Here is a 60,948-nt window from a genome sequence, read left to right on the forward strand (position 1 = left end):
TGTGAGAGGAGCAGGGATGGAGGTGGAGTGGAATATTGGTAAATCAGTTTGAGATACATCACATTTGACATGCTTGTTAGACAACATGGCATTGTTGAGCAGGCAGTTGGACATTATGTCTGGAGTTTGGGGTAGAGGTCTGGGAAGGTATAATTTTGGGAGACATTGACCTATAGTTGGATATTTAAAACAATGTGACTGGAGGAGGTAGATCATCAAGAGAATGAATGTAGATAGATAAGACCAGCAAGGTCTAAGATCCAATATTAAGAGATTGGAGAGATAAGGAAGAAGAGAGCAAAAGAGACTAAGAGGAAATGGCCGTAGAGTTAGGGGGAAAACCAGGCAGGTGTGTGCCCCGAAAGGCAAAAGAAATAGTTTCAAGGAGTTTTCACCATGTCACATGCTGCTGATAGTTCTTGGGACATGGAGTAGTGTCCAAAAAGGAGAACTATTTCCCATGGAGTATGTTTTGGAACCTCTCTTAACAACAGTACGGGTTCCATGAACTATGGTCATGAGGCTGTTGATATTTTCATGGAATGAAATGTCTGATTCTGGAAGACCAGTTTGGCAGATAAATATGTAGAAAGGTGACTGGTGGATTGAGAGCTCTGTCATGTGAGAGTCATTCATAGCAGAAGGGATAAATAAAGAATAGATGTATTAAACTTAAATATTCCTTTGAACCTGTCTATAACCTGGGTCTTCACCTTTACTATTTTCTGCAAACAGTTTGGTTTAAAATGTATCTGTGGAAGATCCAGTTTAATTATTTCAGTCCTACCAATCATGACTTCTTGGTGGTATATTGAATGTTCTCCTTTGGTATTAAAGTTTTAAAGCTGATTTCATCTGGTTATTTTTAATCTGCCTATCAGTTAATTGGAGCAAATAATTCTATAAAGTATTTGGGGATATAGCTAATTAAATTTAATTATGTGTTTGGGGCAGATTTGCTGTCTTACGTAGTTGTTCTAGTATAAATATATTAAAATGGACAGTTTTTTCGCTTAACCAAGACAGTCTGATTATTTTTCTTTAACAACAATCTTGTCCTCACTAGAAATTATTTTAATAGCATAAGATGTAATAATTTTGCTTATAAAATATCAAACAAGTCAGCTTAAAAGATGTCATAATTTTGCTTATAAAATATCAAACAAGTCAGCTTAAAAATCTTAAAAGTTCAGAGTTGGCCTACTACAGTCTTCACCTTCCTGCAATTTATTTGAAGCCTGGAAAGACAGTGCAGCATTGGGGGTAGCATTAGAAAGGGTCCTAGAAACAAAGTACAAAGCATGATAGAGCATATGAAATCTGTCCTCATTGGGAATACTGTGATTCAGTTGGTCACTTCAAGAAGGACAATGAAGCTACAAAACAATCCAGGAAAAAAAAATTATCAAAGAGAAAAAGTGGTTTCTCTGATGGATTAAAAAGATTAGGTTTCTTAAATCTTTTTTTTTTTTTTTAAAGATTTTATTTATTTATTGGACAGAGAGATCACAAGTAGGCAGAGAGGCAGGCAGAGAGAGAGGAGGAAGCAGGCTCCCCGCTGAGCAGAGAGCCCAATGCGGGGCTCGATCCCAGCACCCTGGGATCATGACCTGAGCCGAAGGCAGAGGCTTAACCCACTGAGCCACCCAGGCGCCCCAGTTTCTTAAATCTTAAATAAACAGAAAGCTGAAGGTTGATAGAAGAACCTTTTAAATTCTGAAGGACTTGAACGGGATAGGATCATCAGAGAGTTAGTCAGCAAATACTAGAAATGAAAGATCTTCCCTGAAGCTATTCAGGAATATTCAGGGTATACCCTTAACTGTGGTGGGGCACAAAAGGTGCCCTCTGCCCCCCCACAGAAGTTTTGATGAGATTGTTTCAGTGTGGCCCTACTTAAGTTCCGTAACTTTTTGTTTTTCTGAATTTTAGGAAGATCCTGCGTTGATTCGTTGGACCCATGCAAGATCAGCAAACATCTATCCCAATTTCAGACCCACTCCCAAGACCTCGCTCTTAGGAGCTCTGTTTGGAATGGGGCCCCTTTTCTTCTGGTTTTATGTTTTCAAATCTGACAGAGTAAGTATTGGGACCTGACGTTTAGTTTCTATGTGACAGGTTCCCCTGTTCTGGCTGCAGCTCTTTCTCTCGGCATTTGCCACCAGTGCTCCTCCCACCTCAGTCCTCTCCTCTTCCTTCAGTTTCTCTCTTCTTTTATCTCTTATTTGTTTCCAGCAGGAGTTAAAACAGAAAGTTTCAAGTATGTGTTTGGTTGCATTGCTTTATCATTTCAACTCATTGAAATAATACTTTGCTAAAAATCACAATAGTCTTTCAAATTTCTTTCAAATTTAATTTCAACTTAAAATAATAAGTTGGTCAGTTTAAATTTCTAAGGCTTGAACTTAGACTGAAATGAAAGCATTTTCCTGGTGTGTTTTAGGTGATGTAAAGGAATTGTGCTATGACTATTAAGCAAGAGAATACAGAAGTGACTTTAGAAAGTTAACACTAAGGGGGCTCCTGGGTGGCTCAGTAGGTTAGGTGTCGGACTCTGGATGTCGGCTCCGGGCATGAAGTCAGGATTGTTGAGATCAAGCTCTGCATCTCACTTCCACACTGGGCATGGAGCCTGCTTAAGGTTGTCTCTCTCTCTCTTCTTCTGCCCTTCCCCTGCTTGCATGTGCATTCTCTCTGTCTTAAAAAATTAAATATAAGTTAATACAGAAGTTAAACTTTCCTATTTTGACTTACCTTTAGATATTATCTTTGCAAACCTTTATCTTGAGTTTTCTTAGTTCATTATTTTAAAAAGATGGTTATTTGGGTTAAGTATTAGCAGAATACATAAATCATTTAGTGTGTTACCAGTTTGTATGAATTCTAATCAGTGTTGGTCACATTTTGTTGATTAATGTTAAAACTTTGTGATATGCTAACAGTAGGAAAGCAAAAGCAATCTGTGGTGGGAATCTGCCATCAGAGGCCATATGATTGCAGAGAAAGCCAATTTTGTCTTTGACACCAGGCCATCCTGGTACTAGCCCCCAGAAGGCCTTGTGTCGCCATCTAGAATGGAGCCCATTCATCTAGGTCTGTCTTAAACTGGCCAGTCCATTCTCCTGTAAGAGCTTCTATATTTTGATTGTCTGATAAAGTACCCGCTTAACAAAAAGGCCACACTTATCCAGAAGGTGTTTGTATCTTGCTTTTGACATACGCTTTTTAGTGGGGTAATATAATTCTTCCAGCATGTGCATAAATTGTTTTTTAATAGGAGTGTTTTCTCATTGTCCCTTTATTTCTTCAGACTGCTACTTCCTCACATATACCCTATAGGCTTTAGACAGTGGGGGGTTGGAATTAGGTTTGGAGTATTTTAGTCCGGTTTTTTAGAGTTGTACCATGGGTTATGCCAGATTACATTGGTTCTTTGTTTATTTTTGTATTTTCCAGTACCTTTTTTGTTTGTATATTTTGCAAAATGGTCACCACAGTAAATGTTAGGCAACATCTGTTATCATACATAGTTACAAAAGACAATCTTTTTTCTTATGATGAGGACTTAAGATTAATTCTCTTAGCAACTTTCAAATATTCCATACAGTATTATTAACTATAGTCACCATTGTTGTACATGACATCCCCATGACTTACTTATTGTATAATTGGTACTTTGTACCTTTTGACCCCTTCCAGCCATTTTGCCCACCACCCACCCCCTGCCTCTGTCAGCTACCAGTCTGTTCTCTGTATTTATAAGCTTGTACCTATGAAATGGCAAGATTTCATTCCTTTTTTTTTTTTTTAAATGGCTGAATAGTGTTCCATGTGTACATATACATATCCATTGATGGACACTTAGGTTATTTCTGTATCTTGGCTATTGTAAGTAATGTTGCAATGAACACAGGTCAGAATGTATTGTTTCTAATGAAGCTTTTTTTGTTTTGTTATGTTTTTTCTGTCTTTACAGGATAGGAAAGAAAAACTTATCCAGGAAGGAAAATTGGATCGAACATGGAACATTTCATATTAAGTCTGGCAGTGATGACTCTGTATTATTGTTTAAATAAATCTTCTATTAATCATTAAAAACTTTCTTATTATTTCCTTGAGTCAACAAACATTTGCTGGATATATAATATAAGAGTTCACAGTTGCATAGAGAAACAGATTCATGTTCATTCATTTAGTCATTCAGCAAAAGAGCATCTGCTGTGAGCCAGGTACTGTGCTGTGTGCCCAGAATACAGCGGTCGATAAAACAGACTGAGGCTCTGTACTTAAAGACTACACACTCGGACAACTGTCACAAGACTGAAAGGGCAACACGGAAGCATGAAAAGGCAAGATGTGTTGAGTATGGCAAGATGAGGGGCCACTGTCGGGTGATAAGACAAGAGCAGGCCACATTAAATGGAAGTAAAATGGTTTAACACATGCTTTGGAGGTTAAATTGGGGTCAGAATCCCATCTCAGGCTTAACAGTTGGAATACAAGGCCTCCTGTTTCCCCATCTCTGGCATGGAGATAGTAAAGCCTACTTTCTCATAAGGTCGTGAAGATGAAAATGAGATAATAGTACTGCTCAATAAAGTAAAGCTACATGCTTTATAGTTCAGTCTTGAAACAGTAGGGTAACAGTTTTATTTATGAAGGTGGAATAAAGTGTTACGGGGCTCTTTGGGGCTGATTTACATTAGTACGTTAGTTTTAACTTTCAGAGCATACAAGTATTTTCATCTGGTTCTTTTATGAGTCTGAGATACTCTGAAATGCAGAGCTTGAGAGACAAGCTTTTGTGCAGGTAGTTTATATTAGGGAGTCATTGAAGAACAAGTGTCAGACTGGGAAGAGTAAAATAGCTAGAGGGACAGCCCATCAAGTTACATGCTATTGGCCTGTTGCCTCAGAGTAGTGGGCTCATTCCCACTAGGGACATTCTGAAGAGCCCTGTGGAATGTACATAGAATGTTCCCTGCAGACAAGGAGAAAACAAGTATCCACTAGCTACTCCCCTAGTTGGTCACAGGTTGTCTCGTGCTAATTGTCTTTCACTTCTAGGTATGGGCGAGCCTCAGAATAGCTGAAGGTTTTTACAGGTTTCTTACGTGGAGGCGGAAGGAAGCTTGGGGCAGAAAGAGATGTGCTATACGGCTGAGGTGGCATATTGTCAGGTCACACCTACAGGAGCTCAGGACAGCAGCAACTGGAGTAAAATGATGGGCCAAGAGGAAGTGAGATAGGTACAAAAGGTAGACGATTTCCTTATCCACTCCATGTTCTGCTTAGATCTGCACACGTTCATCTGCAGTACCATTCAGGGAGGTGGTTAGGTACCATCTCAATATAGGAGGTTTAGTGGAACAAGATTCAGTCCCACACTGTTGAAACTGGTCTGAAGCTGTAACAGATTCATCATTTCCCCCCACAATGCTCTAGATTTTCCTTCCTTGGCCATCACTTTAGAAGGTCTAGAATGCTTGCCTGATGCGAGATAGAGAACCTTTATCTGCGAGGCCAGAACCTTAGTTACTCTTGTATCATCAGGCCTTGGCTGCAGCAATTACCTGTTCACATTCATCACTGGACATGGAAGCACTGAGAAGCACCAGTGACTCCCTTGGATTCCAGATATATCCCCTGGGTCCCCATTTTGTAGTAGCAACCCTAGCTCCTTATCATGAAGGTTACTTAGTGCTGCTAATACGGAAATTTTTTTTTTTTTTTTTTTTTTTTTTGGTCTGTTTCCCAGGCACAAGAAGTCCAAAATGACCAGGAGGTAATCACAGCTTCAGATTAAAGTGAAATCCTCTGATACTGTGATTTATAATAAATATATATTTAGTCTTTGTCCTTGTTTCTGGCCCAGAGCTCCTAAAACCCTCAGGATTTTCTAATGATAAGATAGAGGTATCTTGGGCGCCTGGGTGGCTCAGTGGGTTAAGCCGCTGCCTTTGGCTCAGGTCATGATCCCAGGGTCCTGGGATCGAGCCCCACATCGGGCTCTCTGCTCAGCGGGGAGCCTGCTTCCTCCTCTCTTTCTGCCTCCCACTCTGCCTACTTGTGGTTTCTCTCTCTCTCTCTCCAACAAATAAATAAATAAAATCTTTAAAAAAAAAAAAAAGAGGGCGCCTGGGTGGCTCAGTGGGTTAAGCCGCTGCCTTCGGCTCAGGTCATGATCTCAGGGTCCTGGGATCGAGTCCCGCATCGGGCTCTCTGCTCAGCAGGGAGCCTGCTTCCCTTCTTCTCTCTCTGCCTGCCTCTCTGCCTACTTGTGATTTCTCTCTCTCAAATAAAAAATAAATAAAATCTTAAAAAAAAAAAAAGAGGTATCTTGTTAGGTTACTGAGCTAAGTTTTGACCACACTTAAGCCTGGGTCTGGTTGCCAAGGGAACCAACAGTGATGAGAGGTTGGAACTTTGGAACTGTTTAGGATATTTAGGATAGTTCTATTCTTAAATTTTGAGGAACCTTCACGTTGTTCTCCACAAGTGGTTATACCAGTTTATTTTCCTACCAACAGTGCACAAGAGTTCCTTTTTCTCTACTTTCTCACCAACACTATCACTGGATTTATAAATACCTTCTCCCATTCCATAGGTTGCCTTTTCGTTTTGTTGATTGTAATAAAATATTTTTGTTAACATCAAGAATTTATTGAGCAATATATTCCTAAGAGTTTAATCAATTCCTAAAGATTTTTTTTTTAAAGATTTTATTTATTTATTTGACAGACAGAGATCACAAGTAGACAGAGAGGCAGGCAGAGAGAGAGAGGGAAGCAGGCTCCCCGCCGAGCAGAGAGCCCGATGTGGGACTCGATCCCAGGACCCTGAGATCATGACCTGAGCCGAAGGCAGCGGCCCAACCCACTGAGCCACCCAAGCGCCCCAATTCCTAAAGATTTTTTATTACCACAAATAATGCCCCAAATCACACCCAGAAGTGGTCTGGTGAGAATACCAATTACCAACTCATCTGAGTGCTTAATGTTACCATGTGTCTGACCATTATTGCCGGCCCTGAGCACTGGGCACAGGAGCCTACAGTGGTATTGCTGCCTCTGTTGGCCCAAAAGCTCAAGCATATTAAAAGTAAACCACCAGAGAGACTTTCTCAAGGTTCCCATATCTTCCCATCACTTGCTCCTGAGTTTGGGAGAATGTGATTGGCTGTGCCTGACTTCTATCTGCAGGGAAGGCTGAAAAAGCAAGGGTATGGCATGTTCAGCTCTAAAGTATGAGGCAGATAAGGAATTCCCAAACAAGAAAGTGGTTCAGGGGCGCCTGGGTGGCTCAGTGGGTTAAGCCACTGCCTTCGGCCCAGGTCATGATCTCAGGGTCCTGGGATCGAGCTCCACATCGGGCTCTCTGCTCAGCAGGGAGCCTGCTTCCCCCTCTCTCTCTGCCTGCTTCTCTGCTACCTGTGATCTCTCTCTCTCTCTCTGTCAAATAAATAAATAAATAAATCTTAAAAAAAAAAAAAAAGAAAGTGGTTCAAATGCTGAGCATCCAAAAATGACAAGGAACTAGAACCAGATCATAAGGCTCTTACCACAATTAAGACCCTTAGGCTTCATCCTGATGGCAATGGGAGTCACTGAAGGTATTAAGCAGGAATAACCTGATAAGATTTGCATTCCTGGAAGATCATTCTGGATCTGGACAAGGATCTCAGGGCAAGAAAGGCTAGAGGATGACTAGTAATCAGGCTGTTGTAAGACTTTAGGCTAGGAATGATTTTCAATTTTGAGACAGCCCTGTATGAAGAACAAAGTAGTCCCTGCTAATCCCAGGATGACTCATTTGGATGTGAACTTGTCGAAAGCTTTATGAAAGTCTAAATATATTATCTCTATTAGTTCCCCTTTATGCACATGCATGAGGAGCCAGTCTTCTTAATATTCCTTTATCTGTACATGACATCCCTTCCCCTCTCCAGGATAATATTGCTTCTGTAACAGGCTGGTTTGTTAAATAATGTGTCTTTTTACCCTTTATTATGGATCCTGCCTAGAGGAAAAGATCACATTCATGCTCAGACAAAATCCCATTGGTTTCATTCCCTGATTTATATTCCATTTTATTTTTTCCTCATTCTTGGTAGCACTTGACACAGTCTCATAACTTTGGGGAAGATACAGAGTCCTGGTTATTTCTCTATTCTTCAGGTTCATTAATGGAGTATTTGAAAAGATTAGAGATCTGTATGTGAAACTATCTTGATCAAATATGCATGATTTAAAAATATGGACAGCACCTTAAAATTAGCTCTAAGTATATTCAGAGACTGAATTTCAAAGTTTCTGCTGCTACTCTCTACCTTTTGGTGAACACATAGAATTTTATCATGTTTCTAGTAGAGAATCTGTGTGTACCTCTGATTGTAATGTTTGCACTTGTTTCCCTGCTGGCCTCCTTGTTTACTGCCATTTCCCTAGCAGAGAGAGATCCTTTCTGTTGCTACTGTGACCTGGAGGGACATTGAACTAAGTCATCCACCTGTACACCCGTCAACATCTCCAGAAAGTTCAGTGTGCAAAGGTCTCATTGCCAAGCTTCAGGATTTGAAAGATTAAAGTCAAGCTGAAAGTCTGACATCTGATCTCTGAATGTTGCTGGTGAAACATCTGAGATTTCTGCAGCAAACTTACCCTTAGAATTCAAGTTCTGGGGCCCTTGGGTGGCTCAGTCATTAAGCGTCTGCCTTTGGCTCAGGTCATGATCCCAGGGTCTTGGGATTAAGCCCCGCATTGGGCTCCCTGCTTGGCAGGAAGCCTTTTTCTCCCTCACCCTCTCCCCCTGCTTATATTCCCTCTCTTGCTGTCTCTGTCTCTGTTAAATAAATAAATAAAATCTTTTTTTTTTTTAAAAAGAAGAATTCAAGTTATTTTCCTCCATAATCACAAGGAATATCACCTGATCAGTTTTGAGCTAATTCTTTACTTCTATCACCAATTGCATTTAAATCATTCCTGTCTTATTTAATAATTAGGTTCTAAAAATATTGGGGGTGGGAGTGGGGAAAGGAGGCAACTGGCTGAGGCTGCTCCAGAAATCAATATAGGAAGGACTCAGTGGTTGCAATATGAAATTGTTGTGAGTAGGAGGAGAAGGTGTAAACTCTTGAAACTGCATTTGCATGGTTAAGCATATATTTTTTTTTACTTACATTATGTTTCATAATTAAAAACATGAAATTTGCTAGAGAGTGTTTTATTTATGCCTCATATAGGATGGAGACAGCGTCAAAGAGTTACTACTTTTTATATGAAGTGGCTTGGGTGATGGTAGATGGAAATAAGGGAGGTCAATTACCCTGAAGCCATCTATTAGAGTCTGGATAGACAGCTTCTCCTCCAAAATCATGCTCTGCAGAAGGGGAGGCACAGAAGTGTTTGGTCCTATCAGGGTATTTGGGAGGAAGCACCAATGCAAGCTGCAAGGGAAGTGAGCTGCTGTTAGTCTGCTGGTACTGGATCTAGATGCTCTGTTTCCTGGAGCCTTTTGGGTGGAGGAGACTGTGTCCTATTGACTTCTAGGACACTGGCTGTCAGATCTCCTGCATTGATCACTTACTGAACCCTGGCCATGTACTAAGCACTGAGGATACTTCTATGAAGAAGATAGAGCTCCTTCTTGGAGGAAAGTACATTGGAGAAAAACATAGCAGCTAGCACTTAATTAAACTTTTACTTGTATTCTAGGTACTAAACTAAAGAAAGGGCTTTATACATCTCACAACATACCTTAAAAATCCCCATTATGCAAAAGAGATTTAGAGAGGTTAAATAATTTGCTTGAGTCCTCAGCTAATAACTGCTGAGTCAGAACTTAAATCTGGGCAGGCTGACTCCAGAGAGCAGATCTTTAACCATTCTTTCAATGGGATGAAGACTGATGCTCTGTGGAATTGGGTACTGAGAAAGAATGGGGGCTCTGGAGGGCTTAAGAGGTGGAACTTTCTAGAGTTAGGGCCTGCCACTTGCACTTTCAGATTTTCTAGCACATTCACAGGTATACAGGACGTTGGAGTCAGAAAAATCTTTGAAGATCTGTCAGTCTCATGGCCCAATTCTATAGAAAAGGATTAGGGAGGAGAAATGACTTGTCCTATTCTTCAAGAAACCTTGCTAATTTGAGGATTAGGAGTCTAGGTTTCAATTAAGAACGATGGCTCTGATTGTCCATGTCACCTGTTTGAAATTGAAAATGAGGCTTGGGATAATTGAGACAATTGCTTACCAACCTCCTTATTTCATATATACAGGAAACTCAAAAAGCCGTTTTAATAAAGATGTATTTGGGGAAATCAGGCAGATGTTTGGAGCATTTCCTGTGTAAAACAAGTATTCACAGATTTGTCTCTTGGGGCTGTGAGAGTGAAGATGTTAGATTCAAACCCAACACCTCCCATGTTGTTCTTGCCGGATTCCCACAGGAACGTATCCCTGGTGGGTACCAGCTTGCCCAGCAGCACCCACTACCCCTCCTTTCCTTCTGATAGAAGCCCTGATTTCTTCAGGAGGTTGGTGGAAGTCCCTTTATCCCAGGCAGGGTAGACATGACCCTAGCCCCAGGGAATGAATCTGGGATTGGGCTAAGAGTGGGCATGGAATCCAGCTCTGAGCATAAGACCTCAGGAGAGTCTGGTGGGAAGGGCTTCCTTTCCGGGGGAAAAAAAAAAAAAAAAAAAGACATTTCCCAAGGAGAAATCCTTCCTTTCCCTTCCTGCTTTTTCTTTCTTCTCTTCTTCTAAGAGTGTGGATATAAAGCCTAGAAACGAAATGAAGATAAAACAACTTGCCAAAAATTGCGAGTGGAAAACCAGAATGAACTTGAGTCCAGGATCACTCAGTGCCCAACCTGCCAACCTCAGACTCTTTTTTATGAGATAAAGTCCTAGTTCTTAAGCTAATGTTAGATTTTCAGTTTTACAATTTTTTACAGTTGAATGCATGCTTAAATACCATGTCTTTTTATTCAGAGAAATCATGTCATAAAATATACCTGTCCTTCAGATTTTAATTTTATTCAGGATCCAAAATAAAGGCAATAAATGCTCACGGGTGAGCAAAACTGCTCTATTTGTTAAATTTCTCTTCCAGGTAACGTATAGCATTGCATACACTTGGTTTTTACAAGGTATCTGCTGCTGATAGTGCTGTGGTGAGTTGTGTGGAAGCTTCTGATGTAATATTAGATTTATTTATTTATTTATTTATTTTAGGCGATGTATTTATTTATTTTAGAGAGAGAGAGAGAGAGAGAGAGAGGAGTGTGAACAGGGGGAGGGGCAGAAAGAAAGGAAGAGAGGAAGAAAGGAAGAAAGAGAGGAAGAGAGAGAGATGCAAACTCCCTGCTGAGCACAGAGTCTTACCCTGGACTCCAGGGCTCCATCTCCCTACGGGAGATCAAGAGTCACATGCTTTTCCAACCGAGCCACCCAGGCACCCCATAATTTTAGATTTAAAAAACCAAGAGTAGGCTAATTAGAGTCCCAAAGGCACACGTGATGAGGCAAGATTCCTCCAGGAAAAGTTCTGTAGCTAGTCATATGCAAACTACTTACATCAAAGTGTAGAGTCTGTCTTAATTTTCACATTAACTGAGCTATTAATATGCACTCTTGAGATCTTAAATTGAGCTTTAATATCGTTTTCTGGCTCTAAGACCTAAAGGATGATGAAAGAAATCCTTCTAAATTTTCTATACTTTGGGCTTCTGTTACTTATTGCATGAGAATCATCATCTAAATGCTTGTTTGTTTGTTTTCTTAAGATTTTATTTATTTGTCAGACAGAGACAGCACGCACAAGCAGGGCGAGCAGCAGGCAGAGAGAGAAGCAGGCTCCCGGCTTAGCAGGGATCCCCATGCGGAACTCAATCCCAGGAACCTGGGATCACGACCCGAGCTGAAGGCAGATGCTTAACGGACTGAGCCACCCAAGTGTCCCATAAATGCTTGTTTATTTAGCAACAAGGATCTTGACTTATTCATTCCGGTGTCACCTACAGTAAGTGGCACGGTAGCTTCACTGAGGGAGGAATGGATACATATTCACCGAGTCGCAACAACAGCGATAAACAGTAACAAAAGTGATGGCTAATATTTCCCTACGCTCACTATGTGCCAAACCCAGCTTGGGTGCTTTCAACGCCTGGTTTTATTTCACCCCACCAGATCTCTGTGAAACAAATAATTTCCCTCTTTCACATGTGGAAGGTGAGCCTCAGAGAGGTTAAGCCACTTGCTTAAACTTATTCAGCCTTGAAAGCACAGTCTCAATTCCAGAGTCTTGGATTTGGTAATGAAGTACCTGCGTTTTACAGCTGAGGAAACAGAGGCTCAGGGAAGTTAAGTAACTTTCTCAGGGTCACACAGCTAATAAGTGGTAGAATCTGGATTTGAACCCAGGCAGTCTGGCTCTAGCATCTGTTCTCTTAACTATGCACTATACTAACTCACAAAAGGATAAACTTTGGGCATACCTCAGATTTGTGATGCAGTTACACATAAAGTTGATAATATGAAAATGAAGGTTAGTTGATCACTAAATGTAATGAAGTTTAAATGTCAACTCTCAAGCCTTTTTAAAAAGAATTTTAGTAGTAAGATAACTTTCTGAGACAGAACTTACTTCAAATCCATAGTGATGAATTTTTTCATCACTCTGGAAAATCATAACACAGAAACTGCACACTAACTTCTAACTTATAAAGAATTTACACCTAGGCCTTAGCTTTTCTAACTCCTCTCCTCTTTCCCACATTCTCTGGGTGCCCCACCTGGGCACCAAAGCTTGCTCTACTATTTCTAAGGTAGTTTTCCAAAACAGTGGTTCTCAGCCTTGCCTGTGCATTGGAATAACTTGAGGAGTTTCAAAAAAATAAAAACAAAAACAAACCCCTCTCATTTAGGGCAAGAATATGCAATTAGAAAAAAACAGTCACTTCAACAAATGGTGTTGGGAAAACTGGATAGCTACATGCAGAAGAATGAAACTGGACCACTTTCTTACACCATATACCAAAAATAAATTCAGAAGGGATGAAGGAACTAAATGTGAGATAGGAAACCATCAAAATCCTAGGAAAGAACACAAGCAGCAACGTCTTTGACCTCAACCATAATAACTTCTTGCTAGACACGTCTCCAGAGGCAAGAGAAATGAAAACAAAAATGAACTGTTGGGATTTCATCGAGATAAAAAGCTTCTGCGCAGCAAAGGAAACAATCAACAAAACTAAAAGCAACCTACAGAATGGGAGAAGATATTTGTAAATAACATATCAGATAAAGGGTTAGTTTCCAAAATCTATAAAGAACTTACCAAACTCAACACCTAAAAATTAAATAATCCAGTTAAGAAATGGGCAGAAGACATGAAATAGACATTTTTCCAAAGATATCCAGATGGCTAACACACACATGAAAAGGTGCTCAACATCATTCATCATCAGGGAAATGCAAATCAAAACTATAACGAGGTATCACCTCACACCTGTCAGGATGCAGAAAATCAAAAACACAAGGAACAAGTATTAGTTAGGATATAGGAAAAAAGGAACCCAACCATCTATCTGTTTCAGGGTAAAATGTTAGAAATCTGTATCTGCATGGCTACTTCACAAATATGGACACAAACTTATATTTGTGTCAAAGATGAAGTGACAGGGGTGCCTAGGTGGCTCAGTGGGTTAAGCCTCTGCCTTCGACTCAGGTCATGATCCCAGGGTCCTGGGATGGAGCCCCCCCACCCCATAGGGCTCAGCAGGGAGCCTTCTTCCCCCCTCTCCCTCTGCCTGCCTCTCTGCTTTACTTGTGATCTCTCTCTCTATCCCTTTGTCAAATAAATAAATAAAATCTTTTTTTTTTAAAAAGATGAAGTGACAATTTTCTCACTGATGTTGTTATATTTAATAAAGTTGAGAACCTGAGCAGTTAAAAAAAAAAAAAAAGGACCTTCATGCACCGTTGGTGGGAATGCAAACTGCAAAACTGCAAACCGGTGCAACAACTGTAGAAAAGAGTATGGCTTTTCCTCAAAAAGTTAAAAATAGAACTACCCGGGGCGCCTGGGTGGCTCAGTGGGTTAAGCCTCTGCCTTCAGCTCAGGTCATGATCTCAGGGTCCTGGGACCAAGCCCCGCATTGGGCTCTCTGCTCAGCAGTGAGCCTGCTTCCCCCTCTCTCTGCCTGCCTCTCTGCCTACTTGCGATCTCTCTCTCTCTCTGTCAATTAAACAAATAAAATCTTAAAAAAAAATAAAACTACCCTATGTTCTAGTAATTGCACTACAGGTATTTACCCAAAGATTATGAAAACACTAATTTGAAAGGATACATGCACCCCTATAGCAGCATTATTTATAAGAGCCATGATATGGAAGCAGCACAAGTGCCCATTGATAGATGAAAGGATAAAGAAGATGCAGTTTATAAATAAAATGGAATATTATTCAGCCATAAAAAAGAATGCAGTCTTGCCATTGGTGACAATGTGGACAGAGCTACAGAGTATAATGCTAAGTGAAATAAGTCAGAGACAAACACCATTATGATTTCACACCTTAGTGGAATTTAAGGAACAGAATGAGTGAACAAATGAAAAAAAGGCACAAACCGAAACACAGACTCTTAAGTATAGTGAACAAACTCATGGTTATCAGAGGGAAGGTGGGTGGGGGGATGGGTGAAACAGGTGATGGGGATGAAGGAGGACACTTGTCATGATGAGCACCAGAGTAAGGCATAGAATTGTTGAATCACCTTATTGTACACCTGAAACTAAGACAATACTATATGTTAACTATATTAGAATTAAAATAAAAAACTTAAAAGAACTTAAAAAAATTCATTTGGGCTCTATCCCCAGCATTTCTAATTTAATTGATCTGAGACATACTTCAGGCAGTTTTAGAAGCTGCCAGGAGATGGAAGGTCCAGCTGAAGTTAAGAACCACTGTGGTGGCTGCAACATTTCTCGACCTTGGCACCATTGACATTCAGTACTGCCTAATTCTTTGCTGTAGGGGACTATCCTGTGCGCTTTAGACTGTTTACCAGGGTCCCTGACTTTTATCTGCTAGATGCCAGTAGCAACTTCCTCAGTTGCGACAACTAAAAATGTCCTAGACTTTGTCAGATGTCTTGGGGGATGCACAAAATCGCCCCTATGGAGAACCATTGTTCAAGAGCCATTGCTACTGTCCGAGCTGTGAGAGAAGTATCTTAAAGAGAAAAAGGGGAAGAGTGGCTTCTATTGCATCTCAGACAGGAAAATATGTACTGATGCCAAAGGGTTCTGTCAGAAAACTCTCTTGTCATTGGAGGAAACTTAATTAGGAGGAAACTTAATTTTTTAAGAATTTTTATTTCTCAGGAAAGAGATAGTGTATCTCTTCAGGAGCTTGGTAGAGGAAAGTATCTTCGAGAATAGGGCATTAAGGAAAGGGCACAGATCTTTCTTGCTGATCTGAAGCACAACAGAAGGAAACTAAATCTTTTTTTAATTAGCGTGAATAGCCTGGCTGGGTGAAATATTGTCTCTTGCTGAGGAGTTGCTGCCAACAAGATAAAGTGGAGGAGATAAAAGCACAAGGGCTGGGACCGCATGGATGTAAATGCTGAATGTTTCCTCAGCTCTGGGAAGGCTCGGCCACCAAAGTGATGATGGAGTGAACAGAAATGGATGAGAGTCTAGGTACATGGGTATGAGCAGAGTTAGAGGAGGTTATTCTGGAAAAGTTGGAGTTTGGGAATAAACTATTTGAGTGGTCCTCTTAGTTTGGGTCATCTGAGAGGAGAGCCTAGGAAGCACCCAGAGTGTGGGGAAGGGAGGCAAGGGAAGCTAATCCCAAGTGCATTGTTGGACATGGCCTCCGTGGGCAGCAGAGCTTCATCCAGCTCTGGAAGTTCAAGGGGCCAGGGCCAAACACAAGCCTCAGAGGTGTGGCGCAAGAGGGCTAGAGTGTTTATCCACGAATTCCCATTTGTCACGGGTTGAGGGTTGTGTCCAGGGCCATTCAATCCCAGCACTTCTGGTGGCTTCTGGTTTGGGCCTTGGCCAGAGTTGCAAGTGTGGTGCAGGCAAGTGGATTTGGCTGGTCAGCACTGGATGGTGCTTGCTGGTGGGAGATGGGCGGGCTACTAGCAACTTCTGCTATAGTGGCCAGTTTCAACGCTTGTTTAAAGGTATTGACTGGTTTACTAGTTAACAATGTTCCATTTTTAATGAAGAGTTCTTTATATTAAGGAACGTTAGAAAGGCACACCAGCCTCTGTCACCACCTTACTGTTGGAGACCATGAAATACCACTGCCAGAAGCCTACCAGTCATCTTGGCTCTGTCCTCAACTTCTCCTCCCTTCATCCCTTGCATACAGATCATGAACAAGGGCTCTCAGGAGTTTACCCACTTCTGTCTCTGCTGTCACCTCATTAGTCTAGGACAATGCTGTGTCTTGTGTCTTGTCACTCTGCACAATTGCTTTTCTTCTAGTTCCTTGAAACTACAAGGCATTTTGTTTTGTTTTGTTGTTTTGTTTTAGAAGACTCCTCCTCTGTGCTATACCCCCAACCCAACCTTACCCTTCCAATGACTTGCTTCTTCTTATCTTGTAGGTCACTTCTTCATTGAAGATCTTCTTTTCTAAAGAATGATTTCCCTGGGGCACCTGGGTGGCTCAGTGGGTTAAAGCCTCTGCCTTCGGCTCAGGTCATGATCCCAGGATCCTGGGATCGAGCCCCACATTGGGCTCTCTGCTTGGCAGGGAGCCTGCTTCTCTCTCTCTCTCTCTGCCTGCCTCTCTGCCTACTTGTGATCTCTCTGTCAAATAAATAAAATATTAAGAAAAAAAAAAGAATGATTTCCCCTTCCCATATGCTATTCCCATCTCAGTTCCTGTTTGTTTTGTTTTGGCATGTTTCACAATTTGTAATTATTTTGTTTATTTCATCAGTCTCCCTCTTCAGAATGTAACCTCCATAAGGGTGAGAACCATAACTATCTCTTGGAGCACCATATCCCACATAGGGATGCCAGATTTAGCAAATAAAAATATAGGTTTATATGTCTGTACTTGTACCAAAAATTATTCAGGGTTTATCTGAAATTCAAATTTACCTGGGCATTTTGTGTTTTATTTGGCAACCCTAGTTTCTAGGCCCTGCTACATAGCTGACTCTCACTACATGTTGTTAAATAAAAACTTGATAGCAGCATATCAAAATTACTACTAGGATAACAAAGTGATATGCTAAACCTATAGAACTAGAAGAGTAAAAAACACACTTGCCATTCTTTTCTGTTCTGATTTGCCTCTCTATTCTCTCCAAGAGAACCAAATCAGCTCACCCCCAAAATCTTGGACATCCCAGTCCCCTGGAAGGGATGACAGCCACAGGAGGGGAGCTGTTAAGAACAGCGTTTATACACCATGTGCTGCCTCAGTTTTGCTTGGCTTTCTGCTGTGCTGGGGCCTTAATCTTCTTCGGCCCTGATCTCCCCAGACTGTGAGCTCACTAAGGGAGGGAAGAGATGACTTCTTCTTTCTCAATCATTCACCCCCAGTGTCTCATGCTGTAGATGACACATAGGAAGGACTCAATGAATGGTTGCCAAATAGACTGATATATGAGTGAATAATAGGGGGCCCAAGTACTCTGGTTTGATCAGGCCTAGGGTTTCTTGAGATATGGGGCTTTCAATGGGGAAATCAAGGCAGTTGGTCCCCTCAGCAAATGATGCTCACTCTTAGTGGCTGGGCCTCTTTTCCATAATCATCCATATTGGCTGCTACATGACTACATGATCAGACAGCCTGCTGGCGTGGCTGTCCATCTGTTTTAGGATGGTGCTGGATGTATAGAGCTCTGCTGAACACCTATGCTTGCCTATGCCTGGGACCTTGGCCTTGGTCCTTCCTTGTGGACCCTTGATCATGGTCCTTCCTTGTGGCTTGGTCTTGTGGTCTATGATAGACACCATGGATTTGCACTCCTGGAATAAAGGCATTCAGGCTAAACTCATGTGAAGGGCTCTTGATCTTGAGTCAATCTCATGGACCCCCAGTCCTGGCCAATATAGGTAAGCCTCATCAAGACTTGATTATGACCAATTGCTACTTCCACAGGACACCAGCCAAGTATTTATTGAATAATTAAGCTGACATAGAACTTTTCAAATACATTTCTCCAAATGTCTGAGTTACTTGCCTGTGAAAAAAATGAGTTCTCATTTTAACCAATCCCCTCCTCCATATTGCCAGAGGGCATGATTCTAAACAAAAACCACACAAATCCATTTTCAATTATGGCAGCAATGCTCCTTTAAATCCTGCTGGTTTCCTGGAATTGGGGGTGAAGTGGCTCTTGAGAGGTTCCCAGCACTTATAGTAGTTCTCATCCAAACAATTAGAGGTCTTGAGCCCCCACTTTGTGACAGCCATACTTAGAGAAGACTCAAACATAAATGCCTGTAGGAAATGAAGAGGGGGGCAAGAAATAAGTGAGTTGGATAATAAAACATATTTAATTTGATGTCAAGAAAAAAGATGTAGGTAGGCAGAATCTTTGAATAATAAGTTGTGTGCTAACATAGTGAGGATAGCAGGCTCGCACCTGGGGTTCTGGCTCTGGTGCCACCACTTAGAAGCCAGTGAGACTCTGTGCAAGACTCTTAACTTCTCTGAGTTCCATGTTTCATTTAATTCAATTAAAATGGAATTGGGCATGTAAGCATCACATTGTCCTATAGCATTATGGAGCTAAATTTACTACATCCAAGGGTAGAAGCAAAAACATCCTAGGAATATTCTTTTTCTTAGGGGCCATCACTCACTATGGCTATGTCCTTGTGGGGAGGCCATGCTCCCCATTTTGCAGTGGAGGAAACTATGGCTCAAAGCTGGGAAGTGGCTGGTGATGGTACTAAGTAGGGGAAGAGCTAGGATTTGAACTTTCTTTTTTAGAACTCTGATCAAGAGATGGGCTGGGGAAAAGAGAGGGAGGAAAACCCCATAAAGAGTACAGGAAGTAGGAAGGAGGAAGCAGAAAAGGCTGTAGCACTTTTAAAAACCCTATCCTAGAAGATTTTGCATGGTGGATGTCCCACTGTGTTCAGGAGGATTTTGTCTCTGACAGAAAGAATATGCAAGTACTTGGTGCAGCTTAGACATTCCAGCTTCACCAATTGCTGATTTTCCTACCCAGTGTGGCTTTTAAAAATAAAATAAAACAAAAAAAGGAATAAAACCCTACAGTTCTTACATGTTCACATTATTAGAAATTTTAAAAATATAGATGGACAAAAAGAAATTAAAGTTCTACTGTGTCACAACCCTGAGAACCCACATTAATGTTTGGTATCTAATATACATTGGCTTCTTCATGCTGAGAAAAATGGTGATGATTGTCCTTGCCTGACTTCCCATGACAGGCTTGATGTGAGGTCTAGACGAGAACATATGGAAGTGTTGTGCACATTATAATGCCCTATTCAGATATAACTGTTATTATTATGGCTATTCTTGTTGTTGATTCTTTGAGGATTGCTTCTTAAGGGCCTTGCTGTCTAACTGGAATGACAAAACCCCATTCCAGCTGAGCTGTGAAGAAAGTATTGTATAAAGTTTGTTTATTCCAAACTGGAATAAGGGTAAGGTGTATCAATGGGCCTGGGTCCAAATTATATAATGGGAAATGGTGATGGAGACCCCAAGTTAGGTCTAGGTAGTGTGCCAGAACCTCCCCTGCCAAGTAGTTTGGGCTCTCAGGCTACCCAGGATCTCCCCTGCCTTTAATCCCTTCCATAGGAGAGCTCTTTCTGCCTAGTGCCCCAGGCATTTCCCAAAGTCTTGTTCTTCATATAAACAGTCTTGTCATTGCCTCTGATGCAGAACACTGCTTCCTGATAACACTGACTGTCCAAAGCCAAGTTGGGCACCAAAGATTACTGAGTGACAAGTCTAGGTAGCCCATAGACCTCAAAGAGCCTTTGGAGGCAATAGCTTGATTGAGACTGTCAAACCACATCTCACAGAGATATAATTCTGCAAAGGCCCTTGGAAAGAGAAAGAGAGCCAAGGCCAAGCAGATGGGACTCTGCACCCTCCCAGTGCAGATCAGCTCCATCAACTCTGGTCCTAGAGTTGGGACTGAAAACAAACTGCGTTGGATAGAGGGACAGATAATGTTTTCTCTTTGCAATCTGGGCATGCAGTCAAGCAGGTCTGTGCTATTGATTTTAAAGTCAGGTAGCATTGAAGACATTTGTTTAAAAATGTAAAAAAATTTGCATATGATTGAGCATAAAATTACTCCTTGTGGTCCATAAACTCCACCTCCAAGAATGCAAAAATAAAATAAAAATCAAGTACTGCCACCAACTGTGATTGTGTTCAGGCTTAATGTTTATAGCCTGATACAGGAAGAATACAAAACAAGTTTTCAGTCCCATCAATTTCATCCCATGCCAAAGGAGAGCAAAAGAAAATGAGAAAACAGCTGAGAACTGCTGCTCACAAGCCCTGGCTTCCTGATCCTCCTTGGCTTTAAACTCCACGGAAGGTGACATCCTGCATCCCTGGGATGGGATGGGATGGGCCCTAGAAGATTACCTCAATTGCATATGTACTCTGGGTTGGATATAGATAATATTAATAATATTCCCTTGTATTTGAACAGTGCTGGACAGTGTATAAGGTTGAATATAGCCACCTGCTAGGATGGCTACCACACCCATTCTACAGATGGGGAAAATGAAAGCACAGAGAAGTTAAGTGACTTGGTCAAGGTCATGCAGGAACTAAGAGCTAGGATTTGATCTCAGGTCTGACTCAAGTCCAAAGTTCTTTCTACCCGACCACATCAGGTGTCTAGTATACATATAGGGGTGTGTGCATGCACACATGGGAATAAACACACACACACAGACACACTCTCCTCTCCTGACTCCATCTCTGTGTCTTTAGAGAAATTAAAAAAAAAAAAAAAAAAGCCACTCCTCTTGAGAAGGTTGGGAAGCCCAGAAGCTGCCAGAGCTTGGCATTTGATTTGCTTACCATGGTACCATCAGCAATCCTCTCGGGTGCCAGCTTGGCTTTGCTGGCCTTCTCAAAGCAGTCAGCATCAGGCCCGTGGGGGGTCATTGAGCTGTGCAGGCTGCCTCCCCCTGGCAGGAACCCACCTTGCTTTGCCTCATAATGACCTTTGATAAGTCCCATGAATTCACTCATGCAGTTCCCTGGGAAGGTTGAAAGAGTATTATTTTTATTACTCAAGGCAAGACCTGTAAAGTACTAAGACCTCTCAAGCATTATTTCTGTGGAATGCCAAGAAGGTAGGAGAATCTGATAAATTTTTAAGGATTACCAACAAATACAAATAGATGGGAACCCACTCCCCCCAAACATTCATTAGTGTGAAACTCTAGGTAGGCAAAACTCTACTTGATGGACATGTGGATTATTAGAGGTCTTAAGCTCCACTGCCTGAAAGAAATAATGTTGGATCTAAAGAAAATCATTGCCCAGACAAGAATTTTAATAATAACTAAAATGAAAGTTATAATAAGGAGTAGATGTGCCCTATCATCTAGGCTTATACATCCTATATTAAAATCATCTTCTTTCCCAGATCTGATAGCCCCACAATAGTACATGGTATCACCATATTTCTGGTTCCCAATCCAGGAAACCAAGATGGAATGTATGTGTGGGAAAGTGTTGATGGAAGAGTCATATAATGGAAAGAACCCCAGACTTGGGGAATATTATCAAACGATAATCTGTGTGAAAGGATTTTAGGGCTATAAAAACCAGTCCATAAATGCTATAGAGCATAACAAACATTATCTTCTGTATCTGAATCTGTCATCTTATTTTCCACCCTCCAAAATGCCTCTTAGATTCATTCTTTTCTTTCTATTTCCATTGATATTCTCTTCATAAAATCCTAAAATTTTAAAATTGGAAAGGATCACTACTTCTACTCAATACAGAAGAATTTCTATATTATTCCTGACAGATTACTTCCTGGGGTTTGCTTACATGCTTCCTATGAATGGAGTTCTCTACTCAACAAAGCAACTTACCATACTCTTAGAAAGCTCTGGGTTTTAGAAAGGCCTTTCATATTAAATGGAAATTTGCTTTAATATAAGTGAAGTCCATTGGTCCTAGTTGTGCTTTCTGGAGTGAGCAAAATTTGAAAAAATCACCATGTCTGCACTCTTTCAATCATATGTTTCTTTTGAAATAAAGCTCTTTATTAGAACAGCTACATACTTAGGGCAAGAATTAAAGAAATACAATACCTGAGAAAATTGAGGTACCTTTCCATTCATTCACCCATCTACCATCTGTCCATTCCCCACCCCATCCATCTGCCTATTCATCCACCCACATGTGTCATTGGATACTGTGCTAAATGCTATGAGTAAGAAATAGATGAGTAAGAAATAGCTCATCTAAAGTTATTCTCATAGTCTGTCTCATGAAAGGGCTGAGAACACAGACCACGAACAGAGCAGAAAGCTACGGCATTGGCAACCCCTGCAAAGCTGGACATTTGGCACGATAGAAGCCCCAACCCTCTTCCTTACATGTGAAGTATAACCAAGTGTCAGAATATTTCTGTCATTGACCAGGCAGCCATAGTCATCCTGCCTAGGAAACAAAATGCTACTGTAGGCTCTTGTAGAAAAAGTAAGACCCAGATCATAGCTCTACTCATTTCTCCATGAAACAGAAATAGAGGAAAAGAAGCAACTGTAAGAATAAGGTGTCTATATTTTCAAAGCAGTTCTGCTCATGACTGAAATATGTTGTCATCCTCCTCAATCTAGGATGTGTCCTCAGGGTCACCTTCATGGCTTAATTTTAAGAAGAGAGCAATACCAGAATTCAGCTTCGATCTGAATATGAATTTAGGTAGCAAGGACTTTGATGATGACATTTCTATATCATTTTCTATATTTCAAAGGACAGGGGATGGTAGGCCTTGCCTCTCTGATTAATACTGAATCCAGTTGGCTCAAGTACATTAAGATGACTGGAGGCAATGTTTCTACAGAAATAATTCTCCACTTCTCCTATAAAGTCACATCAAGGTAGCAAAGATTTTGATTATTGCTAAAGCAATAGTTTTAATATCTCTGGAAAAAATAATTTTAACTTGGGGTTCTGTGGTTTTTCCAACTAACTCAGGCAACCATACCTTTCTGATATCCATCTATCCTGGGCCAAACGTACTTGAGAGTCTTTTAAAAAAAATATTATGAGCCATTTCACAAGGTCATTTGTTTTAGGAGACTGAACTACAAACCAAAGTGTCTTGAGAGCTGTAGCGCAATACAAACTTGTTTCAGTTAGCTCTAGTAGGCTTCCCCCTAGGCAGGGAGACAAGCCGCAGGGCAGCATCTCTCCATGTGTGGCCTGTAGACTTCTCTGACTTGCTAATTCAAAATGCAGATTCTGAGGTTCCACCACAGAACCAACTAATTATACTCTCTGAGAGTGGGCGCTGGGAAGAATTTTTTTTAGTAGGCATTCTAAGTGAATTTTATATTACTAATGTTCTCAAAGTGTGGTTCCTGGAACAACAACAGCAGCAGCCCATGGGAGCTTGTTATGAAGGCAGATTCTCAGGCCCCATCCTAGACCTACTGGAGCAGAAATTCAGGGGGTGGAGCCCAAGAATCTGTGTTTTAACAAGCCTGCCCGTGATAGTGACTCATGAAAATTTGAAAACTGCTACTTCAGGAACATAAAGCAACTTCAACACAAGAACTTCACTAGGTGAGATAATGAATTATCAATAACTAGCATGTGAGGTACAGGCTAAGTTAAAGCTAAAGCAATTCTCTCTCCTGGATATCACATCTTCTAGGGGACTAACTTCCAGGAGAACACTCCTCAGAGAAGATGGTAGTTTGTTTTGATTCTATTTACAAAGTCTCTGGTGTCTTTGTAATGGTAATTGTATCCTTTCCTCTACTATAATGATGTCACCGGAAAAATGTGGTCCTGGAATTTGACCATACAGTGGTTTTCTTCCATCCTCAGGGCCCTACTTCTGTACCTCCTATAAATGCCTAAATTGCCTATTCGGTGCACTGTTGTGTCTTGTTAAGCTGGGGTATATGGGCGCTGGTACAGATAAAGGGGAGCTGTATACAGAGAGAAGGCCCTGAGGTTGACTAAGGAAAGGGATTTGTTTTTATGAATATTCCTGCTGAAATTCACCTCAGAGTCTTTCCAGAACTCTATGTACAAAAATGAAATCTTCAGGAAGTAGAATTGTACACTGACCTTTAGGTTGGATTTATGGCTAGCTATTGGACTATTAAAAATGCCAACTTCATTAACCGCAGTCATGAAATACCTTATTCATTTGTGGTGATTTTTTACTAATAAAATAAATATTTATTAGATGCATATTGTGTATCAGGCACTGTGCTAGGCACATCAGTTAATGGTCATGAGTGCGTGTGAGCTCTGGCATCAGATTGCCTTCAATTAAATCCTGACTCCACCATTTAACTAGCTGTGAGGCCTTGAGCAAGTTACTCCATCTTTCCAAATTACTTAATCCTTCATGCCTGTTTTACCCTCTGAAAAAAAGGGGTAATGGTACTACCTCCCTCTTATAACTGCTTTGAAGATTAAGTGGTTTAATAGTTTTATAGAGCTTATAAAAGAACCACAGAAAATCATCAGTAATTATTAGCAGCTAGTAATAATAAAATAAAAATAATAGATTTAGTAAGATCTGTTCTAGGCAACACATGCTCCACAGAAACTGCTTCCAGAATGGGGTCCATTCCCTAGTGCAGACTGCAGTGTCTTTTATCCCACCAAAATAATTGGAGAAGGCCATTTTATTGGCTCTTGAGCCAGGCTTAGGAAAAGAACTTTCCAAAAACAACAAACTAACCAACAACATCCCACCATTCCCTCTCCCCACAAAGAAGCATCTGAAATGTAAAGAAACATCTTGCTTCAAACTTTATTGGCCTATCTGCTCTCTTTAGGGCCAGAGGAACTGGGCTGTAGGCATTACTTCCTTCTCAGAGTTAACACATCACTACCATCTCCATGGAAGTCATGGGGTTTCAGCAACTACACGGCTAAGGAGCAGCATTAGGGCCTCCAGAGACAGGATCCTGAAAGCCAGCACAGTATGGTGTCCAGAGACCCCTAAGTGGTATTCTCAGTGGCTAATGTTCCACACTTTGTGGTCTCTTTGGTTTCCAATGTGGTTTCCAATGTGGTTTCCAAGTCCAAATAAAGACTTACTGTGGTAATAAGGAGGCCTGAAGGTCTTGTCAGCAACCCCCCATCGAGGTGGGAAGATGACAAAATCAGCAATAGCCACTCCTGGGCGGACAGACTTGGCGGTCAATACTGTGAAGATGGATGGGTCCTGTGAAAGCACAAGGAGACACTGAGCCCATGATGGAAGGGAGGTGACTGGACGATGGTACACATGTCACCCACACTGGAAGGGGTTTCCAAATTGACTCTAGGTTTTATTTTTGATTTTTGAGTAGGCTCCATACCCATTTTGGGGCCTATCGCAGAGCCCATCGTGGAGTGCAACCTGGGGCCCAACCTGGGGCTTAACTTCACAACGGCAAGGTCAAGACCTAAGCTGTGATCAAGAGTCTCAGGCTTAACCAACTGAGCCACCCAGGCACCCCGACACTGTAATTTCTGATGAAGCCACACAAGCCAAGCTAAGAAGACTGGGCTTGTCGGTGAGGTGAAGAAATCACTCATCTGACTTTCAGCTCCTGCTGTGTTTGAAGCAAAATGAATTAACACCAACTAAGAGGATTTGGAGCTGCTTTCTCACCCTGCTGAGCCCCCATTTCATGCAAGTATCACCCTGTGGTTCTGAGACCCTGTTCATGCCTGCCTCCCAACCTCAGGTCAGAGTGACTAGAGCTGGGATGTGCTGCAGGGAGTTCTCTGCAGAATGGATGCTCAGAATGAGGTGAAAATAGAAATAAAATAGTATCCAACTTTTGGTACAGATGTAGGTAGGATATGCTTCTCTTTAGGGCATCACAGAGATTCCAGATGGTATCCTCATTGCTTTCCTTACCCCTGTTGGACTCTCATATCTAAAATACATCATTTACATAATTAGTTTAGGTGGTGGTAATGTAGAGGGCATAGGCTGGGGGACAATACTGAAATTTTAAAAGAACTTTAGAACCCTTCTAAAATTGGAAAGATTGAGATTCAATTTCATTGAAATCAATGATCACGTTTGCTTTCACATGCCATGTTAGGGTCTGGGATTCAAAGAGACCTATTCCTTGCCCCTTTAGCATTGTTAGTCATGGTGGTAGGTTGCAGGTGTGTGAACAACTGACCACAGCAAGGTGCCAAGGGTGATCTCGCTTTATAAGTAGAACTCCAAGGGATTACAGAGAGTGCCTACCTACCTAAGAGCATCAGGGAAGGCTTCAAAGAGGTGGTGATATTTGAGGAAGGTCTTGGAAAATAAAGGAGAAAAAAAAAAGGAGGAAGGGAGGAAGGAAAAAGAAGGAAGGAAGGAAGGAAGGAAGGGAGGGAGGGAGGGAAAGGAAAGGAAAAGGCATTTTAAGCACAGAAAACAGGAAGGACATCAAAATGCACAGAGATTTTTTTTTTAAGAGGCATGAAAGCTAAAGCCCAGAATGCATTGTCAGAAGGCACAAGGGCTAAGAGTTGGTAGTGAAAAAACTAGTCTAGGGCCAGATGGTAGAGAGCATCAGATAGTATGCTTGAGAGCACAGACAATCCTAAACACATGGGGAGGCTGCAAAGGTTTTCTAAAGCAGCGGTAGAATGATCAGACCTGGATTTTGGGAGAATAACGGTAGCAGCAGTACAAAGATTGGACCTGTGCAAAGGCAAGCCAAAATCCCAACCCTATTGCTGTGAGACTTTACACTTCTTCATCTGCCTTAAGAAATGATCTGAAACTGTTAAAGAAAGGGTAGTGAGACTCAAATAAAGCTCTATCCATGTCTCTGGATCTTTTTTAATGCTGCTTTGGGCTTGATGCCTCATTTTCTTTTCCCTTTTGGTTTTGTTACGAGTTGTTGCTCTTCAGAAAGGTAGTTTTGTTCCCCTAGAGATGAGCTGAGCTGGCTCAGAGTAATCTTTCTGTCTCTGGTTCTCTGGCTTCTGCTCTAATTATCCCTCCAGCTTTTAAAAGTTAATCTATTATGAACTAGGCTGCAAAATAAACTTTCCCCCAGGATCACAGAACTAGCACTTTATCACGAATGTGGGGCCTCGGGGGCTTGCCCTGTAGACCAGGGACCTATTTGTGGCCCTCTAATTGAGTGAAAAATATCCCTGAGTTCATGCTTTAGAACTTCTCTGTTTTTAAATTCAGGCACTGAACATCCTGAGGAACTTTAGAAGAGGGCTGTCTGCTCCATCACTGCTAAAAAGAGCCCGGAGTGGAGGCACTGGAGTAGGCAGCCGGACAGAGCAGACTCAGCACTTGTAAGCAGGATCGAGAACTTCCCAAATCCAGAGCTGTTTCTTTCTCATGACTTTATCACTAACATGAGCAGTTGGTTTCTTTTGGGGATACATTTGCCAAGAAGAAACTAAGTTTTTAGCCATCTATGGGAGTTACTGTGAAACTTGGTGTAAGAACTAAGCCGAGTTCAAGGGTGAGTGTGGCATGCCAGGCTTAGCTCTCCCGGTAGCTGGTTATTTACTCCTCCCCCCAAACCTGGCCGCAAGTGATTCAAATTCCTGTCCGCACAATGAGGAATGACAATACCTTGGGCTTCCAAGGGTGATCTTGGAAAAGTTAAACCTGAATATCGGGACCTATTCTGGACCCTCCCACCTAAGGGCTGTCATATCCCCAGGGCCCCTCCATGGTCCAGACTTACTGCGTGGTCAAAGGCCACCGAGTTGATGACCATGAAGTTCTCCAAGTTGTACTTGTATGGGGTGTAGTTCCCGTGCCAGGCCACAACATTGAATGGGGAGACGTCCTGATCACACATACAGATACACAAAAAAAGAAGGAAAGGATAATCTTAGTGCTTAATGCTTCCGTAGTTGCCACAGTTTGTACATGGCATCATTGTTTATCTTTTTGATTTGATTTTGTTCTCATGATGTAGTCATGGCATCCTTTGGGAGAATTACGACCCTGAATCATTTTGTGGTTGCTTCACGTGCCTTCAAACTGTCCCTTGCTCAGCCAGTAAACCTATTTTTCCAGTTCATAAGCAGCAGCTGCCTCTGATCACATGTGCAGCAGAAGCACAGCACATTTTCCAAGTAGTGCCTTTTCAACAATTTTCAACAGAGTTGTGAGAATCTGTGGAGATCAGCAATTCTTAGCCAATCTGAGCCACCGTCTGGGTTTCCTGGTGCAGAGGGCAGGCACTTGCTCGGACTGCTTTCCAGGTAATTACTGCCCAGAGGAGCTTCTGGTACACACAGTGCCTGGGCTGCTGAGTGCAGGACGGTGAGACAGTATCTAAAATTCCAGTCCCAAGGACTTGAGTTTTTAGAGCCATCCCGAGGTGATGCTCCTTGGACCTGCTCTGGGTTAGGAGGGGATCGGTGCTCTGTGACAGGAAGGTAGTCCCCACAGCAGCTATGCATCTGTTCTGGAAACAGTATCTAACTCAAAATATTCTAGAGACTTTACTGAAGGGACTGCTCACAGAGTTGTGATTAGGGTTAGGTGAACTGACTAGAGATGCTGAGCCTACAACAGTAGGAAGACATTGCCATCCCTTGGCCTGTAGGATATGGGAGGAAAATGTTGTTATAGGATTCCAACAAGAGCTAGAACCATGAAGAAGGGGATGCTCAATGGTGTGCTGGTAAATATTTAACAACTAGTAGCTAGCTCTCTGGGGGAAAAATGCTCTGTTTTATAGCATTTGCTAATTTGGGGGGTATAAATATTCCACCCCAATCACCTTTGGACTACTAATAAAATGCTGCTGAACAGAAAGCTGGGAAGAAAGAGTCTGTCAGCTCTCTCATGCCTGGCCCCAGCATGCCACTGGGGCCACCCAATAGGAACTGAGACCATGTAGGGACACAGTCCCAAATAGGGGAGAAACAGGGGAAGAAAACCCCCAACTTGTTTTTCCTCCTGCCCTGCAACTTCCTGTGAGTACCTCCCACTAGTTGAATCCAATCCCAAACCGGCTGGCTGGGGAGCCCAGATAGGTTAAGCTGCCAGGGCACAGATCATGGCCAAGAAGGGATAATGGATCAGTGTGGGAGGTCACACGGGGAATAACCAGCACAGAGTCCACTTAGAAAGTGGAAACCCATGGAGCTGCTGGTTACCTTTAGAATGGTGGTTCTCTAGCAACTGTATGTCAAAAATAATATGGGAAGCATGCTTAAAATGAATGTAGGTTTCCACACTCCATGCCCAGAAGTTATTATTTTTGCTGGGCTGGAGTAACATTGAAGGATTTGCATTTATTTCAAACAAGCCTCCCTTGGGATTTCTGATGCTTATGGCCTCTAAAGCACATTTTGAGAAATCCTGACCCAGACAATATGAAAGTGACAATGTGTCAATGAGGCTGACAATTATCTCTCAGGGGTTAATTTTAAGTGCCAAACTAGTTGGCCTCTGCTGGTTAGCACACCATCTACTTTGGATGCTGTCCAAGGAAAATAAAATGCCTTGAAAAATATAAGATGTATGTCAAATGGGCAAAAATAATGGTAATAAATAATGGCAAACAGAAGAAATCTTTGGATTATTTTGGTTATATAATTACTTTCTGCTAACATATATTCAGTACATTGAATAATAATATAATGTATGCTAATATAGATTACATATTATGTTATTATTTTTTATCATATTAATATCTATGCCTTTGCTTACCTCCCGAGTTTACAAGGCTGGTGGTATAAACTAAGCCAAGCTAATTAACTGATTTCTACTTCTTCTGTATAAGTCATAGCTTGTATTTGAAATATGGTGGCGATTGGTAATATAAATCTTGGATGATCTGCTTGTTTACTCATTTCCCTTTTCATAACATATTACCCTGCCTGTATAGTATATTTTACACACCATTTTTGAGACCTACATATTGCCAGGATTTTTATTGCTTAGTGAGTGGGAAGGAGCACGACCTTTGGAGTCAAACAGGTATAGGTTCTGATGCTAGTTCTGCCATTTACTATGACATTTGGTAAATTATTTGTCACTACATTTTTGTGACTACAAATGAGGCAAATAGTACCTTATTTGTAATATCTCAGTGGTATAGTAAAGATGAAAGGATATAATATATGTAAAGTACTTAACACTGGCCTTAGCAATCAGTAGGTGCTTAATAATTATTTATTCCCTTCTTGTCCACCGACCCTCTTACTTTACCTGTTTGGCAGCAAATAGCTTGCCCTGGTATTTATTAATCACAGTATAGCCACCTGGCACTTGGCGATCTTCATACCAGGCAACGGGTATCAAAAAATCACGAGGATTGGCCAAGCCATTGGCTCCTAGAACACAGCGACCCAAAAGTCTTTTAGACACTTCTGAAATCACATTGGAAATCACATTCTGAAAACACAGATGCGCAAAGAGAAAGGGCCATGTCAGGAGCCATTGCACAATTTGTTTTCTTTGTCCAAAGGCTCATTGGAATCCCAATCTGGTACCCTTTTAGGAAGACTCAAGGAATTTGATTAGGAAAAAGAATCATGAAAATCATCATCCTCCTCACCAGTATCACCTTCTAAAGTTGTAGAGTAAATGCGGTTTATCGACCATGTTATGTGCATCATTGCCTCACTGCAGGTGAAGGGAGAGGATGAGACTAGAAAAGAGGCTCAGGGAAGGTCTGGTAGAATCCTAGAACTTTTCCCCAAGAAAACCATGATGATTCTAGAACTCATCTACAGTCTTCGATCTCAGAAAGGAAGGGTTACATACTGTTGCCCCAGGCATGCTTCTGCTCCTCAGACAGAAGTCAGAATCCATCCAAGTCTGCCAAAACTGCTCTCCAGCCTGACAAATCTGTCTGCCCCTCAGGAAAAGAGTACTCAGGACTTGCCTCCTTACCTTTGTTTAGGAGCGAGTGTTCCCTCCAGAGAAAGAAAATAAATCAAAAGACCAAAAATTAAAAGTATAAGTGCAAAAACATAATTTAACTCTGAGAGGAGAGACCTGGGGAGTGTTTTATCATTTCCAGCTCCTGGGGTTAAAAAATATAAGCCCCCAGCTGGTTAGTAAATTATATATATTTTCCAGAGGGTACGTGTTCCACAGAACCTGGAGGCTATGCTGACTGTAGAGCAGCAGGAAGCCAGACTGAAGTGGGAAGAGCGGGTGGCGAACAGGATGACAGACGGCCCACCATGGCTCCAGCTGCCTTTCTCCTGCCTCCCACCTTCCTCTGACTATTTGGATCTCCCCAGGGGAGTGACCAGAAGGCACATGATGGCCTGTCCTGTTTTGCTCTAAAAAGGCAGTTGACAAAGAAAGGAAGAACTGGGAGGTGTGGCCACCACCTTTAGCAAGCATGTCAAAGATGAAACCAAGGGCCAATTTTCCCAGCCACTTCTTTCACTCCAAGAGATGTTTTGAGAGCAACTCCTCCTACCACCTTCACTTCTCTCCTGCTTCTCCTGCCTCCAGTTTGCCAGAAGAATCGGGGGTGGGGGGACCTTGATTCACTTTTGAAAGTTTTCATCTTGCCTCATGGAGGCTGCCTCGTGGAAGAGGTTTCTAGTTCCTTCATGGCCCTGAGTTACCTGTGTGGATTTTGTGGAATGTGCTAATTTGGAATGTGAAGTTTGTAAACTATGCATCTCTCAGCCCATGTCCCCTTTCCATAGGAGTACAGCCCTTGCCGTTTTTATGGCTTTCACCCACTCTATTGTTTACAAACAACTTACTGACTTAAGAAAATAATCTCCCTCTTATTCACAAAGGTCATTCCTACATGTATGGTTTTGCTTAAGCTGTTCCCTTTCCTTTTTATTTGTCCTCCCCTTTTCATCAAGAATTAGTCAAATCTCATCTCTTCTATAACGCTATTCCTGGTGACTTGGCCCCCAGTAACCCAAACTGCTAAATCCTTTAGGGTGTACGCTGTATAACCAGAAATCTATTACATACTGTTTGCTCTCCAACGGTCTATATATTACTCTAGAGAGAGATTTATAATGGGTTGGCTTTGGTTGTTTACTTTTATGTACGTATTTTATGGGAAGAGGCTTGTGTAACCCTTGATGAGATTCCCATCATTACTCTCAGCACAACATAGGGCCAAGACTAGCTGATGGATTGATCTACTAACAAGCTAATTAATGATTTCATTTCATCAACTAGGTCAACCATTGCACAGAACCCCTAAACTTAGAGGTCTGAAAAAAACAATGTCTAGGGTTGCTTAGAGAGTTCTAATAGGTTTCTGAAATTCCAAACTACACTTGATCTAGAGAAGTTGTCTAGAGAAGAAAGTTGAAATTTGAGTGAGATCATGAGGGGAGAAGGATACTGAGGGGAGAAGGATGTTTAACTCCCATGTGATTATCTGTCCTGTATCTCAAGGGAACTTAAAAGCTTGTAATGAAGATTTACCAATTGGTCCCAGGTCAGGCAACTCAAAGTGGACACCGTAGACCTCCAGGATATAGCCCCTGGTCTCTTCGAAGACATCAATGCTGAACCGCATTCCTCTCTGGAATGGGAAGCAGACAGTTGTGTGCACTCCCAAATCATACGTATAACTATAAAGAAGCTGACCCAGAGCCACAGCTAGCCCCAGATGCAAAAATAAATCTATAGTCTGCTGAGCTATATTTGAGAGGTGACCAGCTCAAAGATGAGTTAAAATGAAATATTTAACTCCTAATCACATCTGTGACCCAAACCAATTCTACTTTAATCTCCCATTGGGTTCAGAGAAACCAGTGCTCTGATACAGCCAAATTTTTAAGAAATTAATCTTCACTGCACCCCATCCCACCCTCCACACCAGTCCATGGGAACAGAGCCTTATCCAAAGTGTGTATGAGTATTGACACACACATGACAATTGACAATGTTCTTTGCTTTGTGATTGCGTCCTATTTTAAAACAAACCAGGCATCCAAGCCTGCTTCCCCTTCTGCACAAGGAGCCTCCCGCATGACTAAAACTCCCTCCCTTTGCTCAGACACGATCCACCAAGAAATTTTAGAGTTGGAAATGACAGCAGCTGCAACATCTGATTGTTCCCAAATTAGGGAGAGGCAGGGGAGAAGGGGACACATCACCAACCTGAATGACGCAGATCTCATTGGGCTGCACAAGCATCTTGCCAAACTCAGTGTAAATGTGAAGTTTCCCTTTCTGGGGAACTAACAAAAAAGAAAGGGCAGCAGTGAACAATTCTTACCACTTCATGAAGAGTAAAAGGCTCAAGGGCTGCATCTGATTTTTCACTCCAAAAGAAAAGCTTTATTGAGTTCATGGGGGGAAATGTATATGCTGACAACCTAGGTTAGCAATTTTACTAACTGGAAGAAAGTGAATGAAAAAATCGTCTCTGCTTACTTTTGGTTGTCAGGTAAGGAGCTTGTATATGCCCAGTTCTGTGGATTGACCAAAAAGGGCAGCAGAAATTGGATGGAAAACCATTCATTTCAGATAGTTCCAGTGAGTCTGGCATTTGCATATCTAATGTCTACACCAAAATGTTCACTGCAAAATATCAATACTGAAACCATCAAAAAGAATGGGTAGACCAGAGAAATCTCTAGTAGACATTCTGTTTTAGATGGCATCATGAAAATTTTTATCTAAATGGCTGAGATCAGTGACAGATGGTCTTTTCTTGGGCGGGTTGGAAGACAAGTAGAGTTATCTTAATAATTTAATCAAATATTGGTATTACTCTTTATTTCTTTCAGCTTCCCAGATCTCCCATATTAGAAAGGCCGTGCAGAGATGGGCAAAGACAGAGAGACCAGGAAATAAACCAGGGGCTTTGAGGTACAGCAGAAATCTTTTCCAGACCACCAATGGCCTCTAGATCTCAGTCTGTAGATTGCACTACGTAAGACAGACTGAAGGATAAAGGAAAATAATATGTATAAATTGAAAAGTAGCTTGTGACTGGGGATCATTTCACAGTGAAATCTTCAGAACTTACCAATCAAGAAGTCCCCATCTGAATTGTAAAAACATCTGAAACATAAGGAATAATTCCTGTGATTTCAGTTTTAACACTGTCCAGACAAATTAATTCACTCCACATATTATTGTTTACCACCCACCATGTGCCAGGCTCAGTGCTGGATATAAACTGGTGAGCAAAATGACCCAGTCTCTGCTATCATGCAGCTTTGAGTCTAGTAGGAAGTCAGATAGAAATCAAATAATTACAGAACTGTATCATCGTAGACTGTAACAACACTATGAAAGTCAATTTCAGGGGAATGAAGAAATAATGAACCCGATTTAATGTGAGGGGTTAGCAAAGGCTTCCCTGAAGAAGGGACATTTGACCTGAGATCTCAAGGAATTATCTAGGCAAGAGTTTGGGGAGTGGGGAGAACATTTCTGGCAGAAAGAATAGCACATGCAAATGCCCTGAGGCAGGTTGAAAGAACTGAGTGAAAGTTAGTGTGGCTCAGGTGAAAAGAGAGGAGGTGGTATGATACGATGTTGGATCCAAAGAGACATCTTCAGTGCCTTGTCATGGCTCAGAGAAGTTAAATGATTTATTTAAGATTATTCAGCCAGGAGGAGTGGAATGGGGCTTTGGATGTAACAGTCTGGTTCCAGAGGTGTGTGCAAAGCTGCTATAAGATTCTGCTTCTCCAAGAAGCAGCAGAATGTCATTTACATATTTTTTTCTGATTAAAAAAAAAATCCAATATATAAGCTCCTCTACTGAGGAATGTTAAACTTACACATTTAATAACTGAAGCCAAAGTCTGTCATCTTGACCAGCCACCAACGGGTGGCCCTTAATGGCACCTCATGCAGTATGACTTTAGACTCAGGAACAGCCCCAGGGAACTTTAAGAAATTAGAGATATTCTGACCCAAACCTGGTTAAAGTCAAAATGCCATCTAGCTTCCCAATGCCCACTGTCTGTTTTCTATTTGCATTGTTATGTGAAATTCTTGTTCATGTTGTAAGAATCAGTCAAAACTAAAATGCTCACTTATTAATAAATGTATATCAATGTTGCTCTTGGGGGGGGGGCGGGAATCGATAACAGTAAAACAACAACCTGGCTTTCACTCTCTGGCCAACAGCTCTTGGGGAATAGGAATGTTCTGCCCAAGCATTGAGCCACTTACCTGTTCTCCATGGAGGTGTTACAGAGGAAAATATGGATGGCAAGTCCATTGTTAGACTTTATGTCTCCAGCTCCACACAAGGTATGCAGGCCCTAGAAGGAACCACAGGGGAAGGAAGGGTGTATGCAAGTCTTGTCCAAGAGGCTATCCCTCCTCCTGGTGCCTGAGAGCCTGGAGACAAGGTTCTACTAGGGTCTGCTCTGTGTGACAAGGGGGACTTTTGGGGTCTAGCCTGCCTCTGAGGAGCTCAGGATTTATGAGTTTTATGTTTGGAAGGTGGTGGCTCACCCTAGTTGCCAGCTATGGCCCTAGATCTGAATTGTCTCAGTGGTTAAGATGACCTTACCTGGCATTTTATCTGTTTGGTGCTTAATCAAATCAGCCTGGAGGAGAGTTTCTTTCAGAGGTAAAACCAAGCACCTAGGATGCTTAGGGAGGAAGCTTGCCACGTTAGGAACCAATTAATGCCCCTCAAATACACCGCACCAGCTAGGCAATCCTGTGCTTATACATAGGATCACCCCTAATTTTTCCATAATAGGGAAGTGGAAGCATTCTGACCAACTGTATCCTCTCTGCTCATCATCTACAGTCCAAGAAACCTTAAGACATGGGTCTTCTCAAAACTCTCAGTCCCAAACCTGCAGATGGAAAGGTGGGAGCTCTGCTCCTGCAGATATCCATAGTTCACCCAGAGTGGGGGACTTCTTTTCATATTTTACTTCAGTTTGCCGGTTTGGGGTCTATTTAGATCAATCTACATAGAACTTTGGAGCACTTAATATACATAAGGAATTCTGCATGAGCCAAACAATTTGACCCATGGCTGGGCACCTGGACTCTCCCTAAGTGAGCCATGGGATAAGGTTGGTCTGCAAAAGCTTCTACTGGCTTCTTTGAGCCCCTCTGCCTTGTAGCTCCCTTCCCTTTCCCCTACATATGGTTTGATCTGAGCATAAATGTTCTAATACTCTCAACACCTGTAACTACCAAGTAGAACTTCTGATCAGCATTGCATTAACTAGAGTTGTCATTCTGAGTTGTTGCTATTCTAGGTCCATTTCAGAAAGTTCATGAACTTGGATGGGGACAAAATTATATATTTATTTTCACTAATCTCTGAAATGTATCATTTCATTGATGTACATGAATGCAAGCAAGAAACCACAGAAATGTTAGAAGTACCTGTAACCTGGTCACTGATAGAAATCACGGATATTTTTAGATCACATTATAGTTGTTACAAGCTATTCCAGAATATTGTTTATGTTCACACTTCTAACAACTATAGCTTTTAGATCTTTCCATAGATTTTGTGATTCAGTGCATTGATAGGGAAGCATATGTGTTACTTACTATAAAACCAAATTTGTTTTTTTAACATTTTTATCACTGTATTTCAATATGATCAACTTCTTTGTAATTTTATGTAATTTATTTTATTCATTTAAAAATACAAGCTTTACCAGGCTATTAAAGGAGTCCATGGAAAGGGAAACAAGCTCTAAGTGACTCCTCACTATAGAGAATGAACTGAGGATTGATGGAGGGAGGTGGGTAGAGGATGGACTGGATGGGTGATGGGGATTAAGGAGGGCATTTGTTAAAAAAAAAAAAAAAAGGAGGGCATTTGTTGTGATGAGCACTGGGTGTTGTATGTAAGGAATGAATCATTGAACTCTACCCCAGAAACCAATAGTGCATTGTATGGTAACTAACAAATTAAAAAAAAAAAAAAAAGGGAGTCTATGGGGGGGAAAAGGCTCAGAATCCCTGTTCTAGCCCAAAACAAAGAGACCAGAGACAGGTAAATGCTCAATTTCCATTGGTCATTCAGAGGTTGTAAATCGCTCATCAGTGCCCTTGGTGTCAGCAGCCATTTGGTGCCTGTAAATAAGACATCCCTGGCCATCTCTGGAAGCAGGGGCAGGTGGTGCTGTCTCTGCTGCCTGCCTCTGAGTTGGCTGCCACTTGGCATTCAGCCTGCAAATGGCTGGATCACTCACCGGGGAAGAAAGGAGAGCAGAGGGAAGGCGTGGATGGTATTGACTTACGCTCACGAAATCCACCTTCTTCTGGGATGCTTTTGGAATCTCAAATGGTTTCCATCGAAGCTGGGGAAAAAAATACATGTAACAAGAAAATTATTTTAGAAGGGGAAGCCATAGGCTTTCTAAATAAATAACATCAATTACACAGAGAAAGGATGGCAATTCCTCCTGTGTGATTCCTACTGCTTGTAATTTTGTTGTTCTGAAATTAATAATTACTCATTATTTCCTAAAGCGTCTCTGGGTGTGTGTGTGTATGTGTGTGTGTGTGTGTGTGTGTGTGTGTGTATTTTTCATTCTTTAGCACTTTAAATTAAAAAATAAAAGAAAGATCATTGCTTCTTATTTCAGAAGCTGTTTGTTTTCTTTAACATTTTGCTCAGGCACATCAGTGAGTTTTGACTGATGCTGCTTTTTATGCTATTTATAATCGGTTCCCTTTCCTGGCATGCCAGCCTCTCTGTGTGGGCTCCTGACACTGCAGGGGTAGGTTCTACTTCTACTTCCAGCCTTGGGAGTTTTGAATTATTTCTTTAAGAGAAAGAAAAAGCACCCAACTGAGGTTGGATTTAGTAAATGCTGTACCGGGTTCCATTTCTTCACCAAACCCCACATTTGTCCCCAGGCTGCCTGGCAGTTCAGTTTAAATCACAACAATCTTTAATTTAATAATGAAATGATCTAGGGAAGTAGGGAGAAAAATCAGCAGTCTAGGACCTACCAGAAGTGTGTCAGCCCAGGACTTATTAATCAGCCTGGCAGCTGGCATGCACCAGCCAGCCTGGCAACAGATAAACTTCAGGACATCTCATGCCCTGGCCTGCGCCCCCATGGCCAACTCCACTGGCTGTGGTGCCCAGTCAGTGCAGGCAAATCAGGCCTTTCCTAGGTCATGGGGCTTGGCTCATTTTGTGTCCCGGAAAGGCAGCTGAGTGGGAGAGGAAGCGGCAAGTGGGAAAAGTGGCACTGGGATTATTCTGCCTCTCTGACATACATAGTCAGGTGGCGGTCTTTATTTTTTAAAAGCCAAGCAGGATGATCTCATCCTGGGACTACTTAAAAAGGACATAAAATGTCGGTTTGAAAAACGTTGTTGAAATCGTGCCTCAGAAAGAAGGAAAAGGGTTAGAGGCATCTGGATGGCTCAGTTGGTTAAGCATCCAAGTCTTGATCTCAGCTCAGGTCTTGATCTCAGGGTCATGAGTTCAAGCCCCAAGAGAAAAAAAAAAAGGAAAAGGTTTAGGGCTAATTCCATTAAAGGTGATATTTCCTGGGAGGGAGGGGACCCTGAGAACAAGAATCTGGGAAAGTGTTTCTCAGCCTCGGCACTTTTGACATTTGCACTGCATAACTCCTTGTTGTGGGGCTGTCCTGTGTTGTAGGGTATCTATCAGCATGCCCTGACCACTACGCACTAGATGCCACTAGCACTCCCCCAAGCTGTAAGAACCAAAAATGTCTCCAGACATTGTCACATGTCATCTGAGGGACAATTTTTCCCTGGTTGAAAACCACTGACTTAGGAGGGTGGTCCCCTGACATCAGGAAGGGCCACAGCTAAGCACTACTAGCTTTTTTGAGAGGAAGTTCTAGTCTAGTACTAATCACCACATGCTGCTTCCCTCTATGTTAGCAGTGTGCAGTTTGTACAGCCAGGAAGATTGTCTGGAAGACTAGACTACCTAGAGTCTTGGTCCCAAGAAGAGTCATTGGTCTAGTTTCCCAATGGAAGGGATTTAAGCATCAGATCAGCGGTTGCCTGGGTAACATCTTAGACCTTTCCAGAGGTTCTGAAGCTGGTTACTCATGAGAATTACCCAGAAGGGCTTTGAGACCCAAGACTAAATTAAATCAGAATCTGTTCTGTATTTTATAAAAGCTTTATTTTGTAAACGGTCTACTAATGGGACAGCTACATTTTAAGAATCAGCAGACCCAGCCAGAGATTCTGCGATTCTTTTATTGCCAAACTAAGCATCATATACAGAAAAGTCCACCCAGTCAACCAATCAACAAATTAATCAGTCAACTAAATTGTGGTATCTTTGGCCAGATATGGCAGCGACATGCTAGCTACTAAGTAGCAAGGATTTGTTTAAATAGCAGCAGCATAAAGATTTACAAACCTAAGGAAAAAAGGAGGACAAGAAAAGAGAAGGGGAGCCTGGGTGGCTTAGTTAAGTGTCCAACTTCGGGTTTCCCTCAGGTCATGATCTTAGAGTCCAGCCCTCTGTAGGGCTCCGTGCTTAGCAGGGTGTCTACTTCCCCTTTCCCTTTTCCTCTGCCCTTCCCCCTATCATGCACACACACACACTCTCTCTCTCTCTCAAATAAATCTTTTATAAAAGAGAGAGAAAGAAAGAAAATAGAGAAAGAAAGAAAGAAAGAGAGAAAGAGAGAAAGAGAGAAAGAAAGAGAGAAAGAGAGAAAGAAAGAAAGAAAGAAAGAAAGAAAGAAAGAAAGAAAGAAAGAAAAGAAATTTCAGTAATAGGAGAAGCACTGCCTGATTTGTTGTACTGAGACAACGCCTTTGTATATCTTCCTGATATTGAAATATCTGTTGAGGGTAGAAAAAAGTCCTAAATCCCAAAGAAGAGATTCGTCTTCTGTGAGTGGGAAAAACTAAGCCAGAGAGGCTGAGAGGTTGGTTTGGCTAATTTTTGCTGGTTAGTTTTTTAGTTTTCTATAGCACATCAACCCTCAAGTCATGAGCAAAGAGCCAGGGTTGTCGGGTGGACAGGCCCTACATGATGATGTAGAGAGCATGCCTTCAACAGGACCCACACACTAGATGAGGCAGTGGTCCTGAAGAAGCTTCTCTAATGCAAAAATGATACCCTTCAAATGATGGAGATGGTATAGAGAAAGAAGTAATTTATCAGCTGGGTCTGACAGCAGCAGACTGTACGAGTTCTATATTCAGTGCATTATGAAGGGTAATAAAAACCCAAGCTGGTTCTGATAAATCCTTTACTCACAAGAAGCCAGCTTTTGATCTTTGGGCAAGAGATTTTTGTCAGGAACTTTGGTGTGATATGTTGTGGAATGTGAGGAGGGAGATTTGGGGAGATGACAAACAGGAAGAACCCATGAAGCAGAGAGGAGAAACATCTCCTGCTAAAGCCAGATGTTCAGTTTAATTGCATGCTGTGGAGCAGTAACCCTCTGATCCACAGCCAGCCCAAGCGGGGCTGTGCATTGGGCTGAGCCAGGAATGAGATCTGGGTCCTGCTACTGTCTCTGTTTCCGTTTATTCTGTGACCTCAGACAAGTCAAGTCATTTTCTCTCTCTTGATTGTATTTTTTCTTACATGGTAACAATGGGGTGTTGGAGGAAACTATAATTCCAGAATTCTCTTCAGAGAAGAGCTTCTAAAAGTGATAAAGGATGCTTGTTAGTTGATTTAGTCCTATAACTTTTTCAATAGTTTTTAAAATTCATACTATATATTATTGCTAAATAACCCTTCACAAGGAATTTAATTATTAAAATTTTCAAAAATAATGAAATCAATTGTAGTACTCAATGTAATATCTTGGCAATAGAGGATATTTATAAATTTCTGTTGAATGATTGAATGAATGAATAAATATAAGGCACCAAGAACCTTGCTAATATCTCAAAGAATAAGACTAAAACAAATTTGTGGGATTATTTGTGGTCAAATGATGTTTAGGCAATAGTAAATTGGGAAATGTTTCTAAAAGTCCAAAGAATTTTTCTAGAATGTAACTCTAGAATGTAAGTCTTTATGTATGTGAAAAACCCTCACTTCTTCCATATCCTGATTTTCTGTGTAGTTTTTCTATCAACTGTTGAGAGACAGATGTTGAAGTTTCTAACTATAATTATGGATTTATCTATTTCTTTCAGTTCTATCATTGCTTCACACATTTTGTGGCTGTATCCTACAAATTCCATTGGAAAATAAACTTTTACTTACCAGAAATGAGGTGGTTAGAAATAATTTGGAAAGCATCTTCAAGGGAATACCAAGTTAGAATTAAAAAATTTTTAAGGTGGGGCACCTCGGCGGCTCAGTGGGTTAAAGCCTATGCCTTTGGCTCAAGTCATGATCTCGGGGTCCTGGTATCGAGCCCCACATTGGGCTCTCTGCTCTGTGGGGAGCCTGCTTCCTCCTCTCTCTCTCTCTTGCTCTCTCTCTCTGCCTGCATCTCTGCCTACTTGTGATCTCTGTCAAATAAATAAATAAAATCTTAAAAAAAACTTTTTTTAAGGTTACTGAAGGAGAAAAACAGAATCAGTGGCAACATTTAATGATCAGGATTTAAAATGCATGCTCAGGAATGAAAAAGAAATTAGAGAATTTGTCTCCGTATTCCCAGAGTCAGAAGATCGGGAGTTGCACTGGATGATCTGAGTATCACTTTCAACACTAAGATTCTGTGATTTACTGAAATTCCATCCCAAATGGCCTTGGACTCAACTAGATTAGATGAGTTAGATACTCTGAACAATAATGGCTGACTAAAGTAGACATATCATTAGAAGCCGATATCACCTAAGAATTTGGAAGTAACTAAGAATTTGGAGTGACCACAATGTGTAAGCAATTATTAGCAGTAACTATGGTTAGGAGAGGCCCAGGGTAATCCCACTACGGTGAGTTTAAGTACAGACTCAAAAAGCTGTGTGTATGTGTGTGGGATGAATAAAATAAAAACAGTGGCTCACTGCATTCTTCAGCAAATCTAGTAATTTAAGAGGAAAGCCAGCATGATTTGTGTGGAGAGAAATCAGGCTTTGAGTGACCCATTGGAGTTCTTCAAAGTAATAGGCAAGAGCACAGTTTAGGAGGATGCAAGTCACTATACTTTATTCAGACTTTCAAAAGTCTTTCATGAAAAGAAAACAGATGAACATATGGGAAGGGGGAAGAAAAGGAGAGATGGAAACAAACCATAAGTGACTCTTAACAATAGAGAACAGACTGAGGGTAGATGGAGGGAGGTGGTTGGGGGATGGGCTAGAAGGGTGCCGGGTATTCAAGAGGGTTTGTGCTGTGATGAGCACTGGGTGTAGTATGTAAATGGGGAATCACAGAACTCTACTCCAGAAACCAGTACCACTCTGTATGTTGACAAGCTAAAATTTAAATTAAAAAAGTCTTTCATAAAGCTACAAAAAAGGTAACTCTTCATGGGATTTGAATGACCTTTTTTCACAAATAGAAACCTGGATTCCCATTCGAGTATAAAACTAAGAGCATTACATCCATTACTCAGCTTCTAGCATAGAGCATGAAACATGGTAGTCACTCAGTAAATATTTGTCGGATGACATTTAATTCTCACGACAACCTTCTGAGATACCTAGGATTATCATCTCAATTTTAGAAGTGAAAGGACTGATGGTTTAGAGAAGTTTTCTCTACTAAGAACAGATACCAAGATTCTCCCAGTTTCTCTTAGTAACCTACACCCTGAGCCCTTTATATCCCTGCCTATCTTGTTCTGCTTCCCAAACTATTCATGATCTGCAAAGCTTCTAAATGCAGGCTTTGCCTCCCTTAAACGGTCTTATATTGGTCTTCCAATCTCACCCTTATTTACTACTCCTCCAGTGCTAAGTTGCCCTTGCCCAGTCTGATTCCTGGGACCAGAACCTTGCTAAGGTTCTTCAGTGTCAACATTCTTATTCAATCCCCTTATATTAATTCATTCAAATGATTTATTGGGGACCTCTCTGTGTGCAAGGTTTAATGTCCCACGCTGGCAGTAAACACTGACAGTCTCTGCCCTCAGCGAAACTGTTACAGAAGACCTTGGAAGGTGGAAGTGTGGGCACTTTCTGATAGAAAAACAGGTGAAATGACTTTGGAAGAGAAATGTTCCCTCAGGAATAAGTCTTGGCATACAGCCTATTAACATTCTTATATATGGAAAATAGGAGATACACACAATGAAATAATCTAGTTTTCAGAAAGTACCAACATCTTTCCAAGGAGTGAAACGCAAGTTGATGGAGATTTACTGTTAAAAGAGCCAGCAAGCTATCCAAAAGGGCTGAACAGAGAGCAACCTGTTCTCTAATACTTTTGGCAAACACCAGTGAATGCCTTTAGGAAAATGCAATCTAGTCTGTTTATAGGATGATGGGATCTGAGCTCTCAGGGAGTTAATTCAACAAATATTTGTGGTTCTACTATTTGGAAGAAGACATGTGCTGAACACAGCAGGTCATATGAAGATGATGAGACATATTCTCAAATACCCTGAGAAATATATATAGGGCTCAAGGAAGAAAGTGGTATTTAAGATGAGTCATAAATTATGGGTGGGATGTGGATGGGTGAATATTTATGAGGGAAAAAGAGAAAATGCCAGATAGGTGAAAGAGCACAATGTACCGAGGCAGGAAAACTTAGGGTATTGCCCTGAAATGGTAAAAGTTCCAGTATGGCTGGTGGGTAGGGCACATGGAAGAGAGTGGAGGGTTTGAAAGATATGATGGTAAATTAGTGCTCTTGATTGCTTATCTTGGGCACCTGCACAGGAAGAAGAGAGGGAAGTCAACTTTGTAGGCTTTGGGATGTTGAGGAGAAAGGATTGTATTTAGCCATAGATGATTTATGATAGTAAAAATGGAAACACTCTAAGTATCTGACAATAGAATAATTGTCTTATAAACATATATTGGATTATAAAGCCAAGTTAAAAATTGCCTGTACTCAAGGAGTTTAAAAAAGACATGGGAAAAGGCACAAAATATGATGTTTAAATTAAAAAAAAACAAAACCACAAGGTAAAACTGTATTACAGCATGACTTTCATTAGAGTAAATATATACATAACTGATTTTTTTAAATTGAAGTATAGTTGACACACAATGTGACATTAGTTTCAGGTGTACAACTTGGTGATTTGAGAAGTCTATACATGATGCTATGCCCACCCCAAGTGTAGCTACCATCTGTCACCATACAGTGCTATTATAATATTATTGACTGTATTCCCCATGGTGAGACTTTTATCCCCATGACCTATTCAGTCCATAACTGGGAGACTGTCTCTCCCCCTCCCTTTCCCATTTTGCACATCTCCGCACCCCACCCCCTCCCCTCTGGCAACCATCCGTTTTTTTCTCTGTATTTATTGGTCTGTTTCTACTTTTGATTTGTTTGTATAAATGATTTCTAAAACAATATTAATATACGATTATTCACAGCCCTTCCTCTGCCCTTCCCTGCTTCGTTGGAAAACTCTAATTTGCCCATCCTCACGCCTTCCTCTCAATCTTGTGAACTCCAGCCTCACCATGCAGATCCATGTTTCACGTGTGAATCTCCTAGGAAACGGGATCAGAACCTACACCATAAGTTCATTCTCCAGGGGCAGAAAAGAGGAGGAGGAGCCAGGCTGTGAATCAGATGAGGGGCTGAGGAGCTTCGGAAGATGCGCTGTGAAATGAGAGGACTTGGGTGTGAGATGGCTGGAGTCTGGGGGAACTGGGGAAAGGGGAGTTTACCAAGTGTTCTTGTAGGTCATGTATTGGGTATTCTTTAGTGTTCTCAGGAGAAACAAATGAAGATTGGAATTATTCTCAATTACTTTTGGTTTCTGGCTGCATGGGACCCTAGATCTTATTTACAATGTAAAAAAAAAAAAAAAAGACTGGAAAGAAGGAAACGGAAACATTTCAAGTGGTTAGTTCTGCAGTTCTGCATTGATGGGATTATTAGGCATTGACACTCTTTTTTTTCTTTTTAAGATTTTATTTATTTATTTGACAGAGAGAAATCACAAGTAGGCAGAGAGGCAGGCAGAGAGAGAGGGGGAAGCAGGCTTCCCGCTGAGCAGGGAGCCCGATGTGGGGCTCCTCGATCCCAGGACCCTGAGACCATGAACTGAGCTGAAAGCAGAGGCTTATCCCACTGAGCCACCCAGGTGCCCCCAGGCATTGACATTCTTATGTAAGTTTTGAATAAAAACGTATTATTAGTGGGGAGTGCATTATTGTTGTTTAAAGAAGATACAGTTTCAATAGGGTAGTCTGGGCAGGCTGAACTATGAAGGGTTGAGAGATGAGTGGGGGTGATAAAATGGATTTAGATTTCTTTCTCAGAAATCTGGTGTGAATAGGAGAGACTTGGTCAAAAGCTTTAAAGAAGTGGGAAATCCAGGACATTTTTGGAGAGAGGGGGCTTTTAGGGATAGTGGAGCTGAATAGTTTGACAAATTAAACAGCAAATACCCTGGGAGGGTGTATTTTTGGGAAGCATTTTTGGTAATTTGTATGTCCTAGAGGAAAAGGGAATTTTATGGCTTGGTCTTTAATTAGCTATGAGGTGTTTATCACTTGGTCCAAATTATACTGGTTGAGAACTAAGAGATAATTCCTTTAGCTGAGTCTTAACTGGCTTCAGTCTGACTTTCTGAAAGTCAAAAAGTTAGGGATTTAGTAATAAGAAAGATAAACTTTAAAGGACTCTGATCTTTAAAGAGGAATGCTGATTCAGGAATGCTAATTGAAATCTGCAAAATCACAATTAAACTAGATGTAGATTTGTTTGTTAGATTCTGAGATTCCAGAAGTTAGAGGAAAGTACATGATGAACAAAATTAGGTATATTTCTTGTGTGAGATATTAATGGATTGAACTTGTTATGTCCATAGGCTTGAATCTAAATACACTCAAAAAGATGTTTGCTTGTTTGTTTTTTTCAAAAAGAGTTTTCATTAATTCTTAGACAATTGATTAAATATACGCTAAGAGGAAATAAAGGTTTTGGGAACATCATCCTCAGTCTTCCTGGCAATGTATCAAAGGTGACATTGATGATAGCATACCCCATGATGCTCTCCTGGAGGAAATATTAGGTGATTTTCAAGTCTTCAAATTCCCAGAGATGACTAATGCGGGGAGTTAGTGAAACTGGTGAATTATTTATTTTGGTCTGTGACAGGTGAAGACATACCTATGATACAGGCTTCATCAGAGAAGGACTGTCAGATGAGTACCCAAATATAATTTTCTGAGACTTTCTTGAATGAGAGTCTAGCGTCCATATTTGGAAGAGGTTATGAGAGGGGTGAAGTGATGAATGCAGATTGCTGTGGTTACTAATGAAGCATAAAATTGGAAAGAGATATTAACTTGTCAAGAAGGTGTAAATGAAAAGACAAAAGGATCAATGTAGCATGAACAGCCAGGATGTGTGCATCAGGGCAAAGGAAGCTGGACAGCAGGGGAGGTAAGTCAAAGAACAAGAGGATAATAAACCACTACCTTGGCAGAGTGGTTGCTCACAGAGACAGTGTTGAGTTCTGGGGCACAGCTGTCCCAAAGCGTGTGAGCACAAGGTCATAAATGGAAAAAAGGGAAATAATGGAGAAGAAATTCATTTGGTGGCCATCATAGAGAGTGTGTTAGAAGAAATTCAAAACTGGAGAAAGGTAACAAGTTGGAGGAGAAGTGCAAAGGGAGGCTGGAATGGGAAACAGGGAAGGAGAGGAAACAAATGTATATTGAGTATCTACTAGAAAGCAAGCAGAAACTGTTGGTGCAGCTCTTTTGATGCCTCTACGGTAACTCAGGCTTTTTCAACACAGTTGAAACACAGTTAACTCAAACTTCCCTCTCAAAGTGTGTGTTAACTAGTTATGAAACAATAAAATAACATGCAAAATTGGCATACTTGACTCTTGCCTATGAGAGACTTCCATTTTCTCCTTTGTTAATCTACATCATTTGAGTTTTTATTAAGTATGCATTGCTTTTATAACAAGACAAAACCAGAAAAATTCTATCAGGGTGAGGTTAGCTTCCATGGATAACCCACCCATACTACAAAATAATTACTGTAAAGGGGTGTATTCATGTTAAATAAAATGTATCAATAATAGTCATAGAAATAATAATATGTTAAAAACATGAGCATGTTACTTCTCACACTCACAGGAAACACATCACACTCACATTTTCCTTAAAGGTTAGGCTTAAAACTGACTCCTACCCCAAATAAATTATATGAACATAAGTTTGGCTCCACTGTTGGCTATACACCATAAAAAAATCTATGAAGTTGTATTAAGGTTATAGAGGCTTTGATGACTGGTGTGGATGATATGAGTAGTCAGGGGCTCTGAAATTTCCCACTCTGCCTTATTTACCACTAATTATTTGGTAGTTATCATAAGAGCCCCATGGGGGATGTCTGGGTGGCTCAGTTGCTTAAGCATCTGCCTTGGCTCAGGTCATGATCCCAGGGTCCTGGGATCGAGCCTCTCACTGAGCCCCTCATTAAGCCCTGTATCTGGTTCCTTGCTCCCCTTCTTCTCCCTTTCCTTCCGGCAGTCTTTCCCACTTCTTGTGCTCTCTCTCTCTGTCAAATGAATAAATAAATTCTTAAAAAAAATAAAGTCTCCACAATTTGAATTCCTGAATATTTGCCTATGGCCTTTCCCTGCAATCCTTCTTATAGTCTAGCTCAACTTGTGTAGTTAGTTCTCAAATTCAGTGTACATAAGAATTACCATACAGAGTGGCATACACAAAACCACGTATTCTATAATTTGTGGGCAATTCAAGGGATTTTTCAGAGATAATGTTGTTTGTACTTAATTTTTGTCTTACTTGCTGATTCTACAACCACCCTATTTCTTTGTATAGTATGAGATTTGGCTCCACTGGAGAGGGCTAGCAGAAATTTAATTGGGTATTCCCTTATGCTGCCTGAAGAAAAGAATAGGGAAAATCCTTGTGACTCATACACCCTCTCAACCATCCAAAATTAGTATATATTAAATGCTTAATTTATTTAGTTTAACCAGGAATCCTATCAAAGTACAGGTATCCCTCCTTTATATTTTCTAATAGAAGATAGAGTTCCATTATTAAGCAATCAGGTCTATCTATTGGTCAAAAACAAACAAGCATGACCATTGTAACTTTAAAAGAGGAATTAGCAAATTTGAGATGTAAGCCATTGAGGAATCCGGGAGATTACCAGAGAATGAGCAGTGACTTTGGATAGAATGATTTATGGCCCTTTACAAGGTGAGTGGGGAACTAGATGGTTAAATGAAGATGGTCTGCCAGGGGCATTCTTAACCTGAGAGTGGGAGAGAAAGTGGTCAGATTGGCCTGGAATAGGAGGCCAGGTGAGACTCAAGGACAAGGTGAAGACAGGGTCCCCACGTTGGTGGTGCAAACTGTGGTCTGCACAAGAGCTCTGACTGGAGGAAGCAGAAAGGGACAGGAGCTGAAAGCCGGATTTTGGGACTTGGTAGGGCATGGTGCCTGCAGGGTTGGGGGCTGGAGCAGGGACAGGCCTTTTCCCATATGCTGAGAGGCAAAAATAGGCCAGTGGTGAACAGGGAGGATGTTGGCTTCATGCATTAAACTTCACACAAGTTTAAGGGGCAGTCATTTAGACAACATATCTTGTTTCCAAAATGGCTATGAGATGGCTAACATTTTAAGTTGTTAACTCACATTTGGCTTTCACTCTGAAGGCCTCCCTTCTGTCCCTGCTGGAGAGAAGTAGGTAGCACTCAGGTACACAGTTCTCTGAGATTTCCATAATTAGGAGAGGTGGAGCAGAGCAGGAAATCAAAAGTGACTATGATTATGCTGGCTTTTGTTAAGCATTTAGGGGAAAGGGATTTGTAGGGATAGACATAACATCTTGGTAAACAAAGGGGAGGCATCAGATTTCCGTGGGCTGTGGGAAGGAGAGAATGAGAGAGAGAGAGAGAGAGAGAAAGAAATGAATGGGTGGCTGATGGGTCTGTGTGGAATTTGAATACCAAGAAGAGTCTTGAACCTGTACCCAGCAGCTCCAAGTAGGAAGGAAGAGTTGTGTGTCTTACCTGGGACAACAGAACCAGAATTGGACTGGCAGATGACTCCATGCCCAAGCCTCTGCCTGATGGTAGCAGAATAGTGGGCATCTCAACATTACCCAGGGAGGGAGGACCAACCAGCAAGGCCCAACCCCTACTCCTACTTTGGCATTGTTTAAAACCAGTGATTCCTAGGGAAGACTGACATGAAGTTGTTTTCTGCCAATTTGGCAGAGAGGAACTTCAGAATAAAAAAATATTATAAAATGAATAAACACATTGACCTGAATATAAAATTCAAGGTTTTATACTCAATATTTAAGTGATTATATCAACATGGCTGTGTCAGAGCCCTGGGTCTTGCCTCCTATGTGCCAGGCACAGTGTGAAGTACATTCACACCTGTTCTTTCATTCCAACAGCACTGCATGGCAGATGTAATCACCTCGGTGTAGAGGTGAAACATGGTTGTTCAAGGACCCAGCAGGTAAGTGGGGGAGCAGGGATGCAAACCCGGGTCTGTTTTGCTTCCTGCATTATATACCTATTATCCGTGGCGTGTCCCTAAGCTAAGAGACAAAGGGGGTATACTGGAGTTCTCAAAGGTAAAAAAACAAAAACAGATCTCAGTCCACTATAGTATTGCATCTCTCTCATTATCGAAAGCAGAGTAAATAAACACACACACTCATGCACGTGAATAATCAATTCCAAAATTCCCACCCAAGTATGAGCAAAAGAACAGATACACTTTAGCATTTATATTTTTTCAATGTCTAATTTCTCAAAGACCGAGGTTTGACTTAAATATTTATAATCAAGGTTTTGGATACATGGCATGCGCCAACGCACAGGACCAGTTTACCTGGTTAGGGTCGGGGTCAACTTCATCCCAGTTGTGAGTGATATGGCCTTGGTCGATGGATTCAAAGGGCTTGTGAGACACTGAAGGTAGAATCCTATACAGCCAACTGGGGGAAAACAAGGACACACAAGCCTTAGGGTGGTGTTATGAGGGATAGGCAGACTGGCTCAGGAAGTACCATCCGGAAGGTGCTCAAGTCAACAACGATTTGTGGGCTTTAATGTGAGAAACAATGACACAGCATCACTTCTTAACAGCCACTGCTGCTCATAGCCCTGGCCTTTTCTCACCTTTCCACTCTACCCATCACTCTTCAAACTGAGGCTCTTGGCTCTTGTGGTTCCCATGCTAACAAAAAATGAAGAATTGTCTTTCCCAATGACAATTATAAAGGAAGGGGAAAAGTACCTTGAGGGATAAGTGTACAGGAAAATCCATAGAAAAACATCAGTGTGTATATGTCATTGGATACTAATTCTTACTCTGGAAAGTGAGGACAATGAATCCTACAAAGATTGAGAGAATATGGGTAGTTTCTTTGCTATTTTTGAGAAATTTTTAAAAAAAATTTTAAAAATTAAAAAAAAATTATAACATGCTATTGGTAGAGATAAAAAATAATACATGCTATTGGTAGAGATAATTTAAGTAATTCAAATTCCCTAAGGGTAAATGGGTCTTTCAATTTCTCTTTCAATTTCTTCAGGTCCAATTACCAGCAGCATCAGAGCTTACCGATGTTCCTGTGTATTCTCAGATATCACCAGTGCATATATAAACAAAATTGTCAAATCATTGTACCACTTTATTCTCACAACAATAATGAGTGAGAGTGACTGATGACTCAAGCCTTCAGAAATATGGGGTATTATTTTTTTTTAAAGATTTTATTTATTTATTTGACAGACAAGTAGGCAGAGAGGCAGGCGGAGAGAGGGGGAGAAGTAGGCTCCCTGCTGAGCAGAGAGCCCGATGTGGGGCTCAATCCCAGGACCCTGGGATCATGACCTGAGCCGAAGGCAGAGGCTTTAACCCACTGAGCCACCCAGGAGCCCCTGGGGTATTATTAAAAATAATTTTGGCCTTATAGGTAACAAATAGTATCTCATTTTTATTTTGTATTTCCTTTATTATGAGTAAGGTTGAGAATCTGTATGTTTATTGGTCCTTTGTAATTTTACTGTGAGTTACTTGTGTCCTTTACCATTTTTCTATTGGGTTTTTTATTTTTTTATATTAATTTGTAAGAAGTTTAGGAAATTAACACTCTGTACTCCAACATCGTAAGATCTGTGCATATATTCTTATAGTAAGTATATTTGTAATTTTGTTTTCTTTTTTCTTTCCTCTCTTCCTCCCTCCCTCCCTTCCTTCTTTTTCAAGTTTTGTTATCTGTATACATCAAGGCCTGAGACAAAGATTCCCCTCCCAGGACCCAGACCTCAGGCTTCAGGAAGAGAAGAAGACTCTGATGCAGAAGTCCTGAAGGAAACAAGGAGAACTGTCCAGAAGTTGAGAGGGACTCTGAAACTCGCTAAGCGGGACCCATGTCTTTTCAGAGGCCATCACTCTGGCAGTGTACAGAATGATAAGGAGCACTACCTCTGACAACGGAAGACCAGACCTGCTTGAACAGGCTGTGGCCCCTTAAGCTCTATGTCAATCTACTTCAAGGGCTGGAGTCTGCCTAGCCCCACAATGAACCGTTTGGGAGATAAAAGGGATAGATTTGTCTAGTGTCCATTTGATTCCTCCACTTTTAAATGATATGACCTTAGACCTTGGACTTCAGGCTATGAATAAACTGAGGTTCTGCAGCTTCCAGTACTGTCTAGAGTTAAGGGAATGTATGTATATCTTAGAAGCAACTGTGTGATCCTGGGCAAGTTACAAAAATTCCCTGTTTCTTATCCCTATCTCCTGGGATTGCAAGGATTCAGTTTATGTATCTAGAATGACTCACACACAGTAGGTGCTCACTTACTAGATATAAGTTGAATTGTCTGCCTATCCCTAATCATCCGGGTTTTTATCATAGTCCAGATTTTCCACATTCTCTGTCTTGACTCTCCCCTCTCAGTACCTAAGGGCTCAGCTAACTAATCAGACAAAAATTAACCCTTGGGTTATAATCTCTGATAGTTTTGTGAGAACCCACCACTCTGTGGTTTAAAGGAGTAGTGACTCACTCTAAGAATCCCAGGCTTGCTCACCTATGGAGGGAGCTGGTTCTTTCTTTCCACTTGGGATTTTGAGCATTTTCACAAAATTATTGTGGATACCTTTGCAGAGTTCTAAACAGATGGGTGAGCCAGGCCTAGTGTCCCTTATTTTTTAGCTGTTTACAAAACTCCCCAGGCAGCACTACATTGCCCTGGACAGAGATTTAATTCTGATTCAAGGAATGGTGCCAGCTTCTTAATGAAATGCCAACAGCTCCTTTTCAGCCTCCTGGAACAGAGCTAAGCTCCTGCTGGCTGAAGATATCGCTGAATAATGGGGGTAGGCAGCAGAATCTGGAGTCCAGGTGTCCCATTAGCGAATGGGCCATAAAATCAAGAACATAGTCATGGAAGCTAGGTTGTCATAAATTAGAATGGACAGAAATTGTTAGTGTGCTTACCTTACCTTGACTGTTTGGGATTGTAGAGAAAGAGAGAGATGATTAAATGGCAATAGAATTAACCCCCAATTTTGGGAAGTATGAGAAACTCTCTCTTCTTCTCTCCATGCCCATAGCTACCAAGAGAGAAGCAATATTGATATGGACGTGATAGCATAGCACTTGCCATAGTTCACACTGAGTTCTCTGACACAACCTAGAGATACCCTGTACTGCGTGAAAAACTCTGCTATGGCAACAGTAATGATGATGTTCATTGAGCACTCACTGTGTGCCAGGCAATGTGCTAAGTATTTTATAGGCATTCTTTCCTTTAATCCTCACCACAACTATGAAATAGTTACTATCATTATCTCTTTTACAAATGAGGAACTAGAGGCTCTGGGAGGGTAGATGACTTGCCCAAGGTCACACAGCTGAAAAGAGAAGGAGGCAGGATTTAAACTCAGGGGACCTTACCCCAGAGTGGACATAATCAACCACCAAAGAGAACCACCTTTTTTATTTGTGTAGTCCATTGTGCTGTTGTACTGGTTATTTCTTTTGCTTCTCAGGAGGAGATCATGGAGGTATACCCAGTCCTTCCCACTAAGCAGTACCAGACCAACTGCCCTCATCCCAGATCTCCAATATCAGGAGCAGCCCTCTTCACAGAGGCCCTAGCGTGATATTCCTATAATTTGGCACTACTTGATTAAGCCATAGCACTTAATGCCTCCCTAAACCACACATCTATTGCATTCAACCTGCCCCATGGGAGTCAATCAAGGGAATGAGTTCATTGACCTGGCTTGTGGGATTAGAGCAAACATGGAAAATGACACATTGTGCTAATGAATGTGCTTGGTTTCCAATAAAGACAAATTCCAAAGAGTAAAACCTTATTAATTCAAACCACAAGGGGCCATAATACTTGACCTTTCAACTACCCAAGCTTAGTTATCCAATATTTTTATGCAAAGAACATAATACTTCATAATACTTCATCTTCTAGAGAAGGTATACTGAATCATTTATAATTCTGAGTTAACCATTATTTAAAAAAAAAAAAATCAAGTAAACCAAAATTGGAAACTCAACCGGACAGTTTATTGAGGACATTTTCTTAGGGGAAGGCCAGTTTATTAGGGACATTTTCTTCTGAATATAAGTGAGAATTTATAAATGGAGCTGGACGTGTGTGTTTTCCAGATTCCATGCAACCAGTCTCACTTTCTTCCACCAGTCACTTGATACTAGCTGGAGATGGGGCTCATCCCCTGATCTCACCCAGAGTACAGCCTGTGAAGAGCAGAATTTTGGGCAGTGGTGGAAGGTTATGGCCCAGCGTAGGAGCCAGCACTAAGTACTAGTCATAAATCCCACAGTCTGCAGGTCAGAATTATCCTAATACTGTACCTTCTTTTATTTGTGCTCCGTGGACAAGTGAAAGCAGATCCTGAGAGCTGCTCAGCATACAGATTATAAGGGCAGACTTGAGGATTGTTCTAAAACAAAGGAGGCAGTAAACAACATCACGTCAATCAGAAAACCATCCCAACCTTCCCACCAAGCAATTCAGTGGGGGCATTCTGTCCTGGATGGGGACGCTCTGGAGCACTGCACATGACCATCCCTAACCCATACATACTTTTTGTAGCAAATGTTTAGGTGACTTTCCCCTTGATTAGAAAAGTGAAACCTGCATAATGTAGAACATTTATAAAATATAACCTGTTATCTCACCATCCAGAAATAACCCAATGTTAACACACTGGTATATTTCCTTCCATTCTTATCCTCCAAGATGGGGATCCCGTGATGAATGATGCGTATAGTCCTATAATGATCACAGCTTTTTTTTTTTAGAGCAAATATATCATGAGCATTTTTTCATGCTGTAAAATATTCTTCAAAATTTTTGAAAAAAAATTTTTGTTTGCCATATTTTTGTTCTTGTAACCAACACTAGGATAAACATCTTTGTGAATACATTTTTAGGACTGGTTATTTTCTTATCACTGTTATATCTCTGGCTGTTCAAAGGGACTGTAAGGAAGTCCTCTTAACCTTGAGCCTAGGAGATCCTCCTGAACGTCCTAGAATTAGGCTTACTATTTCAGATTGGGTGCTTTCCCATAGGTAGTCACCACCCAGCTTTAATCTTTGTATTGTCATTGTTCTGTATCCTAACTGTCTTAAAGATTTGTGAACTCCTAGACAATCTCAGGAACAATGGTGGGTGGAGGTGCTTTGGCCTGAGGGCTATTTATTCATTCCTACAATTCAGAGCTCTCTGAGCTAATATTCTATTCATTCATACCTGTCCTTCTGGCAGGGCACCTGGGCAGCGAGGGTCTTCCGAGGCACACTCGTTCCCAAATCCAGGAATGTACTACATATGACAAACACACAAAGGCTATCATTAACAGGATTAAAAGAGCATGTCACAACATTGATAGTCTAAACGAAAGTAAAAATTTCCATATGGACATGTGTTTGTGTATGATGTTCATATAGAATATGTTTTCTTTTGTCTCAGCATGTGGGCCATTCAGGAAAGGAAATAAACTCTATGTGAATTTTATTTTATTTATTTATTTTTTTAAAAGATTTTATTTATTTGACAGAGAGAGATCACAAGTAGACAGAGAGGCAGGCAGAGAGAGAGAGAGAGAGAGAGAGGGAAGCAGGCTCCTTGCTGGGCAGAGAGCCTGATGCGGGACTCAATCCCAGGACTCTGAGATCATGACCTGAGCCAAAGGCAGCAGCTTAACCCACTGAGCCACCCAGGCGCCCTCTATGTGAATTTTAAAGACCACCAATCTATTGGGAGAAGACTGAAGTATATTGCATAGCCTCTCCGCCCTTAGCTGTACTTAGTTGATTTATGGGCTTATTCTTAACCATCCCACTCCAAGAACAGCTTCTTTAATTCTTTTTTCCAGCAGGGAGTTCTGGAGAAGGGAGATAACTCAGGCATCCCGTCATCTCCAGATTCTTGGGATCTTGCTGGGCCTGAATGGCAACCTCCCTGAGTGGGGAGCCCCATTCCCCTCCACACTCTGAAAAAAGCAGCCATGAAGAGGCAATACGGATCCAATCTACAGCAAACCCTTATTATCTGGTTCACCTATGGAACACTTGTGTATATATTTCTATTTTTGTGATACATGAAAACACATTTGAAGGTATGAGAGGCTTTCAGGAGGAGTGTTGGACCAAGCATGTCCACCATGGTACCATGGCATCTACTTGAGTGCCAGCTTTTTACTCTGTACCCAGAGGGGAAAAAAGGGACTTTCTTAACAAAGCAAAGTATGGGAGCCCCTGCATTTACTCTTACAACACTTAACACACCTGTGAGTTCTTGTTCACTGTCTGGCTTCTCTGTTAGTTGATAAGACACATGGAATCTGTGACTAGAACAGTCCTGTTTACCTGTATGTGCTCTGTGCCTGGTTTACCAGAAGGTACTCAACATATATCTATTGTCTGATTTAGCATTTCCCTTAGAGTCTATTCTGAGTGTATGTGTGATGCTTAAAGTGGGGTTAGAACCCACTCTCCTCTAACTTAAATATAAAAAAAAAAATGGCCATTTTCTTCCCAGAGTTGTTCCTAATAAATGTACTTAATTTTAGCCTAGGATAATGAAAGTGCAGCCTTGCTCAGTGAGTGAAATGCCACCATCTGAGCACATGTCTTTAAGAGATATAAGAAGGATGTAAGTGGGTGGAGGGTAAGCCCTCCAGAGTTCTCAGCAGCATGGAGAAGGATGAGCTAAATGCAATATGCCCGGACGAGTAAGCAATGATCAGGCTGATAACTGATATATTGTGGAGGAATATCAAATATGAAAAGTTATGACCTAGAAAGCAATGGAAGCGAAATTATTCTTTTTGCCTCCAGACACTTTTTTTTTTTTTTGTATATGTGAAAATCTGTCAGCACTAAAAACACCAAGTTATATTATACACAGATAGGTTAACAGCAGCAGCATGCAGTTTGGGCTGATTTCTTTGGGAAATGGCCGAGCATCCAGCATTCCGGCTCTCCACTGAATACAATTTTCTTCTTTCAGAATGGACCTCATGCTCACCATCAGTGGGATTGAATTTGAGCTGCTGAGAAGTGGTAATGATCCCAAATTATCTTCAATTCAGTAGAATGGAATTTTAGACCAGTCTGTGACTGAAGTCCCTGAGCATTACAGCGCCTTCACTTTGCTCAACTGCCGTATTGTTTCTCTCTGCAAGAGAGGCAGGGAGGTTTGAGTGCTGAGGAATACGGCGGAACCTTCTCCAGGCATGGGTGGGTTTACTTATTAATACCTTCCCCATTCTTCCCAACTGCTGGTGTCAGAACAGAGTCCAGAGTTATATGTAGTTTTGGAACAAGGGAAAAGACACTTAGTATATGTAGTGCTGAAGCATTTGCTTCTGACTGCTTTAAAAAATAGAAAAGAAAGGAGAAAGAACAGCTGGTAGTTTGGAAGGGAGCCACCCAGCTCTGAGAGAGGTGTGAGTTCTGAGCCGGTTTCTGCATCTAAGCTGTGGTGCATTGGCAGAAGAGGAGGCGGAAAATGCTGACTCACTCTCCAGTCAGTCGGCTTTCCTAATCCTCGGAGAGAAGAATTACAGATGAGTTTATTAGAGCTTTCAAATGCCATGTCCCTTACTGCCGAAGGCACCTGACTTGAGGAAGTAGTATTCTGCAGCTGCTTTCCCAAGGCGCTGAGATCAAGGGCAGAATCGGGACTCTGCTTATATCAGCTGTGAACATCCGAGCGTTCAACCACAGCTGGTTCAGTGACTGTATACAAATACACCTTATGCAAGAAGAAAAGAAAATCTAACATTAAGCAAGTGAGTTTGTATGTTTCCTTCAGTCCAGGTTCCTGAATAACTGGACCCAACATAAAAATATGATTTCACTTTTTTTCTGAGAGAGTGATCTGAATCTTTTCTAAATGAAAGGGCAGATCACGGGGCTCCATGTGACTTCAGTGCTGCTGGTGGTCTGGCAGTTGCCTAGTATACCGCTTTTTAATCCTTATCTGGTCCCCAAGATGTGCTCTATGTGTCAGAGTAAGTTTATGAGGTGCTCTCTCTGGACTCTGATTCTGGGTAACACCCCTGCGGGATGGGCAGATGGTACACCTCACTGCCTTCCACTGAGCATAAAGGAAAGAGAGAGAAGTCAGGGTGGAGAAGGAATTTGAGCTACCTTGATCCTGTGGAAAGGGTCCAGTATTTCTGATGAACTGTGTTGGGAACAGAGAACAGAGGTTGCTGGGGACTTGCAGGTGATTGTGGTAGGCTGAGTCATGACTCTCAAAGTTATCTCTGTTGGAATCCCTGGGACCTGTGAGTGTTAACTCATATACTCAAAGAGACTTTGCAGATGTAGGTGAAGTAAGAATCTTGAGATGAGTTACCTGGATTATCTGGGTGCACCATAATTATAATCACGTGTCCTCCGTAGAGAGAGGAAGAGAGAAATCTGATTACAGGAGAGGAAAATGCAGTGCCATGAGGGGAGCAGAGGCTGGGGTGGTGCATATCCAAGATGGAGAAGGGGCCTCCGTCACAGAATGGGGGCAGTCTGGGGAAGCTGGATTTTGGCCCCCGGAAAATGATTTACAGTTTTGATCCCGAGAATTGTAAGAGAATAACATGTGTTGTTTTAAGCCACTAAATTTATGGTCATTTGTTATAGCAGAAATAGGAAACAAATAAAATGACAGTATTAGGGGTTCCCATCTCTGGGGAAGAATAGAATCACCCCCAGAAATTGGTTAAACACAGACCCATACCTAATGAATCAAAATATTTGGTGGGGTGGGAGGTGGAGGGCAAAGCTTGGATATTAAACAGCCCTTCATTTTAGAAATGAGGAAATCAAGATTTGTTGAAGTGAAGCAATGTAAGAACATGGGGTGATCTTTTTGAAATTTAATTTTATTATTTTATCTTTTGAATTTTCTTCCCCAGTTATGCTGCTTTTATGTAAATGTGATTTCATTTGAGGCTTTGTGTTGATATATCTATTAAAATGAAGAAATAAAAGTGGAGAAGCATTTTTTTTTTTACTTATATAATGTTTATTGATTAGAATGATGCAATCTGGCTCTCCGTATTTGGATTCCTGATCTCTAGAGGTAACCTTTGCTTGTGGAGATTAGACAGCAGGCAGGGAAGAAAGCCTTTGAAATTGAGAACAAAGACCAGCATGCAATTTACATTGGTTTGCTGGTGCTGTGCATAATAAGTTGCTAAAAATTTCAGCAGGATAGGACTTTAGATATAATTTATTTATAAATGGTAAGGATGTTTCCAACCCCTGCTGAACTCCCCCATAGGATTTTCATCAGGGAACAGTTTTTTAGGCACTCTCCTTCTTCTGAGACCATTGATATGATGACCTGTCATATCTATTCTCCCCGCCCTACCCACGCCCTGAGATCCAGATCCATACATCCTACCACATCCTGGGTATCTCAACTTGGCTGTCCCTTCAGCTGCAATTCTCTTGGCTCCCAGAACATTCGGGGCTGTCTGCAGGTGCCATGCCTTTGTACTCAGTGTTTCCTCTAGCCCCCACCTCTTTTCATTTAGCCAATTTCTACTTCTCCCTTGAGACTCAGCTCAGAAACAGCCTCCTTCAAGAAGTTTCTCTTGACCTTACCTAGTCCAGACTCAGTTCCTTTCTGATTTTAATCTGTGGCACCAGTACTAACACATAATATTTGCTGAATGAAAGAATGAGCGTTCTTTTGCAGCCTTTCTAACTCCTGGTTAGGCATGAAGAACTCATTTTCCTCCGTGTGGAGTGATTTCAGGAACCCTATCAACTAGGGAGATGTTTGATTCTTCAATCTCAGTATCAGCTGAAGGACATTAGGGAAGTGCTCAAACTCTGTATCCTGAAAGAAGCCGGCATTGGCTTGAGTAAAAGTTCTGGGCAGTTCTATTCAGTTCCACATGCATGTGTTGGGCCCTGTATTAGGTATGGTTTTAGACACTGGGGGAAAAAATCCCTTTACCTGGACTGAAGGCATTAAGTTCATTAGATGCCACTAAAACTCCTTTCGGAGCCTGGGATCTGGATTCAGACAAACCAGGTTCTGATCCAGTCTCCATCACTTGGAAGCAGTGACCTTGGGCAAGTCACTTAATCTCTCCTAACTTTCCTTCTCTTATAGATTAAATAGAAACAAGAGGGCCTATATCCTGGATTTATTTTGAGGATTACAATATAAGTTAATTCATTAATAGCACATAACCCACATGTACTTTTCAATTGCACATTAAATAATAAAAAGTACTTGTTTCCTAGAGGAAGTGCTAGGGTCTCTACTGGCCAAGGGCCAATTGTGGATCCTCAAAATAATTGACTGAATAAAGCAAATCTAATGGGTCGGCTGGAGGCAGTCCAGGAAGCTTTAGCAGTGGGAAGATGTCGGGGCTTCGGGGCTGGGAAGCAGACAGTGAGAAATGTGTCTGCCCATGGTGAAGGGGAGCACTTATGGTGTCTACAGGTTTCCAGGACAACATTTCAAATGAACAAAGGCATGAGATAGACAACGAAGGCTTCATCTCTTCTCTTTATCACCTCTCCCTCAACCCCCCAGCCTTAGCCCCAGCCATGCCTGTGAGCACAATGGCGAAGCCTCTGAACACAGGGTTTTGGAATGGGACCTTGTTAAGTCCTTTCTGACCCTGGCACTCTGGAATTCTCAGACGCTTCCACAGGTTCTGGCTGAAGAAGCTGCAGCAAACTTGGCAGAGAGTCTCTTACCTTCAACTCGGCCATTTTCCTTCTGCTGCAGGAGGGATGACTTCAGGAAACGAAGGCCCAGAGCTGGTATGAAGCCAAAATGCTTCTGTTCCTCCTTCAACCCACTCTCTGGATGTTATTCCCACCACTTCACTGTGCTCCCTGGTTAGCAGGCAGCTCAAACTAGAGACAAGAATTGGCTAACTGATAACTAGGGAGAAAGTCCAGCATGCTTATTTTCAAACTGCTTACACAATTGCCTTTGGTTTTTGTTAACCCCCAGCTGTTTCTGGAAGAGTTTGCAGAGGCCTATCTTCTCTGCATCTGAGGTAAAAGATTAGCCAATTGGGTATTCCAGTGAAAAGAAGGAGGCTTCTTACTAAAGTCAGAGAATGTTCCCTTCCTTTCTCCAGGAAGGGAAACCTGGTAGTTAGTACCTGCTGTGTGTGGCAGAGGCTTCCCCACTCAGTTGGGACTCAGGCCTGGAAGGGAGAGGGCAGGGTGTTCACT

The 60,948-nt window shown here is 41.4% G+C and overlaps 2 protein-coding genes across 2 annotated transcripts in view; one reads left to right on the forward strand and one right to left on the reverse strand.

Moving 5' to 3' along the window:
* Positions 1–4,109, forward strand: part of NDUFB4 (NADH:ubiquinone oxidoreductase subunit B4) — a 6,546-nt gene extending 2,437 nt beyond the window's left edge. The window contains exons 2-3 of the mRNA XM_047726097.1: positions 1,933–2,079; positions 3,977–4,109. Of these exons, the coding sequence (XP_047582053.1) occupies positions 1,933–2,079; positions 3,977–4,039 (210 nt within the window). The 3' untranslated portion in view covers positions 4,040–4,109. The remainder of the gene's footprint in view (positions 1–1,932; positions 2,080–3,976) is intronic.
* Positions 4,110–18,131: 14,022 nt separating this feature from the next.
* Positions 18,132–60,745, reverse strand: HGD (homogentisate 1,2-dioxygenase). The gene is made up of 14 exons (XM_047726112.1): positions 60,460–60,745; positions 54,980–55,051; positions 54,076–54,164; positions 50,055–50,160; positions 37,385–37,444; positions 35,331–35,422; positions 34,171–34,205; positions 33,297–33,376; positions 32,616–32,715; positions 30,405–30,529; positions 27,919–28,023; positions 25,307–25,433; positions 21,071–21,252; positions 18,132–18,484 (listed from the first exon to the last, which is right to left on the reverse strand). The coding sequence occupies exons 1-14, from the start codon at positions 60,472–60,474 to the stop codon at positions 18,320–18,322; spliced, it is 1,353 nt and encodes a 450-aa protein (XP_047582068.1). The 5' UTR covers positions 60,475–60,745; the 3' UTR covers positions 18,132–18,319.
* Between the last annotated feature and the right edge of the window lie 203 nt (positions 60,746–60,948).

Source organism: Lutra lutra, chromosome 1, assembly GCF_902655055.1.
Source record: "Lutra lutra chromosome 1, mLutLut1.2, whole genome shotgun sequence".
Taxonomy (NCBI): Eukaryota; Metazoa; Chordata; class Mammalia; order Carnivora; family Mustelidae; genus Lutra; species Lutra lutra.

Excerpts from the sequence above, each read along its gene's own strand:
- HGD (XM_047726112.1), bottom strand. Across the intron at positions 54,165-54,979 it reads GTGCCCTGCCAGAAGGACAG|AACAATCCTCAAGTCTGCCC; the intron begins GTATGAATGAAT and ends CCTTTGTTTTAG. Across the intron at positions 28,024-30,404 it reads AGCTATTTGCTGCCAAACAG|GACGTCTCCCCATTCAATGT; the intron begins GTAAAGTAAGAG and ends ATGTGTGATCAG.